The sequence below is a fragment of the Anolis carolinensis genome, chromosome 6, assembly GCF_035594765.1.
Source record: "Anolis carolinensis isolate JA03-04 chromosome 6, rAnoCar3.1.pri, whole genome shotgun sequence".
NCBI classification, from domain to species: Eukaryota; Metazoa; Chordata; class Lepidosauria; order Squamata; family Dactyloidae; genus Anolis; species Anolis carolinensis.
Genome location: NC_085846.1, coordinates 119585567 through 119656359, shown reverse-complemented (window position 1 = coordinate 119656359; position 70793 = coordinate 119585567). Strand labels below are relative to the sequence as shown.

Genomic DNA, 70793 nt, shown 5'->3' with positions numbered 1-70793 from the left:
CCAGGCCCAACCCCGACCCATGTGGGGGCCATAGCGTTAATTTGGGCGCCCAGGTGGCTGCCAGCCCGATGGCGGAAAGCAGGCCTTCTCCTTCTGTGGGGTCCAGTGACCCTGGGAAGAGGTCCCTTCCTCCCAGTATGAGTGCCCCGGAGGACCCCGAGTGCCCGGCCACCAAGACCTACACGGCGGCCGAGCGGCCCTTCGCCTGCAGCGTGTGCGGCAAGCGCTTCCAGCACCGGGGCAACCTGATCACCCACCTGCGGGTGCACACAGGGGAGAAGCCCTTCCCGTGTTCCGAGTGCGGAAAGTGCTTCAGCCAGAAGGGGGACCTGATGCGCCACTTGCGCATCCACACAGGAGAGAAGCCCTTTGAGTGCTCAGTCTGCGGGAAGAGCTTCTGCTCCAAGCAGACCTTTGTCCTGCACCAGCGCATCCACACAGGCGAGAAGCCCTACGCCTGCCAGGAGTGCGGCAAGGCCTTCAACCGCAAGGCCAACTTCCTTACTCACCAGAAGATCCACCGGGGTGAGCGGCCCTTCGTCTGCAGCGAGTGTGGCAAGGGCTTCTGCGCCAAGAAGACCTTCCTCCTCCACCAGAAAATCCACGCGGGCGACCGGCCCTTCGGTTGCCCCCAGTGTGGGAAGAGCTTCAGCCGCAACGGGGACCTCACCCGCCACCAGCGTATCCACACCGGGGAGCGGCCCTTTGCTTGCGCTGACTGCGGCAAGCGCTTCAGCCACAACGGGGAGCTGATCAAGCACCGGCGCATCCACACGGGTGAGAAGCCCTTCACCTGCCTGGAGTGCGGCAAGAGCTTCAACCGCAAGGGCACCCTTATCACCCACCAGCGCATCCACACCGGGGAGCGGCCCTTTGCTTGCGCCGACTGCGGCAAGACCTTCAACCTCAAGACCACCCTCATGAAGCACCGGCGCATCCACACGGGCGAGCGCCCTTATGCCTGCCTGGAGTGCGGCAAGAGCTTCAAGTACAAAGGCAACCTGCGCACCCACCACCTCACCCACACTGTGGAGAGGGTCTACCCCTGCACTGAGTGTGGAGTCATCTTCAACCGGCGGAAGGAGATGAAGGCCCATGTGGCGGCCCACGCAGGCGGACGGCTGCTCCCTCGCTACACCACGGACCATGGCCAGGGCCTGCCCCCCTTCCTGCAGGCGCATGGCCCCCTCCTGCTCTCCTGTGCCCCGCTTCAGGTCCCCCTTGGGAGCCTGACCAAATTCAAACAGGAGGCCGGCTGCAAAGAGATTGGACTCGGGGACGCAGGCACTTAGCAGCACTGGGTGGAGTGGGGCAGGGCGAGGGTGCTAGAAAATGGGTGCTATTTTAATTTATTGTTGGTCATCCCAGCCAGATTGGCAGCTGAGGAAGACCTTCTGGTCCTGAGGAGTGGACAAGCTGCAACTAACGTACATTATACTCAGATACAACTGCAATTAGGAACATCAGAACTGAAAATGTGCCCGTGGGTCTCTCCTATGGCTGAGACCCAGGCTCTTAGGGCACGTTTGTGGATGTTTGTGATCCTTTATTATGTCAATGGTCCAATGGTTTCCTCTTCTCAGTCTTCCTCCAGAACACAGTTTCTGTTTCGATTGTTGGGCAGCTCAGCAAATAATGCACTTCCCTGAAGATGCCAGCCACAGATGCAGGTGAAATGTCATAAGAATATGCTGCTAGAACACAGCCAGTCAGCCTGGAAACCACATAACACTCCAATGCACTTCCCCATTGATCTTGCGCAGAGTTCAGGTGGGGTGTAGCTGCTATTTGCTACAGGCCAGTGATGGGGGGGGGGGGGGAGGGGGGGGTAAGTAGGGGGGGGGGTCTTTAATAAAAATAGGAAGAATAAAAATGGTTCCCTTGTTCAAAATGCGTTTTACGTCTCATTCATATTAAAATACCGCTGAAAGCAATGCTTTGCTTTTTGAAAGTGATCGGAAATGCTAACACGTTGCAGGTTGTGTTATGGGTCCAGTTGGATTCTTCCCCACAAGGATATGCCAATAACAGTCGGGCAATGTTTACACATACTTGGGTGGGGGGTAATAAAGAAGGGAAGGCCACAGAGGCAGATGCAAGCACTGAAAGAAGGATTCAGCAATCTCTTTGGATGAAATTTGGCCAAACAAGCATTGTCTTCTCTGACTCATGAATCTCTCAAGCTTGGTTGGTTCAACGGGTTGCTGCTTCTTGCTTTTGCCATTTATATAAGGCAAGCATGGGCCAGCTTTGGCCCTCCAGGTGTTTTGGACTCCAACTCCCACCATTCCTCATAGCCTCAGGCCCTTTCCTTTCTCCCCCCAGCCGCTTAAGCGGCTGGGGGGAGAAAGGAAGGGGCCTGAGGCTGTGAGGAATGGTGGGAGTTGGAGTCCAAAACACCTGGAGGGCGGAAGTTCACCCATGACTGATATAAGGGATGCCAGAATTATGCAGTTAATCCCAATCATAGAACCCTAGAGTTGGAGCTATCACATGGGGCATCTAGTCCAACCCCCTTCTGCCTTCAAGCAGGAAAGGCACAATCAAAGCCCTCCCGACAGATGGCCATCCAAGCTCTGCTTAGAAGCCCTCAGAGAAGGAACCTCCACTACACACTGAGGCAGAGAGTTCATACTACTAGTAATAATAATAATAACTGCAAAAGGCCACCCTACTGGGATCTGCGCACATCATCCGAAAATACAGTAGAGTCTCGCTTATCCAGCGTAAACGGGCTGGCAGAACGTTGGATAAGTGAATATGTTGGATAATAAGGAGAGATTAAGGAAAAGCCTATTAAACATTAGGTTATGATTTTACAAATTAAGCACCAAAACATCATGTTATATAACAAATTTGACAGAAAAGGTAGTTCAATACGCAGTAATGCTATGTAGTAATTACTGTATTTACGAATTTAGCACCAAAATATCACGATGTATTGAAAACATTGAGTACAAAAATGTGTTGGATAATCCAGAATGTTGGATAAGCGAGTGTTGGATAAGTGAGACTCTACTGTACATCACACAGTCCTAGACACTTGGGAAGTGTTCAACTTGTGATCCAGCATATCTATTTTGTTTGCTGTGTCATACAATGTTGTAATAATAATAATAATAATAATAATAATAATAATAATAATAATAATAATAATAATAACAACCCATGGAAAGTTCCTTGACAAAATTGAAGGAAAAGCTGATAAGGAGAAGACCTGGCTGTGGCTCACGAATAGGACCCTGAAGAAAGAGACAGAAGGCCTGATCCTTGCAGTCCAGGAGCAAGACATCAGAACAAATGCAATCAAGGCCAAGATCGAAAAATCAGCTCATGACCCAAAATGCAGACTGTGCAAGGAAACCGACGAAACCATTGATCATATCCTCAGCTGCTGTAAGAAAATCGCACAGACAGACTACAAACAGAGGCACAACTATGTGGCCCAAATGATTCATCGGAACTTATGCCTCAAGTACCACCTCCCAGCAGCAAAGAACTGGTGGGATCACAAACCTGCAAAAGTATTGGAAAATGAGCACGCAAAGATACTGTGGGACTTCCGAATCCAGACTGACAAAGTTCTGGAACACAACACACCAGACATCACAGTTGTGGAAAAGAAAAAGGTTTGGATCATTGATGTTGCCATCCCAGGTGACAGTCGCATTGATGAAAAACAACAGGAATTCGGCTGCTATCAGGACCTCAAGATTGAACTTCAAAGACTCTGGCAGAAACCAGTGCAGGTGGTCCCGGTGGTGATGGGCACACTGGGTGCCGTGCCAAAAGATCTCAGCCGGCATTTGGAAACAATAGACATTGACAAAATCACGATCTGCCAACTGCAAAAGGCCACCCTGCTGGGATCTGCACGCATCATCCGAAAATACATCACACAGTTCTAGACACTTGGGAAGTGTTCAACTTGTGATTTTGTGATACAAAATCCAGCATATCTATCTTGTTTGCTGTGTCATACAATGTTGTAATAATAATAATACTAATAATACTAATAATAATAATAATTCTTACCTGCCTCTCTTCACAGTTCAAGAGTTCCACTGTTGAACATGTCATACAGTCAGGAAGATCTTCCTAATGTTCAGGAGGAATCTCCTTTTCCGTCATTTGAACCCATGGCTTCATTGAGGCCTAGTCTCCAGGGCAGCAGAATGCAAGCCGGCTCCTTCGGATATCCTTTCAATAGAATCATAGAATTGCAGTGTTGGAAGAGACCACATGGGCCACGGCCATTGAGGCCTAGTCTCCAGGGCAGCAGAATGCAAGCCGGCTCCTTCGGATATCCTTTCAATAGAATCATAGAATTGCAGTGTTGGAAGAGACCACATGGGCCACGGCCATTGAGGCCTAGTCTCCAGGGCAGCAGAATGCAAGCCGGCTCCTTCGGATATCCTTTCAATAGAATCATAGAATTGCAGTGTTGGAAGAGACCACATGGGCCACGGCCATTGAGGCCTAGTCTCCAGGGCAGCAGAATGCAAGCTGGCTCCTTCGGATATCCTTTCAATAGAATCATAGAATTGCAGTGTTGGAAGAGACCACATGGGCCACGGCCATTGAGGCCTAGTCTCCAGGGCAGCAGAATGCAAGCCGACTCCTTCGGATATCCTTTCAATAGAATCATAGAATTGCAGTGTTGGAAGAGACCACATGGGCCACGGCCATTGAGGCCTAGTCTCCAGGGCAGCAGAATGCAAGCCGGCTCCTTCGGATATTCTTTCAATAGAATCATAGAATAGCAGTGTTGGAAGAGCCACATGGGCCACGGCCATTGAGAACTAGTCTCCAGGGCAGCAGAATGCAAGCCGGCTCCTTCGGATATCCTTTCAATAGAATCATAGAATTGCAGTGTTGGAAGAGCCACATGGGCCACGGCCATTGAGGCCTAGTCTCCAGGGCAGCAGAATGCAAGCCGACTCCTTCGGATATCCTTTCAATAGAATCATAGAATTGCAGTGTTGGAAGAGACCACATGGGCCACGGCCATTGAGGCCTAGTCTCCAGGGCAGCAGAATGCAAGCCGGCTCCTTGGGATATCCTTTCAATAGAATCATAGAATTGCAGTGTTGGAAGAGACCACATGGGCCACGGCCATTGAGGCCTAGTCTCCAGGGCAGCAGAATGCAAGCCGGCTCCTTCGGATATCCTTTCAATAGAATCATAGAATAGCAGTGTTGGAAGAGCCACATGGCCCATCTATTCCAACCCCCTGCCATGCAGGCCATTGAGGCCTAGTCTCCAGGGCAGCGGAAAGGAAGCCTGTGCTCTCTTCCTCATGGCATCCTTTCAAATATTTAAACATGGCTCTTCTCCTGTCTCCTCTCAGCCTTCTCTTCTGAGGCTCAACATCCCTAGTTCTTTCATACGCTCCTCATGGTCTTTATTTATTTACAGTATTTATATCCCGCCCTTCTTTCTCACCCCGAAGGGGACTCAGGGCGGATTACAATGAACACATATATGGCAAACATTCAATGCCAACAGACAAACAACATTCAGTTTTAGACAGACACAGAGGCATTTTTTAACATCTTTCCAGCTTCACGGTTCCGGCCACAGGGGGAGCTGTTGCTTCACCGTCCATTGGTGGCTGTTCTTCCTCATTCTTTTCCTTGTGAGCAGTTTTATGGTGTTGTAGATTAGTTAAATTAGCCTCCCGCATAAAGCGTACCTAAATTTTCCCTACTTGACAGATGCAACTGTCTTTCGGGGCTGCTAGGTCAAGCCGGGGCTATTTTTTTTTTTATGGTCGGAGGCTTAACCCGACCCGGGCTTCGAACTCATGACCTCTTGGTCAGTAGTGATTTATAGCAGCTGGTTACTAGCCAGCTGCGCCACAGCCCGGCCCCCTTTGATCCTTTGAGTCCTCGGCATGGGCTTCCTTTGTTTTAAACCAGGCTCCAGTTACAGAAAGGTATGAAGAAGGTCTCCTGCTTTATTTCTCCCCCCGTTTCCCTCACATTTCCTTGAAGGTTTGAGGCCTTCCCTCTGTGACCCACAATGGCCGCCTCTTGGCCTCAGGAAGACGACAGCCCAGAGGGACTCAAGGGGCTAACAATGGCCTTGGGGTCCAGGGGGAGGCAGGGAGGCGAGCCCGGCTCCGTGGCCTTGTTCCTGCCCCAGACCCCAACCCTTCCGTGGAGCCCCGCCTGGTCTGCTCTGAGGCCAGGCCCTTGTTGGCGAAGGAGAGGCCTACTCCTGGGATCCCCTTCCCCTGCTCCTCAGCGGGAGGGCGGCCATCTTGGGCCAGGAAAATGGCAGGAAAAGTGCTGCATTTGTGAAGGTAAGGGATTTCAAATCAAGTACAGTAGAGTCTCGCTTATCCAACGTAAACGGGCCGGCAGAATGCTGGATAATAATATGTTGGATAATGACAGATTAAGGAAAAACCTATAAAACATCAAATTAGGTTATGATTTTACAAATGAAGCACCAAAACATCATGTTATACAATAAATTTGACAGAAAAAGTAGTTCAATACGCAGTAATGCTATGTAGTAATTACTGTATTTACGAATTTAGCACCAAAATATCACGATATATTGAAAACATTGACTACAAAAATGCGTTGGATAATCCAGAACATTGGATAAGCGAGCGTTGGATGAGACTCTACTGTAGTTCATTGTCCAAGCCCAAGATCATGACAAAATCTGAGGCTGGGAGAGCCAAACTTTGGCTCTGCTCTCCTCACCACATCGTTGTTGTGACTCAGCCTTTATGTGACTCTGATGAGGATTCTGGGATGCAGTTTCAGAATGATGGGATTCAGGTTCAGGATGAGTTTCAAGATGACTCTGATGGGGATTATGGGTTTCAGGTGCAGGGTGTTCCTGCTGTGGGAGATGAGGAGCAGGGAGGCTTTCCCACGAGAAGAAATGATGTTGTTAATGATGATGGTTTTCAGGTGCAAGAAGCAGAAAGGGAGAGCGGTTCCCAGCCTCAGTTTGATAACACTAACGAGCCCTGTGGCCTTGAAAGCCATGAGGCCGCTTCTCTAGATCGGGCTAGTCGTCTGGAATTTCGGGGGTTGCGCAGAAGTCTCAGAATAGCAAATAAGTGGGAAGTCAAAGGGCAAAGAAATGCCTTCATATTATGCTATTAAAACAGTCTGCTGAGAGGGAAATCTTCCTCAATGCAATTTCCTCGCTTGAATCAAGAACCAAGTCTGCTTTCCTGTATTATCTTGTAGCCTGGATGTATCCTCGTTTCTGGGACTTTGGCTTCGTTTTAAGGACCTTGTTTCATGCCTAATGTTTCCATGGATTTGTTCTTACAGCCTTGTTTTTGCAACTATCTTTTGGAACTGAACTTTTGCCTTTTATGAACTATCTTTTCCCTATTTCCTAATAAACTACAAAAGACTACTTTTGGTGTACAGCCTGGTGTCTTTAGCAAGATGAAGCTAACCTGAGATGCGACAATCGTCACCGTATCGTGTTTACATCTACAAATGTCCCTCTTGTTTTCTGGAAATATTCCTGCCAATCTCTTGGAAAGGAGACTAGTGGACAAACACTAGTGTTCTGGAAGAAGTAAAGACCCCCAGCATCGAAGCCATGATCCTCCGCTATCCACTTCGCTGGAGCGAATGCCACGTTGCCCAAAGGCCCCATCACCACCTCGCAAAGCAGTTACATTGTTCTCAGCTCAAGAATGGAAAACGGAATGTCGGTGGACAGCAAAGGAGATTAAAGATGGGTTTAAAGCTAGCCTTAAAAAATGTGGAATTAACAGAGAGAACTGGGAAGCGTTGTCACTGGAGGTCAGCTGTGACCAACTATGGTGCTATGGATTTTGAAAAGGCATGGATAGAGGGAGAAAGGAAGAAATGTGTTGAGAGGAAAGGACATCAAGCAAACCCTTGTCAGGGCTGCCTTCCACCTGAAATCCTGTGTCCTCGATGTGGAGGACCATGTGGGTCCAGAATAGGCTTCTACAGTCACTTCTAGACCCACCACCAAGATTCTACTTCTGGAACACAATCATACTCGGCCATGAGGGATCACCCATGATGATGACAGGGAGAAAAGGACATTTGTGTCAGACCATGGTAATGGGCACCAATAATTTAGGTGGGTGGGTGTGGTTGTTACCATCACCACCATCACCATTATATTTTAGTTTGTTGCTCAATTTTTTGGCTTTTCTGTTTTCCAAGGCTTTATTGTGTCTGCTTTTAATATTGACTTGGATTACCATTTGATTGGACATAACTGGAGGTTTAAATTCGAAGACCTAACTTCAAAATTCAACAGAAATAACAATAGAATTGAGAGATGATGAGCACATTCCCAAAGGTAGGGTGTATGTTGTTGGCCCAGGAAGGAACGGCTACAAACAGATCTTTGCTGTGTTGGCTGGGGGATGCTGGGAATGGCAGTCCAAAAAGAAGATTCTGTACCTGGGTAGAGACGCCTGACACGGGAAGACCAACGGAGCAATAGAGACCCATTAAGCACAATGAGGCTCCAGTTGTTGCCTGTGGTCACCTTCTGGGAGGTGGAAAGGGACACCAATTCTCCACTTGTGCTCTTTCACCCATCTTCTGGAAGTTGGATGAAGGAGCACAAGTGGAGAACTGGAGCACTTTGGAAGATGAAAGGGAGGAGAGAGCGGGTGCTTGTAGACCTCCAAACACCCTACTGAAGCTCTACAATGGTCCAGGAGAAACCTTTGAAGCCAACTTTGCCTTGTGGGATTAGGGGCTGATGGAGCATGTAGTCCAACTCCATCTGGTGGGCAGGAGGACCATGCTGTAGATTGGACCAGAGGGTCAGCACTGCCAACTTCCCACTGGGCCACCATTTGATAAAAATGTTTCTTGTTCAATCTTTGGAGGGTGCAGAAAGGCCAGAAGCTGGGTTTAGGTGGTTTGGCATTAATTTCAGGCAGAAAATTGTCTTAAATTGGTATTTTTGGAACACCGAGGTCTCTTGAGGCCATTTATGGAACTGTCAAAGAGCTTTATAGTTTGCAAAAGTTGGGTTTGGGACATCCTGTGTTTGAGTGGATTTATACAGGTGTTTAGTCCCGACAAGTTAAAATGTCAAACATGCTCACGGTGGTGGGAAGTTTTCCAATCAGTGCCAACATTTTATTCAGAAGAGAGATATCTCTAACTACTGAAAACAAGAAAGATTACTAAAATTTTGATTCAAGGGGACTCTGTGGCTAAGAACACAGATTGACAATAACATACTTTTAGATGAAGAGGGACCATATTTGAAAACAGGCTATAGGCCCAAAACACATGCTTCCAAATATGTGCATGCGTGTGCATGTGCGTGGGGAGGGGTGGGCATGCTAGGAAATTGTTTCAAGAACCAAGGAACGGTTTCTGGGACCACAAGTCCTTAGGGGCCTGAGCAGCTCTGCAGCTGGAACTTGACGTCCAGGCGGGCTTGCCGGGCCAGGGTCATGATCTGGGAGAGCTTGACGGCCATTTGGGCCGCCTGGTCCAGGTCGTCGCAGGGCAGGATCTTCAGGCCGCTCTTTGCGATCAAGGCCTTGGCGCTCTCCATTTGTGTTCCTTGCAAGCGCACCACGATGGGGACTTTGAGGTCCAGCTCCGAGGCAGCCATGATGATTCCTTGGGCAATGATGTCGCATCGCATGATGCCCCCAAAGATGTTCACGAGGACCGACTGGACCCTGGTGTCCGACGTGATGAGCTTGAAGGCCTCTTTGACTTGCTCTGGGGAGGCCCCTCCTCCCACGTCGAGGAAGTTGGCCGGGGTGCCTCCGTGGAGCTTGATGATGTCCATGGTGGCCATGGCCAGGCCGGCCCCATTGACCAGGCAGCCAATGTCCCCATCCAAGGGAACGTAGTTCAGCTGCGCGTTGGCCGCCTCCCGGTCCCGCTCGTCCTCCTGGCTCCAGTCCTGCAGGTCGAAGACGCTCTTCTGCCGGAAGGCCGAGTTGCTGTCCAGGTTGATCTTGGCGTCTATGCAGATCACTTTCCCCGTTGAGTCCTCCACCATGGGGTTAATTTCCACCATCAGGGCGTCGTATTTGATGAAGAACTGGTAGAGCTTCACCATGTTATGGGCAGCATCTTCTGCCACATCGGCAGGGAATCCCATTTTCTGGGCCAGGCGCAGGGCCTGCTCTGTCTGGATGCCCTCCACGATGTCCACGGGCTCCTTGACAATGGCCTCGGGGTTCTCTGCAGCCACGTCTTCGATATTGACGCCCCCCTGGGCACTGCCAATCAGCACGGGGCCCTGGAAGGCCCGCTCCAGGGCAATGGCGAAGTAGTACTCTTTCTTGGGGTACCGGCGCTCGCAGATGAGGACCTCGTTGCAGATTCGGCCTCTTTCCCCCGTCTGTTTGGTGAACAGCTTCTTCCCAATCATCTGGGAGGCCATTTCCTTAGCCTCTTCTGGGGAATAAACAATCTTCACTCCACCCTTGAGGCCTCCTTCAAAGGTCCCTTTCCCCCGACCTCCAGCTAACACCTGTGCCTTGACCACCAGCTCATTGCTACCGATATTCTGGGCCGCTTTGAAGGCCTCCCCTGGCGTTCTGGCCACCACTCCATTTGGGACAGAGACACCAGCTTCTTTCAGGAGCCTCATGCTCAGGTATTCGTGCAGGGACAGGTTCCTTTGTGGTTGTGTGGGGAAACCGTGGCTGAAGGATCCCAAGCGCCCGCCAAATGCTTTGGCTGCAGCATTAAAGGCTGCCAGGATCCCACTCCGGCCCATGAAGCCCACTTGCAGCTCATGGAAGGAGGTGGGCCTTGCTTCTCTTCTCTTGTGTACTAGCTATTCTCCAACTGCCTTTTTACAGATCCACTCCCCAGAATTCTCTCTCCAACTGTTGCTGGCCTGTCTCCTCATTGGCCAGGAAAGGGATTCCATGATGGTGTGGAATGGAGGCAACGAATGGGCCAACACCAGAGCCATCATGATCCAGTGTCCTGAGTGCTGGACAAGGACTCAGGGAGGCCGGGACTTGAATCTTTGTTCAGCCACGGACCTCGGCCAAGTCACCCTCTCTTGACCTCAGAGGAAGCAATGGTGACAACATCCTCTGAAGAAATCATGACAAGAAAACCCCAGCAAGATGGCTAGAAATGACTTGGAGGCAGCCAACAGCAATGGGTCAAAAGACTCCTCGAAGGTGGTCAAACATAGCGGCCAGTTGGGCTAGGAACATTATTGATGAGACAAAGAACAACAACAAGCAACCTGGTCACCATGGGAATGAAATAGTCAATGACAATTTTATATTAATATAAATATCCCTCAGTGGGCCCCCAGTGGTGCAGTGTGTTAAAGCGCTGAGCTGCTGAACTTGTGGACTGAAAAGTCGCAGGTTTGAATCCGGGGAGCGAAGTGGGCACCCGCTGTTAGCCCCAGCTTCTGCCAACCTAGAAGTTTGAAAACATGCAAATGTGAGTAGATCTGGCAGAAGGTAATGACACTCCATGCAGTCATGCCTGTGGCCACGTGACCTTGGAGGTGTCTACGGACAACGCTGGCTCTTCAGCTTAGAAATGGAGATGAGCACCAACTCCCAGAGTCGGACATGACTGGACTTAATGTCAGGGGAAAACCTTGACCTTTACCTACTCTCAGCATTAAGAAGCCTCCTTCAAATTGGAGTCCAATTCAGGTAAGGGCCTGTAATGCTTTTGGAGCAGTGGGCCATGTGGTGTCATGGTTTATCAAACAAAGAATGGTTAAACCTCTTTCACTTTTTAAAAATAGATTTTTTTAGAATTGTACTAGGGAACTCAATATGGAATTTTGGTTCAGAAATAAAACATGACTTCAAGTTGTGGCCGATACTGTCTTGTTAGGCTGCATCTACACTGTAGAATGAATGCAGTTCATTCTACATGGCCATGGCTCAATGCTATGGGACCCTGGGAACTATAGTTTCACAAGCTCTTTCACCTCTACCAAAGGATGCCGATATCTCACCAAACTTAGCTCCCATGATCCCACAGCATTGAGCCACATGCATTAAAGTGGTGTTGAACTATTAATTCTACAGATTACTCCCTTTGAACCAACAGTATCCAATAAGTGTATTTGAGTTGGGAGAATCCACCTGGAATTGATCCTGTGTCTGGTCACAGAGGGGAAGAACGAGGCTGTGAGTGATTGCAAGTATCAAGGGGATGATGTCATCCTTGGTGGAGGTGATGGCATCATGAAGCCTTTGCCCTCCCTCGGCCAATGGGAAGCCGGGCTTGGACCGTTGGAGATGGAACTCTGCGGAATTGTTTTGTAAAAGGACAGTTGGGAGTTCTGCTGGAGAAGGGAGCCGAAGACCGTGTCCCACCATGATGTGCCATCAGGTCTTGAGGGCGGCAAGGCTCATGGTCAAGGGGAGTGGCCAGAGGATCCTGAGCGCCACGGCCAAAGCTTTGGGGTCCAGCCGGGGATTCGTCACCACCTGCAGGCGTCCAGTGCTGCAGCAGCAGCTGCGGGATCTGTCTCTCCATGAATATTTGAGCATGAAGCTCTTGAAGGAAGAGGGCATCCCTGTCCCTTATGGTTTGTTGGCCAGAACTCCGGAGGAGGCTTACACAGTGGCCAGAAAGATCGGCACCGATGACCTGGTGGTCAAGGCCCAGGTGTTGACCGGTGGCCGGCAGAACGGGGTCTTCGAAGGGGGCCTGAGAGGAGGGGTGCAGGTGGTCTGCTCCCCAGAAGAAGCCAGGGAGGTGGCCTCCAGGATGATCGGGAAGCGGCTGTTCACCCAGCAGACAGGCAAAATGGGCCGCATATGCAACCAGGTCCTCATCTGCGAGCGCAAGTACCTCAGGCGGGAGTACTACTTTGCCATCACCATGGAGCGGGCCTTCCAGGGCCCCGTCCTCATCGGCAGCTCCCAAGGAGGGGTGCGCATTGAGGACGTGGCTGCCGAGAACCCCGGGGCCATCATCAAGCAGCCGGTGGACATCATGGAAGGCATCACCGAGGAGCAGGCTGTGCAGCTTGCCCAGAAGATGGGCTTTCCGCACCACTTGCTGTACGAGGTGGCCGACAACATGATTAAGATCTACAACTTCTTCATCAAATACGATGTCATCTTGCTCGAGATCAACCCGCTGGTCGAAGACTCAACAGGGCATGTGATGTGCATGGACGCCAAGATTATTTTCGACAGCAACTCGGCCTTTCGCCAGCAGAAGATCTTTGAGCTGCAGGACTGGACCCAGTTGGATGAGCGAGACCGGGAGGCGGCCAACGCGGAGCTGAACTACATTGCCTTGGATGGCAACATCGGCTGCCTGGTCAATGGGGCTGGCCTGGCCATGGCCACCATGGACATCATCAAGCTCCACGGAGGCACCCCAGCCAACTACCTCAACGTTGGAGGCAGTGCCACGGTGGAGCAAGTCACGGAGGCCTTCAAGCTCATCACCTCCAACGAGAAAGTCCAGGCCATTCTGGTCAACATCTTTGGAGGGCTGATGAGGTGTGATGTCATTGCACATGGCATAATCATGTCGGCCAAAGATCTGGACCTCAAAATCCCCATTGTGGTGCGGCTGCAAGGAACACGGGTCAAGGACGCAAAGAACTTGATTGCTGAGAGCGGCCTGAAGATTCTTCCCTGCGATGACCTGGACCAAGCGGCCAAAATGGCCGTGAAGCTCTCTGAGATCATGGTCCTGGCCAAAGAGGCCCAGGTGGACGTCAAATTTCATTTGCCATGATGCTGCCATTTCCTGCAGCCACCTCCCTTCCAATTTTGGTGCGGAAACACAAATTTCTGGCTAAGGGAGCCGACTTCCGATTTTCATACCAAAGGGCTGCATTCTTAATATAATAATAAACCTGTCTGGCCTGCCTGCTTTCCTTACTTCCTCCCTCTCTTTATGCAGAAGTAAAATCCTTCTCAATAAACTAATTGGAGATCAAAAAGAGTTTGTGGACAGGTACTTTGTGGACAGGTTTGTGCTTTTTCTGCATGGCAGGGGGTTGGACTGGATGAGCCATGTGGTCCCTTCCAGCTCTGTTATTCTGTGATTCTGTGAAATAACACATTCATGTTAAGTAGTCTTGTGTTTCTCTCCAAAACACCTGGAGGGAGGGCCAAAGTTTCCCATGCCTACCTTAGTGTTTTGTTGGTCAGAATTATCATGACTCTTTTGCCTTCCTCTGAGGCTGAGAAAGTGTGACTTGGCCAAGGTGACCCAGTGGGCTTCCCTGGCTGAGTGGGGATTTGAACTCTGTTCTCTCATGACTCCAATATTCAAATGCAACAGCGTGAAGACTGCCTGCATGCGATCCTGTAATCAGTGGACTACCAAATAAGTGTAATGTCTGCATCCCTCCTGGACCACCAAGAAGCAGGAGGTTACTTTTCTCAAACCTTCCACCTGCAGTTTGCCATACAAAGGAAGGCTGAAACTAAGACAAGTCAAACACGCATTCTGGACTTTAAGAGAGCTGACTTCCAAAAAATGAAGGAAATACTGAGCGGCATTCTATGGACACCAATATTAAAAGACAAGGGAGTTAAGGATGGATGGGAGTTTTTTAAAAGTGAAATACTCAAGGTGCAAATGCAAACAGTGCCAACAAAGAAAAAAATAAGACAAGTGCGAAGAAGCCAGAATGGATGTCCAAAGAATTTCTAACCGGGTTAAGACTCAAAAGAGACATGCACAAGAAGTGGAAAAGGGGAGAAATCACCAAAGAAGAATTCAAACGTATAGCCAACTCCTGTAGGGAAAAGGTTCGCAAGGCTAAAGCGCAAAATGAGCTCAGGCTTGCCAGGGACATTAAAAACAACAAAAAAGGCTTTTTTGCTTATGTTGGTGGAAAAAGGAAAAACGAGGTGATAGGGCCTCTGCGAGGAGAAGATGGGGTGATGGTGACAAGGGACAGGGAAAAGGCAGAACTACTCAATGCCTTCTTTGCCTCAGTCTTCTCACAAAAAGAAAGCCGTCTTCAACCTCAGCAACATGGAATGGACGAAGGATTGGGGGAAATCCAACCCCAAATAGGGAAACAAGTTGTCCAGGAACACCTGGCCGCTCTAAATGAATTCAAGTCCCCAGGGCCAGATCAGCTACATGCAAGAGTATTGAAGGAACTAGCGGAAGTTATTTCAGAACCACTAGCAATTATCTTCGAGAGTTCTTGGAGAACGGGAGAAGTCCCAGCAGATTGGAGGAGGGCGAATGTGGTCCCTATCTTCAAGAAGGGAAAAAAGAACGACCCAAACAATTACCGTCCGGTCAGCCTCACATCGATACCAGGCAAGATTCTGGAAAAGATCATTAAGGAAGTGGTCTGCGAACACTTAGAAACAAATACGGTCATTGCTAATAGTCAACACGGATTTACCAAAAACAAGTCATGCCAGACTAATCTGATCTATTTTTTTGATAGAGTTACGAGTTGGGTCGATACAGGGAATGCTGTGGATGTAGCGTGTCTGGATTTCAGTAAGGCCTTCGACAAAGTCCCCCACGACCTTCTGGCAAACAAACTAGTAAAATGTGGGCTAGACAAAACTACGGTGAGGTGGATCTGTCATTGGCTAAGCGAACGAACCCAAAGGGTGCTCACCAATGCGTCGTCTTCATCATGGAAAGAAGTGACAAGTGGAGTGCCATATGCAGGGCTCCGTCCTGGGCCCGGTTCTGTTCAACATCTTTATTAACGACTTAGACGAAGGGTTAGAAGGCACGATCATCAAGTTTGCAGACGACACCAAACTGGGAGGAAGAGCCAACACTCCAGAAGACAGGAGCAGAATTCCAAACGATCTTGACAGACTAGAGAGATGATTGGCCGAAACTAACAAAAGGTAATTCAACAGGGACAAATGCAAGATACTTCACTTCGACAGAAAAAATGAAATGCAAAGATACAGAATGGGGGACGAGGCCTGGCTTGACAGCAGTGTGTGCGAAAAAGACCTTGGAGTCCTCGTGGACAACAAGTTAAACATGAGCCAACAATGTGATGCGGCTGCTAAGAAAGCCAACGGGATTCTGTCCTGCATCAATAGGGGAATAGCGTCTAGATCCAGGGAAGTCCTGCTCCCCCCTATTCTATTCTGCCTTGGTCAGACCACACCTGGAATCACACTGGGTCCAATTTTGGGCACCACAGTTGAAGGGAGATGTTGACAAGCTGGAAAGCGTCCAGAGGAGGACGACTAAAATGATTAAGGGTCTGGAGAACAAGCCCTATGAGGAGCGGCTTAAAGAACTGGGCCTGTTTAGCCTGCAGAAGAGAAGGCTGAGAGGAGACATGATAGCCATGTACAAATACGTGAGGGGAAGTCAAAGGGAGGAGGGAACAAGCTTGTTTTCTGCTGCCCTGCAGACTAGGACACAATGGAGCAATGGCTTCAAACTACAGGAAAGGAAGGAGATTCCGCCTGAACATCAGGAAGAACTTCCTCACAGTGAGAAGGGCTGATCGACAGTGGAACTCTCTTCCCCGGACTGTGGTGGAGGCTCCTTCTCTGGAGGCTTTTAAGCAGAGGCTGGATGGCCATCTGTCAGGGGTGCTTTGAATGCAATTTCCTTCTTCTTGGCAGAATGGGGTTGGACTGGATGGCCCATGAGGTCTCTTCCAACGCTAGGATTCTATGATTCTATGGATCTTCTTATTCAACATTTGGAAAGTGACCATTGACACATTCTTTCATCCTACTTGGGAGACATGAGGATGGGAAGGCATGGAAGGGAAAAGCAGGATATAAATAAAATGATGGATGGGTTGAAGATTGAGAGAGAGATGAGGGCTCTTGTCCCATGGGTCTTATGATCCAATCCAGGTGAGAGAGGCCATATTTGACCTCCACGAGACACCTTCCCAATTTTTAAGAGTTTGTTTGAATTTATTTATTTACTTTTGGTCTCAAATGCCTTCCCCCTCCCCCAAATATCCTTCATTGGGATCTTGGGAGCCAATTCTGTGAAGGTTTTTGTCTTTCCAAGCCATTTTAGGACCAGGGAGGCCTCCTTTCAGGAGTCAGATTCCAACTTGTTCCCTCCACCCCAAGTCAGTAGAATACTGTGAAAATGGAATCTTGCACAAGACACCCGGAAATGGTAAAACTAAGCACAGTCAACATTTATTTAGAGATAAAACCACACACATGTTTGGAAAAATAACTTTGGGAACATATCAAAGTCTTCAACCTACTTCAACAAACTTCAAACTACCCTACTATTGAAAAAATAAGAGGAAGAGAGATTGGGGCCCTCCAGATATTGTTGAACGACACCTCCCATCAACCTGAACCACTGCTCACATTGGTTGGGGCTGATGGGAGTTGCGGTCCAACATTATCTGCAGGGCCACAGGCTTCCCACCCCTGCTATGGAAAACAAATAAGTAAATGAGCCGCCTCAATCCCTCCAGGTCATGCACCTTCCAAGTCTCCCTGAGGTCAATGCAAGAGGAGCGCAAGCAACTCTTCCATTGGCACCCATGAGGCCGGGAAGGGCCTGACTGGCTGGGTCGTGGCTGGCACCTTGGACCGCAGGCCCTATTCGTTCTTGATATAGATGACTTTGTGTTTCTCCAGGACCTTGATGTCCTCTTCCAGCTGCTTCATCTGCAACTCCAGTTTCTCTTTGCGAAGTTTCTTCGAAATCGAATCAATCACCACGGAGAGGGCCTGGAACTGCTTATGGACCTCTTCCCAGTTCGTCTTGAGGCCCTGCGGGGATTCAATCAGAAGCAGAGCTTAATGGGTTTCTCTGTAGCACATAGGAGCATTATGCACAAGAACGGCTTCTCTCCCCTCCCTGGTCCCTCCAGCAAGAGAGGAAAGAACCAAAACAGGGATAAGGATTCACAGCATCCTGGTCAGGTTCAAGTTCTCCTACGGAAGAGGTTGAGCATTTTGGCCTGATGCACAACATCTGCATCCAGGTCACGATCCCCAGAAGCAGAGTTGCGTCTGAAGTGCCTCTGTCCATGTGCGGTGGGCACATTTCAGGCCTTGGTTCAACCCACAGGTTACGGAGCACAACTGAGGATGCCTCCACTGAGGGGGCACAGACAAAGGCCCATTCCACACTGCCCTATATCCCAGAAACTGATCCCTGATTATCTGTTTATCCCACATTATCTGGCAGTGTAGACTCATATAATCCAGTTTAAAGCAAATAATCTGGGATCAGATCCTGGGATATAGGGCAGTGTAGATCCTGCCAAAGTCTTGCATCACCACAGCGTAGTGGAGACATCCATCAATGGAGCGACATTCTCCTTGCAACACACTGGCCCTGTGATGGATACCAATGGGGTGCAATGTGCATGGAAGACACCCCATTAGGGACGCAAGGCATATAGTTCCATGTTCTGCACTGGGCTTCTCTTGGGTCCCACAACAGAGCTTCCAGAAGGGGTCGAGCAAAGGTCCACCATAGACCACCTGATGTGCCTGTGTCCTGCAGGTAAAGCCCTGTTTCTACTCTTTCCAGCCGAATGCTTGACCAAAACCAGGGTTCTAACCCCTGTTCAGCCAAAGGAACTTAGTTGAGTGAACCTATGGCAAGTGTGTACTCTTCTTTCAGTGCCCTCAGAAGAAGGCAATGGGGGCAAATAGCATCTGGAGAGGGTTGACATGTTTGCAGAGCCAGCATGATGTAGCAGTTCCAGTTTTGGACAAAGATGGGGAGCTTCTGGTTGAATGGATGCCACCGCAATCCAAGCCAAGGCCTCACGTTTTGAGCTTCGCTTGATAATACTCTGAATTTTTGACACCAGACTGAGATCTTTCAATGCTCCCCACGATGCAGCACCTTGGATCGTTCTACGGAAGTTCAAGTGGAAGCCCACCACAGATTCAGGGCCATCACCACATGGGGATGGAAGCCACTGGAACATCTCCAGAACATCCAGAGTCCACTCTGTGGAGAAACTGCTACTGCAGTGACATAGGATATGTGGCCCTTTACCATTGGGGGACCTCCTTTAACCTTCCTGATGCCCCTGTGCGGGGTGAAGGCACGTACCTCCAGGACGCTCTGCCGCTCCTCCTTGGAGAGCTTGGTCAAGCCGTGTTTCCTCAGGGTCTCCTTCACGTAGGCCTCGCTCTCCTCCTGGGCCACCTGCGCCTCCTTCTTCCACTTCTTAATGTACCACGGAATGGCACCAAAATCCTACAGAAAGGCACAAGGCAGCCATAGCTGGGTTTTTATTTACATCATTTCTATTCCACCTTTCTCACCCGAAGGGACTCAAGGCAGTTTACAGACTCGAGGCGGTTGGTTTCTCCCAGTACTGTTGGACCAAGTGTTGGCTACAGAGTCAACTCTGAAGGAAGCCCCACTTGAATTAAATAAGTCTTCTCCAGCTGGGATTAACAGCGGGATTGTAAATCCCATTTTCCTTCTCCAAAATGCTTGGGGGGGGGGGGGCAAAGGTGTTTTGGGTTCCGAAATATATTTATAAATATATAATATTTATTTATGATCCATATGCACCTTATACATGGGAAAAACTCCTGCCCTCCAGGTGTTTTGGACTGTTAGACTGCTAGGAATTGTGGGAGTTGCAGTCCAAAACACCTGGAGGGCTGAAGGTTTTCCCATGCCTGGTGTAGCTTGACAGTAATTGATATACAATCTTTTACATAATTTTGTTCACAAAACCACCCAAAAGCAAAGATGGCACTCTTTCAGCCACCCAGGTGGACAAAGTTGGGTTTTTGGAGTATTTCGAATTTTGGAATTCCATATAAAGCATGCTCAACCGGAAAATTCAAAAATATGTGTTACATCTTTTTTTCACCTTCAGATTATAACACCATACAATCCTTAAAGAAAACATATAATAAATTTGACTGTTTAATACTATCACTTTTAGGAATGCAATTGATGGAGAGCACCTAGGTCCGTGGTTCTTAACCTGGGGTCCCCAGATGTTTTTGGCCTACAATTCCCAGAATTCCCAGTCAGTTAACCAGCTATTAGGATTTCTGGGAGTTGCAGAAGGCCAAAAACATTTGGGGACCCCAGGTTGAGAACCACGGACCGAGGAGGACTTGACAAGATATAACGTACCAAATTGCTCCAACTGTAAGGTTGCAAAACCCACCCTAATTTCAGTGCCATCAAAACCACCCACAAAAATACATAAGCGACACCCCCATTTCTAGGGTGTTTATATGGGGGGCAAAGCATGTCCTAGAACTGAAGTAATACAGTATTGCATGTTATTCCAGTTCTTAGTGGTGGGAAAAAGCAGTGCGGTTCTGGTTTTGATTTCATGGCTTGTGATTTAAAACATTCATACCTTACTCTGTATCATGGGGCCTCGAGGAACATTTAGATGCTTTCAAGAAATTAAACATTTAAAAGAATACAAGCCATTTAAACATGGTAAAGCATGTTAAACCACTTTAGGGATGAAACGGGTCCAGCCCCAAAGGCTTGGCGGACACGCTGGGTTTTGTGGTTTAGCGATTATATGCGTCAGGGGCTGCCGTTGATCCGTTGATCCGGGCCCTCTCTTTATTTATTTATTTGTTTATTTACAGTACAGTAGAGTCTCACTTATCCAAGCCTCGCTTATCCAAGCTTCTGGATTATCCAAGCCATTTTTATAGTCAATGTTTTCAATATATTGTGATATTTTGGTGCTAAATTCGTAAATACAGTAATTACTACATAGCGTTAATGTGTAATGAACTACTTTTTCTGTCAAATTTGTTGTATAACATGATGTTTTGGTGCTTAATTTGTAAAATCATAACCTATTTTGATGTTTAATAGGCTTTTCCTTAATCCCTCCTTATTATCCAAGATATTCGCTTATCCAAGCTTCTGCTGGCCCGTTTAGCTTGGATAAGTGAGACTCTACTGTATTTATATCCCGCCCTTCTTTCTCACCCTGAAGGGGACTCAGGGCGGATCACATTACACAAATAAGGCAAACATTCAATGCCTTGACATAGAACAAAGACAGAGACAAACGCAGGCTCCGAGCTGGCCTCAAACTCATGACCTCTTGGTCAGAGTGATTTGTTGCAGCTGGCTGCAGCTGGCTGCTCACCAGCCTGCGCCACAGCCCGGGCCTGCCTTTTCCCCTTCTTTCAGCCTCTCTTTCCCTTCTGCCTCTCACCTTCTTGTTGCGATACTTTATGACGAGGCCAGAGTTTTCGATGAGGAACTTGTCCCCCTTGCGCACGTCAACGCAGGCGCGGAGGGGCTTCTTGGCCACGGCCATGATGGCCTCGGCGACGTTGGCGGAGATGAAGTTCTTGCTGCTCTGGATGCCCATCACGGGGGGCTCCGTGCACTTCGGCACCTGGGCCTCCACAGGTCTCTTGCTCCCGGACGCCCTCTGGCCTGCCTCCGTTGGAAAGACACACAACGGCAGCCGTTAGAACACAAAGATCCAGACCCACTTCCTAGCCCCAAACAGAGGAGACCCACAACTGTCCAACCCTGTAGTTTACCCACCCACTGATACTCTATTTAATGTTTCTAAAGTACTTGGGATCCTTTATAGCCAGCCAAAATCTTGGTATCATGGGAAGAATGTTTGATAGAAAGGCTCCAGCACTGAGTCTATTCATTTACAGTATTTATATTCCGCCCTTCTTTCTCACCCCGAAGGGGACTCAGGGCGGATTACAATGAACACATATATGGCAAACATTCAATGCCAACAGATAAACAACATATATAGACAGACACAGAGGCATTTAACATTTTTTTCCAGCTTCATGATTCCGGCCACAGGGGGAGCTGTTGCTTCACTGTCCACTAGTGGCTGTACTTCCTCATTCCTTTCCTCGTGTTTTGCTGGCAGTTTTTATGACGTTGTAAATTAGTTAAATTAGCCTCCCACATAAAGCGTACCTAAATTTCCCTACTTGACAGATGCAACTGTCTTTCGGGGCTGCATATTTATTTATTTACAGCATTTATATTCCGCCCTTCTCACCCCGAAGGGGACTCAGGGTGGATCACATTACACATATAGGCAAACATTCAATGCCTTTTAACATAGAACAAAGACAAGACAAACATAGGCTCCGAGCGGGCCTCGAACTCATGATCTCCTGGTCAGAGTGATTCATTGCAGCTGGTTGCAGCTGGCTTGCTCTCCAGCCTGCGCCACAGCATAGGTCAACAGCAAGCCGGGCTATTTAATGATCGGGGGCTTAACTCAACCCGGGCTTCGAACTCATGACCTCTTGGTCAGTAGTGATTTATTGCAGCTGGTTACTAGCCAGCTGCGCCACAGCCCAGCCTATATGCAAAATACAGTTCTGATGGACATGTGATAACACACCTGTGGAATGTCCTAAGTGGTGAATGATGAAATACCTACGGGGCCGGCAGAAATGGATGAGTTATGATCACATGAGGATTATGACTTTAGTAGTCCATTCATCTATGTCTGGTATTTCTCTTTGTCTCCATTTTTTGGCTATGATAGTTCTAGCGGCTGTGGTTACATAAAAGAAAAATTTCTCCTGGTTTTTGTCTAATTTGATGTCAGTGATACTCAAGAGGAAGTATTCTGGTTTCATTTTAATATTGACCTGGAGGATTTCTTCCATACTTTTCCTAACTTCCTAACTCAAATACTTGAGATTATGCAAATGGACATTCTGACAGAAAGAAAAAAAATTAGGACATAAAATAACAGACTGGACAAGAGTTAAGGACTTTCTAGAGAAACAACGAACACCATTAATTATAGAATCAATATGAGAAGTCAGTAAGATAATACTTATAAACATAAAAGATAGAAGGCGGGAACTATATAAGATGGATATGAAACATTCCTGAAAGGAATGAATTGGAAGGCAAATACAGTAGAGTCTCACTTATCCAACACTCGCTTATCCAACGTTCTGGATTATCCAACACATTTTTGTAGTCAATGTTTTCAATATATCGTGATATTTTGGTGCTAAATTTGTAAATATAGTAATTGCTACATAGTATTACTGTGTATTGAACTACTTTTTCTGTCAAATTTGTTGTATAACATGATGTTTTGGTGCTTAATTTGTAAAATCATAATCTAATTTGATGTTTAATAGGCTTCTCCTTAATCTCTCCTTATTATCCAACATATTCGCTTATCCAACGTTCTGCCGGCCCGTTTATGTTGGATAAGTGAGACTCTACTGTACTTTTAAATATATATATACAGTAGAGTCTCACTTATCTAACACTCACTTATCCAAGGTTCTGGATTATCCAACACATTTTTGTAGTCAATGTTTTCAATACATCGTGATATTTTGGAGCTAAATTCGTAAATACAATAATTACTACATAGTATTACTGTGTATTGAACTACTTTTTCTGTCAAATTTGTTGTATAACATGATGCTTTGATGCTTAATTTGTAAAATCATAACCTAATTTGATGTTTAATAGGCTTTTCCTTAATCCCTCCTTATTATCCAACATATTCGCTTATCCAACATTCTGCCGGCCCGTTTACGTTGGATAAGCGAGACTCTACTGTATATATTCTTTTTTTACTTTTTTTGCCTCTCCTAAAAAAATTTCTTCTTCTTTCACTTTCTCCTTTTTTCCTCATTATGTCTTTCCTATACCCACCATTGTTCTCACTCTTTCTATGTACAGAAACACTTAATAAAAACATTTTTTTAAAAAGGATTATGACAAGGGGTTGCATCATTCATTTGTCCTTTACTGATGACAAGACAGCAGGTGGTTATAAAAGAAGAGAGGAAATGCTCAAGCTCTCTCTTGCCTGCATTTCTGGCATATGTTTCCCTTGCTGTGTGAACCTTGTTGTGATTTGTTTGATTGTGGATCAGGGGATCCTGATCTGTGTACAGCTGCAAATAGTGCAAAGTGTCAAGATTAAAGCCGTCTGATATTTTGGATGAAAACTGAATCCATGAGTTTTCTAAACAGTGTGCAAAGAAGGCCAGACGTTGCAGATATACTCTGCTGATACGACTGATTAACTGAACTAGTTGCTTTGAGCGAACTCTGCTATGGTTTTGCTTGTCTCTGTGGCACTTATTTTGTCCGGTCTGAAGCATTTCAGGGAAGACATGACTGGAAAACTGTAAGTCACGCATCTATCCCAAGACAAAGAAGACCCCCAAGGAGGCCATCTAGTACTCAAAAAATGTGATTTATAACCATTTTATTGGGTTGTTGTGTGTTTTCCTTATGGCCATGTTCCAGAAGTATTCTCTCCTGACATTTCGCCCACATCTGGAACATACTGCCCGGAAAACACACAACAACCCTGTGATCCCAGCCATGAAAGCCTTCGACAACCATTCTATTTTTCTGAATGTCCACTTTGGTTTTCCCAGTTCCTCCCAGTGTTCACCATTACTTCGTTCTGGGTGGCTCTGTCGCCCTAGGAGTCCCCTTTAACTGCTACATCCCATGCTACGAAATTCCTGGGATTTGCACTTTGGGAAGATGCTATCGTTCCCTGGCAATGGATTCCAAATACCGCACGGAGACTGTAAATCCCAGCATCCCATAGCTTGTAACTCTAGAAGTTTGAAGTGTTGGGAATCATCCTGGACTACTCAAGTCTAGATGTAGTTAGATAGATGATAGAGTTAGATTGAGGGAATCCTTTCCCTGTTTCCAAAGCATGCCTAGACAGGCTTTACTGTGTTTCACTCTATCCTGTTTACGTCACATCCCTTACTTTGAAGTTAGTAGAAATGTGAATCTTCAGGGACACTAACTTCTCATTGGTCAGAATGTTTTATGGCCCCAATAAACTGGACCATGAGGTTGGAACCATTTTGGTTCCTTCTTCTCCCTTTGTTCTTCTAGCTAACAACATGTCTCGCCATCCCTCCTGGCAAGATGTAACTATTTAGATGTTTGTTATTTTTCCTTTCTTATTTTTCCTTAGAAACCAGTCTAGAGTAGACTAGACAGCTCCCAAGCCTTTCTATCTACAATGGAGTTCTTTTTACCTGAATAAATGTTTTTGAACTTTTATTGAGACTCTGCAGTCCATTGCAATCCTAAATGGTCAAAGGCTTCTCTTTGCTCACCCCGTGTAAGTAACTGCTGCATTTGAAAGCTTTGCTTTTGCTACTCTGCTGATTTTGGTGGAATCTCCCCCAGAGAGGGTTAAATTGAGTCTAACTGCTCAGAGATTACCACAACATGAAGTAGCACCATGCCTTTGTGGTGGGACAGTGTGCAAGACCCCCTGGCGACAGTGCGGTTGTCCAGCAGATAGGAAGACAGTTCCTCCTGATTCTGTTGGACTGCGACCCCAATCGGAAGGATGATGGGAGAGGCAGTCCAGCCACACCTGAAGGCCTGCAGGTGGTCACATAGATCCTGCCTGACGTGATACGGGGCCACAAGGCCAAGGACTCACGCTTTGGGAGCATGGGTGTCTTGGAGTGTTTCCGGAGGAAGTCCTTTGGGGTGGGGACCTGGAGCTTGGGGATCCCCATCGTTCTGCAGGGGTCCGTCTTCCGCTCCTCTATTTCGCGTTTGATGGACGGTTTGAATATGGAGACATACCTGTAATTCAATCAGAAAGGGAACCATTGTGGACAGAAAGACCACAGAACACCATCTGCAGTTTTGCTTAGGAGTTTTGCCACATGCAACTAGTCTGCCCATAGGGTTGCTGTGACTTTTCCGGGCTGTATGGCCATGTTCCAGAAGCATTCTCTCCTGACGTTTCACCCACATCTATGGCAGGCATCCTCAGAGGTTGTGAGATATGTTGGAAACTAGGCCAGTAGGGTTTATATATCTGTAGAAGGTCCAGGGTGGGAGAAAGAAAGAACTCTTGTTTGTTGGAGGTGAGTGTGAATGTTGCAATTGGCCCTCTTGGCTAGCATTGAATTGCCTTGCAGCTTCAAATTTATTTATTTACAGTATTTATATTCTGCCCTTATTTCTCACCCTGAAGGGGACTCAGGGGGAATCACATTATACACACATAGAGCAAACATTCAATGCCCATATACACATAGAACCGAGACAGAGACAGACGCAGAGGCAATTTAACCTTCTCCTGAGGGGATGTTCGGTTCTGGCCACAGGGGGGAGCAGCTGCTTCATCATCCACTCTGACGGCACTTCCTCATTCCAACGTTGTAAATTAGTTAAACTTGCCTCCCCATTTTTATAAGTGGTACCTTATTTCCTACTTGATAGATGCAACTATCTTTCGGGTTGCTAGGTCAGCAACGAGCAGGGGATATTTTTTTTTAATTGATGGGTGCTCACCCCGCCACAGGCCGGCCTCGAACTCATGACCTCATGGTCAGAGTGATTTATTGCAGCAGGCTGCTCACCAGCCTGCGCCACAGCCTGGCTGCTTCCTGCCTGGGGGAATCCTTTGTTGGGAGGCTTTAGCTGGCCCTGATTGTTTTCTATCTGGAATTCCCCTGTTTTCTGAGTGTTGTTCTTTATTTATTGTCCTGATTTTAGAGTTTTTTTAATCCCGGTAGCCAGATTTTGTTCATTTTCACGGTTTCCTCCTTTCTGTTGAAATTGTCCACCTGTGTCTTGTGGATCTTCCTCCCACCTTGGACATCATTCCGCAGATGTATAAACCCCACTTGTCTGGTTTTCAACAGACCTCACAACCTCTGAGGATGCCTGCCGGAGATGTGAGTGAAACGTCAGGAGAGAATGCTTCTGGAACATGGCCAGTCAGCCCAGAAAACTCACAGCAACCCAGTTTTAAAAGCCTAAAAGGCATCAAAAATGGCAGTGTTCTGCCCCCTTGTGGCAAAATGACAGCAGTTTAATTCTACACTGTCAAATTAATGCAGATTGCCACCCCTTCCTCTGCCATGTCACAATGCTAGGCACCACCAGCACTCTTTTGCAGAGAAGGCATACTACAACTCCCAGGATTCCACAGCATTGGACCAGGGCAGTTAAAGTCGTGCCAAACTGTATTAATTCGATAGTGTCGATGAATCCTATGTCTCCTGGTGGACAATCATTCTAGTGAAGGGACCATAAGCCAGAAGATAGTAAAGTGTTGCCTCTGTGGCTTTGCCTCTGCATATGCCCCTCCCTCCCTCCCTGCCTTCCTGTGAGCTGGTGCCTTTCTCCAGAAAGTTCCAAGACCAAAAGTTAGGTTGAAATCAACAAGTGAGGTCACAGGTATCTCTTATGCCAAGTGGGTGTGGAAGGTGAGGAAGACCCTCAGCCATTGGTCAATTTTAGATAAGCCAAAGGTATATATTCTTTGTTTGCTGCGACATGCTTTTACGGCAGCCATTTCTATGATACAGCCCTTTCGGGTATGTACGGCTGTTTGCCTTATCATTAGCTGTGGTAACAATAAAAGGCTTGTTTTATTGCTCTCTTGGAATTCTCTCCTTTACTTCCCCTCCAGGCCAGTCCCCAACACTAGTACAGGCATGCACAAATTTTGTTTTCAGGCCTGTAGCAGGGGGGGGGGGGTTAGGGGTTCAAACCCTCCCCCCCGAAATTTTTCAAGTTATAAAAAAAACCTGGTTTACTCATGAATTTTAACTGGTTAACCAAATCCCCATGCTAAGTCTATGAGATGCAAAACATTAAGAGTCCCTCCAGGCACTATCTCAAGCAGATATTGACAGGTTTGTAGCGGGGAGGGGTATGTGCTAGGGGTTCAATCCCCCCCCCCCCCGAAATTTTCAAAACCCCTCCCGAATTTTTTTTCTGGCTACGGCCCTGGGTGTTTTGGACTCCAACTCCCACAATTCCTAACAGCTGGTAGAGGGAAACCCCAGGATGTGCATTGGGACAGGTGAGTAGCACACCTTCATTGAAACAGGTGAGCACACCTGAGTGTTTTTCTGTTGCAGAGATTCGGATCATGGTGCTTGATGGGAATGGATGTTCCAGAGGGAGGAAAGACCTCCATTCCCCCCCGCCACCCCCTTTGCGCTCCCCCGGCCCCACCCAAAATACCTGCGTGGCTTGGCTTTGACGGCAGGCCTTTTCTCTTCCGGGACAGGCAGCAGGTTGTAAATGTTCTCTTCCATGTATAGTGAAGCCATCTCCAGAGTCCAGCAGAGACCTGAGTTCAAGGTGCACAAGGTGAGGCGCACATCAAAGGGGGATCGAACCCTGGGGAAGTTACTTTTCAAGTGGCTTGGATTCTCAATTGAAGTGGAGGCATAAATAATAATAATAATAATAATAATAATAATGATAATAATACAAATAATAAATTGGAAACAGGCGGAATTGGAAAATTTGGACAGAAAAACAAGAAACCTCATGACCATTCATCATTCACTGCACCCTCGCAGTGATGTTGACCGGCTATATCTGCCTAGAAGATCAGGGGGCAGAGGACTCTTACAAGTAAAACAAGCAGTCAAAGAAGAAGAACATGCCCTGGCAGAAGATGTAAAGCAAAGTGAAGAACCTGCTTTGATTGAAGTCAAAAATCAGAAACTCCTCAAAGCACAGCAGACAAAAAACCAGTAGAAGAAAACCGCACTAAAACTAGAGCTGACAGCTGGCAAAACAAAACACTGCGTGGAAAGTTCCTTGACAAAATTGAAGGGAAATCCGATAAGAAGACCTGGCTCTGGCTCACGAATGGGACCCTGAAGAAGGAGACAGAAGGCCTGATCCTTGCAGCAAGACATCAGGACAAATGCAATTCAGGCCAAGATCGAAAAATCAGCTGATGACCCAAAATGCAGACTGTGCAAGGAAGCTGACAAGACCATTGATCATATCCTCAGCTGCTGTAAGAAAATCGCACAGACAGACTACAAACAGAGGCACAACCATGTGGCCCAAATGATTCATTGGAACTTATGCCTCAAGGACCACCTCCCAGCAGCAAAGAACTGGTGGGATCACAAACCTGCAAAAGTATTGGAAAATGAACACGCAAAGATACTGTGGGACTTCCGAATCCAGACTGACAAAGTTCTGGAACACAACACACCAGACATCACAATTGTGGAAAAGAAAAAGGTTTGGATCATTGATGTCGCCATCCCAGGTGACAGTCGCACTGACGAAAAACAACAGGAAAAACTCAGCCGCTCTCAGGACCTCAAGATTGAACTTCAAAGCCTCTGGCAGAAACCAGTGCAGGTGGTCCCGGTGGTGATGGGCACACTGGGTGCCGTGCCAAAAGATCTCAGCCGGCATTTGGAAACAATAGACATTGACGAAATTACGATCTGCCAACTGCAAAAGGCCACCCTACTGGGATCTGCGCGCATCATCCAAAAATACATCACACAGTCCTAGACACTTGGGAAGTGCTCGACTTGTGATTTTGTGATACGAAATCCAGCATATCTGTCTTGTTTGCTATGTCATACAATAATAATAATAATAATAATAATAATAATAATAATAATAATAATAATAGTAATAATAATAATAATAATAATAATACATCACACAGTCCTAGACACTTGGGAAGTGTTCAGCTTGTGATTTTGTGAAACGAAATCCAGCATATCTGTCTTGTTTGCTATGTCATACAATAATAATAATAATAATAATAATAATAATAATAATAATAATAATAATAATAACAATAATAATACATCACACAGTCCTAGACACTTGGAAAGTGTTCAGCTTGTGATTTTGTGATACGAAATCCAGCATATCTGTCTTGTTTGCTATGTCATACAATAATAATAATAATAATAATAATCATAATAACAATAATAATATATCACACAGTCCTAGACACTTGGGAAGTGTTCAGCTTGTGATTTTGTGAAACGAAATCCAGCATATCTGTCTTGTTTGCTATGTCATACAATAATAATAATAATAATAATAATAATAATAACAATAATAATACATCACACAGTCCTAGACACTTGGAAAGTGTTCAGCTTGTGATTTTGTGATACGAAATCCAGCATATCTGTCTTGTTTGCTATGTCATACAATAATAATAATAATAATAATAATAATAATCATAATAACAATAATAATATATCACACAGTCCTAGACACTTGGGAAGTGTTCAGCTTGTGATTTTGTGAAACGAAATCCAGCATATCTGTCTTGTTTGCTATGTCATACAATAATAATAATAATAATAATAATAATAATAATAATAATAATAATAATAATAATAATAATACATCACACAGTCCTAGACACTTGGGAAGTGTTCAGCTTGTGATTTTGTGAAACGAAATCCAGCATATCTATCTTGTTTGCTGTGTCCTACAATAATCCTTTATTTATATCCCACTCCATCTCCTCAAGAGGACTCAGGGCAACATGTGTGCAAAAATCAGTCAAGAGCCAAAACATCCTACAGCAGCATGAACATAACAAACATAATAAAAACAACATCATAAGACAACAGTAAAAAAAAAAAGTTCAATTAAAATGGACACAGTTATCAGTAACTGAACCCTGTCATGGGTTTTTCTTGGCAAGGTTTGTTTTTTTGGGGGGCGGGGGGAGGTATTGCTTTTGCCTTCTCTTGGGGCTGAGAGAGTGTGACCTGCGGCCATGAGCAGGTCTCAGGCCAGTGTTCAGACCAATAGGCCCTTGCCCATAACCCAAAACAGTGGAATGTTTGTTGTGGAAAAGGAGAGCATTTCCATCAAACAAGGGGTCTCTATTAATCCAGGGGTTTGATTTTTAGGCCCCTTCTGCACTGACATATAATCCAGATGATCTAAGCAGATAATCCACATTATTTGCTTTGAACTGGATTACATGAGTCCACACTGCTATATAATCCAGTTCAGATCAGATAATCTGGATTTAGTATGGCAATGGCTTCTCGGCTGGATCTACACGGCCCTACATCCCAGGATCTGATCCCAGATTATCTGGCAGTGCAGACTCGTATAATCCAAAGCAGATAAATTGGGATCAGATCCTGGGATGTAGGGCAGCGTAGATCCAGCCTGAGGCCCCATCTACGTTGGGTTATATGGCAGTATAGAGCCAGCCTTGTTGGGTCTAATTCTTCCATCAGCGCTGGGGGATTCTGGGACTTGTAGTCCACCCAAGTGCCACCTCCCTAGCAACTGCCCAATTTTGGGCGTTGTGGCCCTTTCCCTAGGATCTGAGCCTGCCTCGCAAATAGATAATGTGTTCATTGGGCTCCATTTTTGGGCAGGGAAAGGTGCCCTGATTAGCCCTAGAATTGGGGAGGGGGTGGCACATATGCGACCCCCATGTTTCCTTCTGCCACCCCCCAAATTCCTCCTCCAACAACCAACCAACCAACCAACCAAGCAAGTGCTGCGGAGGAGAAGCCCAAGTGAGCCGGTCCCAGAGGCAAAATGGCAGTTGGGATTCCAAAGGGGAGGGGAGGGGAGGGGAGGGGAGGGGGAGAGACCCCTCCCCCTGGGTTCTGGCCCCTGATGGACAGGTGACCCAACCACTCCCGTCCCCATTCATGGGCAGCCCGGCTGGAGAGATGGCCTGCCTTCAAGCCTTTCTCCTTTCAACCCAATACATAATATCTATACCTAGAACCGTGAGGAGGGGCGGGTAACAAATTGTTGTTGTTGTTGTTGTTGTTGTTGTTATTGACACAAAGACACAGTATGACACAGCCAACAAGATATACATACTGGATTTTGTATCACAGGATCACAAGTCGAACACTTCCCCTACCCCTACCCTCCTTATTTTCCGGAAGAGCCTGAAAACGTGGCTCTTCCAACAGGCTTTGGGCGACTGGTTTCCTTAGTTTGGGATCGCCCTGTTCTCTATTTTATTTTATAGTATTTTTGCTCCTTAGCCGTACATGGTCTCTAGGTTCGCCTCCTCCAGCACTTTAACGGGATAATAGTCCCGGGTACCTACCTCTCTTCCAACTTGCATCGGACACTATTTGCACTTTTCTGGCCCACTCCTCTTTTAGGAGCCAACCCAGGTTTTTACCAAAGTATGTTTATTGTTTATTGGTATATGTGATTTTATCTGTTTCTGATTTGTTTTCTCCTGTTGAGTTTTATATTGTTGGTTGCCTGGCCCTGGCCCCATATAAGCCGCCCCAAGTCCCCTTGAGGAGATGGGGCGGGATATAAAAATAAAATTATAATTATTATTATTATTCCCAAGTGTTTAGGACTGTGTGATGTATTTTCGGATGATGCGCACAGATCCCAGTCAGGTGGCTTTTTGCAATTGACAGATCGTGATTTTGTCAATGTTTATTGTTTCCAAATGCCGGCTGAGATCTTTTGGCACAGCACCCAGTGTGCCCATCACCACCGGGACCACCTGCACTGGTTTCTGCCAGAGTCTTTGAAGTTCAATCTTGAGGTCCTGAGAGCGGCTGAGTTTTTCCTGTTGTTTTTCGTCAATGCGACTGTCACCTGGGATGGCGACATCAATGATCCAAACCTTTTTCCTTTCCACAACTGTGATGTCTGGTGTGTTGTGTTCCAGAACTTTGTCAGTCTGGATTCGGAAGTCCCACAGTATCTTTGCGTGCTCATTCTCCAATACTTTTGCAGGTTTGTGATCCCACCAGTTCTTTTCTGCTGGGAGGTGGGACTTGAGGCATAAGTTCCAATGAATCATTTGGGCCACATGGTTGTGCCTCTGTTTGTAGTCTGTCTGTGCGATTTTCTTACAGCAGCTGAGGATATGATCAATGGTCTTGTCAGCTTCCTTGCACAGTCTGCATTTTGGGTCATCAGCTGATTTTTTGATCTTGGCCTTAATTGCATTTGTCCTGATGGTTTGCTCCATCAGAACAAATTATTATTATTATTATTATTATTATTATTATTATCATCATCATCATCATCATCATCATCATCATCATCATCATCATCAATAGCCCAGCATTACATTGGAACATTGTAGCACAGCAAAATACCCAGGAGTCATTCTGGACTATGCCCGACCTACAAGAAGCACTGCTTGACCATCAAGCAAAACGTGGGTGCTAGAAATAGCATCGTACAAAAGCTGAGTGGCAGAACCAGACACAGGGAAGACCTCTGCCCTTGCGCTTGGCTACTCTGCTGCTGTGACCACATGTCCATTAGAACTGTATTTTTTTCACATACTGGAGGTATAGACAATGCATTTTTTTCTAATACAACATTATCTACCTAGGCCTGGCAGTTGATGGTCCCCGACTCCCCACAAACGGTCAAAGATGAAAAAGGACATTGAAAACCTAAGCTGGGAATGTGTAATATGTCAAGGTTATTTCTACCACAGTACAGAAAACAAAAGAATGATATGAATGCAAACCGTGACACAAGAGATATTGAAATTCAGAATATAGCAAGATCCAACTTTATTTTTATAAATGGACAAACAGAAAACATGAAATTATGACTATTGTTTTGTAAGGGGAGAAAGTTGGGGAAGTTAGTTTTAGTGGCTGCATATGTGATATAAGTCATGTATTGGAAAGTTACTGGCTTTATTTATAGTATAATGATACTTATATTGTATATATTGAGATATATAGAGATATATATGTGAAATGGCAGACAAAGGCTTGAGGCAAAGAGATGAAGAGAGTTCAGAGGCTGGAAAAGGGTGGTTTATTCTCAATTGGCCAAAAGAGAATAAGCCCTGCTGGTAGATGCCCAGGAAACAGGGTATCGAACAAAAGATCGCTGGGGTTTCCATACCCTTTTACAATCATATGCATGCATCATATAGGCATTATCCATCATTAACTTGTGTCAAAAATCCCACTTTTGCGCTGTTTTAAAAGCACGTGTTTAACTAACTTCAAGACCTCTGACCTTTCAATAGGATTTATCTAAGGAATTTCCATTAGTGCTCCCCTCTCATCTCTCCTGGAGGCAGGCTGTCTAAAGCCCCATTGATGACCCACAAGGCCTTCATTTATCTTAAATGTCCTGATATGGGCTATCTGGTCTTTTGACACTTGCCAGATGTCTCTGTATGTTTTGAGGCCTCTTAGGTGAACTTTAGTATCTGCTATAGGGAGACGATGTATTCTTCAAGGGTTATATGCATACATACTCCTGCGATTTTATATATATATATATATATATATATATATATATATATATATATATTTCTTATTCCTATTTCTAATATGATTACATTCAATATATGTTTCCCAGTACAAGTATTATATTTTTCCAGTATACGAGGGTTGAATGAAAAGTAATGCTTCCACCTTCGTAACTCCTCAACAGATGGCAGTCCTGGTCTGCGGCAGGTACTGGCTTGTTCAGTAGACTCTCCTCTACACTTCCATTTGGCGGGAAGCCTTAGCATTGAACGGTTGTGTTGTTAAAGTGCGAAGTATAGAACCCTGTGCAGAGGGGGAAGCCTTAGCATTGAACGGTTGTGTTGTTAAAGTGCGAAGTATGGAACCCTGTGCAGAAGGGGAAGCCTTAGCATTGCACGGTTGTGTTGTTAAAGTGCGAAGTATGGAACCCTGTGCAGAAGGGGAAGCCTTAGCATTGAACGGTTGTGTTGTTAAAGTGCGAAGTATGGAACCCTGTGCAGAAGGGGAAGCCTTAGCATTGAACGGTTGTGTTGTTAAAGTGCGAAGTATGGAACCCTGTGCAGAAGGGGAAGCCTTAGCATTGAACGGTTGTGTTGTTAAAGTGCGAAGTATGGAACCCTGTGCAGAAGGGGAAGCCTTAGCATTGAACGGTTGTGTTGTTAAAGTGCGAAGTATGGAACCCTGTGCAGAAGGGGAAGCCTTAGCATTGAACGGTTGTGTTGTTAAAGTGCGAAGTATGGAACCCTGTGCAGAAGGGGAAGCCTTAGCATTGAACAGTTGTGTTGTTAAAGTGCGAAGGATGGAACCCTGTGCAGACGGTCGGTCAATGTGACTTAAGCAACGTGCAGTCACTGAATTCTTGACAGCAGAAGGTGTCACCCCAAAGGAGATCCATCAGAGAATGCAAACTCTTTATGGTGATTGTGTTGATGTGAGTCCTATGTGTCATTGGGTGAGTAAGTTTAAAGATGTTGAGGTGGGAACATCTAACTTGCGTGACAAAGAGTTGGACATCCTGTGACAGCAACCACCGAGTTTCACAAGCAAAAGGTCGACAGATTGATTCAGGGTGACTGTTGTATCACTCAGAGAGAAATCTCAAGCATCATCGGCATTTCACAAGAACATGTGGGTCACATTATTGCTTTACTTGGCTTTCGGAAGATCCGTGCACGATGGATACCCAGGATGCTGACGCCTGAAATGAAAGCGCACAGACTTGAAATTTGCCAAGAACTCCTCTCGTGTTACGAGAATGAAGGTGACGCCTTTCTCCTTTGGGGTGACACCTTCTTCTGTCAAGAATTCAGTGACTGCACGTTGCTTAAGTCGCATTGACCGACCATCTGCACAGGGTTTCATACTTTGCACTTTAACAACACAACCGTTCAAGGCTAAGGCTTCCCGCCAAATGGAAGTGTAGAGGAGAGTCTACTGAACAAGCCAGGACCTGCCGCAGACCAGGACTGCCATCTGTTGAGGAGTTATGAAGGGGGAGGCATTACTTTTCATTCAACTCTCGTATACCTTCATCATATGTATACCAAAAAGCCCCATAAAACTCACTAAACTCTCATTCATAAGACAGAGAAAAGAAAGGCCTATGACTGCATCGTCGGAACATGATTCCGCACCTGCCGTTCTGTCTTCTTGCTGCACGGCTGGTTCTGGACTGCATTGCACTGATATTCATCCAGCCGTCCATCCAGCTGCCCAGCTGGGCTTCGTCCCGACCTGGGATCCTTTCCACGTAAGCAGGACCACTCCTTTAAGGAGCTGATGAAAAGACTAACTGCGGTTATATGCAAAAGCGGGTGCTAGCATGGGGGTGGGGGGGGTGGGGGTGGGGTTGTGCTTCCGTCTACTTAAACCAGCTGGCGATGGCGGCAAGGCTGTTCCTCCTCTCTGGCTTGGGCTGGGGCTGGGGCTGGGGCTGGGTCTTGGGCTGGGTCTTGGGCTGGGTCTTGGGCTGGGTCTTGAGCTGGGGCTTGGGCTTTGTCTTGGGTGGGGGTTGCTTTTTGAGCTCCATCTTGCCGTAGAGATCCCCCTCGCCGGGCAGGAGGGGCTCCTTATGGGTCAACTTCTGCATCAGCTCAGCCACATCCCTCGCTCTCTTCAGGGACTCGATCCGCTCCTGATGGCCCGGCCTCAGCTCCTGCTGTTCAGACATGAGGAGCAGGTCAACGTACTCTGGGGCGGACAGCGGGTTGGACCTGAGGGCGATTTCCTGCAGGCGCTGGAGGCTGTTGGATGACTTTTGGATGAGGACTTCCAGGCCCGTTCTCATCTTTTCGTACTTCTGTATGAGGTGGTGTAGCTCTTTCTCTGTGGCTCGCTCTTCCTGGCAGGCCTCCTCGTATTTGCGCTTCAGCTCCTCGTTGGTCTTTTTCTCCTTGACCACTTTGTACTGGAACTGGTACTTCTGGATGGCGTGGGCGTCCCGCCGGCACTGCCCGGGGCAAACCTTGCACTTCCCTGTGATGGGGTTGATGGCGGGGCAGTGCCGCTTCTCATCCTCACTGTTGCTCGTGCAAGGATAGTGGCAGGTGAAATGGCACTTCTTGCAGTTGATGGCATAATGCCAACTACTAGCGATGTCTTCTTTCACCGGCACGGTTTCTTCCACTTCGTACTCGTATTGTTTGTTGGCTGCCATTTTGTCCTTCTGCTGGTTCAGAGCTTCCTGTGTTGTCCTCATTTCCTCTCGGATAAGGAGAGCAGCTTGGATCTGGGGCTGCAAACTCTCCACAGCAGCTTCCAGGTCTTTTCTTTCTCGCAAGACTTCCTTCATCAAAGTCAAACTTGTAGGTTGTAATGTGTACGACGAGTCAAAGAAAACCTTCATGCTCATGCAGCCCATTTTCCAGAACATCTCGTCAAAGTTACAGCTGCCACCACTGTTTACCGTATTGTCGGCAAAGAGTGCAGAGTTATTGAACTTGAAGTGGACGGGAGTGCCGGTGGCATCTTTGGCACATGGCACATGGGCTGCTTCAATGGCCTCCAGGGCAGGAGGGGTCTGTCCATCTGCAAAGGTGACCAGGACTTGGACGTGGTCCTCCATGTCCTTCCCCAGACTGGAGAGCACAGAGTCAAACATGTATCTCTGGGCAGGTGTTAAGCAAGACAAAGAGGCCTGCAACACAAGGCAGATGGCATCCAGGTGGTCGGTGTCCGGCAAGGTAGACAAAAAGTGCCTGATCTTTTTTGTTAGCAAGAGGTTGTTCTCTATTACTCCTGTATCACCAAATCCTGGGATGTCAATGATTGTGAGAGAATAAGGGATCCGAAATCCCTCCTGATAATTCAACGCATAGAACTTCATGTTGGAGGTTTGGCTTTCAGCTTGGCTTTTGTGGGTCTCTTCATGACTGAGTTTGAATCGAAATTCATCTTCCCATTTGACACCCAGGATGTAGTTGACCATCCCGTTGATGAGAGTGGCCTTCCCTGACCCTGTAGCTCCAACCATCATAATGACTTTGTTGGGGACCGTCAGGTTTTCTTCTCCTAGGCGGTACATCCGACGGGATGTTGAGATATTGGAGGTAACCTCCAAGGGAAGAACATAGATGGATGGTTGCCCCTTTACTGCCAGTGAGCTCTTCTGGAAATACTTAAAAGCTATTCTGTCCTTCTCCTCTTCTTCCAGGGTTGTGGCAACCTCCACTTCTTCGCTGGGAACACTCTGAGCCCCATCGGCACACACTGCAGACACCCGGAGTCGGTAGAGTGACTGAGGTGTCAGGCCATCAATCTGGCAGAATTCTGTTTTTCTCCCTGTTCTTCTTTCATCCCATTTTTGTTCGCCTTCATCATCCTCACCTTCAATCCTGTACTCCACTTGGTACTCCTTGATAACAGCTCCTGCTCCAATAACATTGGGACTTCCCCAGGTAATAGAAATTGAGGAAGGCCTAATCGTTACTTCTCTGGGCTTCCCAGGAGGGCTGGTGGGAAGGGTCTTCACGGGTCTATTGATATCACTGGCCTTGCTAAGGCCTGGCTTGCTCCGAGCATAGTAACGGACCTCGTATTCGGTGTTTGGACGCAGATCTTTTAATATTGTAGTATAGTGATTATCCTGTGTTTGCATGGCCTTCCACTTTTCTTCTCCTGAGGGCCTGTATTCTACGTGATAGCTGGAGATTGAATTCTTCCCATAGGTAGCTGGCTGAAACACCAGCTTCATGCTGTCATGTTTGATTTCATCAACAAGGAGAGGAAATGGTTTTTTGGGCAGCTGAAAGTTGCAGCTGATTAGCTCTCCATCTTTGTAGAGGTAGACGGAAGCACCGGGGTTGTCCTCGTCCGGGGCAGAGGCCACCACGAACCGGGTTTTCTCATTTGGTTTATTGACTTGGGCAAAGTCTGAAGTGGACCTGGCAGCATTCCACGCATTCTGGAGTATGTCTTCATGATCAAACCAGACCTCATTTTTTTCTGGTGTAGGCCCGGTTTTTGTGGGATCATCTGCCACCTGCAGAAATCTTTTCTGAAGGCATTGTTGGAAATGGGATAAGAATGGTTCTTCATTGTGTAAGGAAGTGAATGTAAAGGAGACGACATACTCAATTTTGGGGTTAAGCACTACTTCTTCTAGTTTAATCTGGGAGGAGATGATTTCTATTCCTTTGAGGATGTTAAGAAATGATTTTACCACTTGAATTTCTTCATCTTTTGTGTCTAGAAATTCGTGGAGACTTTGGATATTGAAGAGCGATTGGTTCATTAAGGTCAAGATTTTTGCCAAGGCTCCTTCTTCTTTTTTTCCTCCCCGAATAGAAGGCAGGATTCGTGCCATTTTCTTCTGGAAAGTCTGCCTGTGCTGCTTGCAGAGGTCCTGGAAATGCTGGATCTTCTTCTTGATCTCCGGGAAGGTGTCAGCAATAGGATTCTTCTCTAGGTCACTACATCTCATGTCAATTTCATTGAGATCTTCCATAACTTTCTGGGCATCGAGAATCAGCCCTAGGCTGATCTCTTGCACCATCTCAGCTGCCCTAGAATCCATCTTGCTCAACGGGAACAGACAGACCTTTATGGGCACAGCTTTCTCTCCATCGTCTCCCATCATCCTTGGAAGAGTGGCAAACACTTCCATGGCATCCTCGAAACCCACTGGATTGCTCTCCAGAGAAAAATCCCCATAGAATGTGCACCTAAACTTTTCAGCCTGGGATTTCTCCTTGTCATCCATATTTTCCTCTGCTTCTTCTTCAACAGATATAATCTTGTTAATGATAGCCTTGAGTCTTTCTTCTGTCTCTTGGACAGCATTGAGAGTGGAAACTTCTCTATCAAAGACAAAGAAGGCCTGGGCTCCGTAGATGATGGCAACGACAACGTGTGTGGCCATGCCATGGTCAAAGACCTCTGGGTGAGAGATGGTTTCGATTCCCAGGTGATGCATATCCAGCTCCTCAGACCTCATAGTGGTTTTGTAGTGCAGGGTGACTCTGGCCTGCTGCCTGGACATCTTGGTATCCAGGAGGCACCTGGCCGACCCTTTCATGTCAATCAGGCCGCCAAGGATGCTGGCCTTAAGCGATGGTGAGATATCGAGAGCAGAGGCCTTGTCATCTAGGGAGTCAGATGCAATGATCTTGGATTCAGTGTTGGAAAGCGCTTGGACATTGACTTCTTCCTCGACTGTATCTTCATCCCAAAGGGCGGAACCTGTGTGGAAGAAGAAGGAGACATGACAACATTGAGAACATTCAGGGAAATGTTGGGAGTGGTCACCTGGAAGGGAAGAGGAGGAGAACCAAGAGGGAGTTGAGTGAGCGATATTGACAAGCTGGAAGGTTTCCAGAGAAGGGTGATCAAAATGATCAAAGGTCTGGAGACCATGAATAATCCCTCTGAGGAGCATCTTAAAGAGCTGGGCCTGCTTAGCCTGCAGAAGAGAAGGGTGAGAGGAGAAGTGATAGCCATCTACAAACATGTGAAAGGATGTCATAAGGAAGAGGGGGGAAGCTTGTTTTCTGCTGCCCTGGAGACTAGATGGGACCATGAGCCAAACAGCTAGAAAACGCTGAGCCTGGACCTGTGTGCCCCGTATCCAGAAGCAGCCCGCTCTGGAAGAAGCTGCCACTCTCTTTGTAAGGATGTCTCTCGGAGCGTTTATTAGGTACCTGTTCTAAGTGTTCATCTGAGGCAGGTTCCCAGACGGTGTGATAAATACAATATGTGGATTGAATGAAATTGTATGAAAGGTGTATGGTTGGGGGTCTATACAGCCTGAAGATGCCATCCTAAGAAATGGGTTCACTACAAAAAAGGTGGTGAACCGATGAACTGTAATTAAAAGTTGCTGAACTTCTGACATTGATGACCAGAGACAAATGATTAACTCTTGGTGGAAAACAACATGTTTACATTATCGGAGACAATAACTCTTTTGCGTTCGGGAAGTGATCTTTGCTCCTTACATCAGAAGAAAAGCCAACATCTGTCTGGAACTGATGGGGTTAGCAAGTTTTAGCTGGGAAAACACTTGTCAGTCATTTACAACTTTTTGGAACAAAATCAGCAGAAATATTGCTATATAAGAGACATCTTACTATTCCTAAATTGTGGCAGTCAGGAGGAGTCTAGTCCACCCGCCATTTTCTACAGGGGATGGAATAATAATAATAATAATAATAATAATAATAATAATAATAAACCAGTGCAGGTGGTGATGGGCATACTGGGTGCCCTGCCAAGAGATCTCAGCCAGCATTTGGAAACAATAGACATTGACAAAATTATGATCTGCCAACTGCAAAAGGCCACCCGACTGGGATCTGCACGCATCATCATACAATACATCACACAGTCCTAGACACTTGGGAAGTGTTCGACTTGTGATTTTGTGATACGGAATCCAGCATATCTATCTTGTCTGCTGTGTCATAATAAAATAATAATTCTGTTAGGGTTTACAATGTATTGAGTCATGCACTGCTAATGGGTTTCTATTGGGAATCATTTGGGGAATGTGTTTGGGCCTACTCCAGTTGATTGTCAATGATGCAATCCTGAGTTTGGGTTGGGTCAATTGGTTGGTAACCAATCAATGATTACTATGTGTAATTGTATTGTATATAAGGAACCATGTTCAGTGTATTTTCCCTCCCCCTTTCCTTTTGATGTTGTGAAGTCTATATGCAATTAAACCTGTCTACAAGGACAAGATACTGCGAACTGTGGTAAGTCTGTAATATCCTCTAGACTGGGGGAAAGACAGTAGTAAAAACTGACAATGGCCGGGCATGTGCTCAAGTGTCTACTATGGAAGCAGACTGGAAGACTGAAAGTACTGAACAGGTGTAAGCTACTGGAAGGCGCTGAGACTCTGCAAGTATAAAGTTAAGTCTTATCAAATTATTTATTCTTATATCCCGCCCCATCTCCCCAAGGGGACTTGGGGCGGCTTACAAAGGGACCATATGCCCAAAAGGAAGGTGGTCTAGTCGCAGAATGGCAGATTTGTGTTGTCGAAGGCTTTCATGACTGGAATCACAGGGTTGTTGTGTGTTTTCCGGGCTGTATGGCCATGTTAGAGGTTGTGAGGTATATGAACATGGCCATACAGAGATGTGGGCGAAATGTCAGGAGAGAATACTTCTGGAACATGGCCATACAGCATGGAAAACGCACAACAACCCAATGGCAGATTTGCTGGGAATGCAGTCTGGTCTACTTCGGCTCTCTTTTCCAGGAGAAGGAAGAAGAGACGGTAATGCTGGCATGGTGACGAATGAATGTGTTTATATGTGTGAATGCTGAGTGAAATGTAAGATCCCCTTGGTTTGTATACCCAAGGTAGCTTTAGAGTCTGGGTGCCCACCTGGGATGAGGGTGTCCTTGCGGCAGTCGTAGAGCATCCCCAGCCGGAAGGGGCGGCCCAAGGCGGCCATTTCGAGGGTGTCCTCCAAGTGCGCCATGGCTCCAGTCCCTGCAGTCCCTGCAGTTGCTCTCCCTGCGAAAAGAAAATAAGGAAGAGGCATGAAAGGGGAAGGGACACATTTGCAGGTAGAGGGGATTTGTGATGGGTTTGATAGGTTTGATATTGCCCCTATCCGCAATAACATGCAATGCTAGTGTGATGACCCATGGGCCTTGTAGTCCTGCTCAGGACATTGTAATTCCTGATGAAGATGAAAACTTGGGTTTTTTACCTTCCCAGTCTGAACTGGATTCCTCTCAGCCAGATCTTTCCCAGGCAGATCTGGGAACCTTGCACCTGCAAGAAAGTTGTCTCCCAGAAGTATGTCAAACAAGCCCAGAGCCTACTTCTCCCGTATTCTTGCGCCGGGAGTTTTGTAAACAACAGAGAAGTTTGGATTCAGCTTCGCGCAGGAGTGCAAGGATTGCAGCTAAGAATGTGGCCAATTAAGACTGCTTCTCGTGAGAATCTTTGGGGAGTCTCACATCTGGTCTCAGAGTTAGCTTTCGGTTCTGATTCCCAGAGAACTGCTTCGGCGGGAAAGCTAGACTCTATTTAGGTGTTTTACCCGCGTAGTAACTTCGCGGAGTCAATTCGTCAGCCTACGGAGCGGGTCGTGTCTGGACAGCGCGCTCCGATTCAAGCCTCGCTCTCGCTCAAGCCTTGCCTTGCTATCCAGCCTTCGCCTTGCTTCCCAGCCTTTGTTTACCTACGGACTTTGCCTTGTTTCCCAGGACCAATCCTTGCCTTGTACCACGGATTTTACCAAGTTATTCCACGGACCTTGTTCTTGTTCCTAGTTACCTTGTTCCACGTTCAAGCCTTGTTTCAAGTATCAAGTTATTTCCTAGCCTCGCTCAAGTTTCATGGACTAAAGGACCTTGTCATCTCCCCTCACTTTGCTTGGCAAAGTGAGTGTTTCGGTTATTGGATTACAACTTTGGACCTTAATATTTCTTATTGGACATTGCTTTCTTGGACTAATTCTGACCTTTCCTGAAAGGTCTAATTCTGGACTATTTTCTACACTTGTTTTTATTAACTTTATATATTCCTTCAATAAAGATATTAGATAGATTCTGGCCTCTGTGTATGGTTATTGGTGCTCTGCAGCCTGGGTCTTGACAGTTTGACTCCGCCACCCTAAGCACCAATTAACCTCGGCCAGAATGTCTACCGGAGTCGTACCTGGGCCGAGCGGCCAGCCGATTACCTACACCATCGACAAGGAGGAGGTGGACCGAATCCGTGATAAGCTCAATGCACAGGATGGAGAAATAAGGGGTTTGAAGGAACGCGGAATTCGTCTTCCGGCCATGGCGTTGCCAACCAAGTTTACTGGAGAAGCTTCTAAGGTTCATGTCTTCCGTCGCCAATGTCAAGCTTATCTAGAGGCCCGTGCTGCCGAGTTTCCCCAAGAAGACATCAAAGTGGCATGGGTTTACAGTCTTCTAGACGGGCCAGCGGCCAGCTGGGCGACGGCACTGTACGACCAAGCCTCTCCACACCTAAGATCAGCGCAACGCTTCTTGGACCACCTCAAGGAGACTTGGGGAATCGAGGACAATTTGGAGGCAGCCGGTCACAAACTCCGTCGCCTTTTCCAAGGAGACAGACCTATGTCTCAGTATATAGCCGAGTTCCGAGTGCTGGCCCACAACACCGGCTGGAACGATGTAGCCCTCAGGGGACAATTCCGGGAGGGTCTCAACATTGAAATGCTGGAAGAAATCTCCAAGGTGGATCCTCCCCAGACCCTCGAGGCACTCATTGATCAATGTTTACGGGCTGAAGTCATGATTGCCAACAGGAAACAGTGGGTTCGAGGCCAGGGCGGTAGAGCCGGGGCAAAACCCCCCGCTCCCGCCAGCGTTCAGCCACGTCCGGTCTGGAGACCCCCACCGCCAACCCCATACCCCAGAGGGAGCGAGGAGGTGCCGATGCAGTTGGGCAATGTGCGTCCCAGACTAGATGCCGCCGAGAAGGCCCGTCGTCAACGCTTAAACCTCTGCTGGTACTGCGGGAACGGGGGCCACTTCGCCAGAGAGTGCCCAGCCAAAGGGAAGCCTGCCGCCCGTCTTGCGGCGGCGTCCTCCACGGAGACGAAGACGTCTGAGCCGACTGGCACACAGCCGGCGGGGGAAGCCAACGACCGGGTGTAGAGAGGCTCGCCAACCCGGTCAAAAAATCCATCCAAGAGCCGCCAACCGGGGTCCTGTTCCTTCTCGTGGTCACATTATGGTCAGCAAAAAGGGGACCCGTCATGATCCACGCCATGATAGACTCTGGAGCTACCAACAATTTCATCGATAGAGAGTATGCCGACTCTCTGGGATTACAATATCATGATTTCAAGAATGCCCGTGTGGTGCAAGCCATAGACGGCCGCCCCCTCAAGACGGGCCCCGTAAGTCAGTGGTCGGAACCCACCAGGATGTGGATAAGGGAACATATGGAAGAGATTTCCTTCTTTGTTACCGAGGTTCCTCATTTCCCTGTGATTTTGGGAATTCCATGGCTGACTCTCCACGACCCTAACATCTCCTGGTCCAACAGAGAACTGCAGTTTGCTTCACCGTACTGCCAAAACCATTGCCTCGTAGCCAAGGTATGCCACGCCACGGACACCGAGCCCATCATCACCTTGCCAAAGAAGTACTCCGAGTATTGGGATGTATTCAATGAGAAAGAAGCCGAAAAATTACCCCCACATAGACCTTATGACTGTGCCATTGACTTGGTGGAGGGGGCCCCGATCCCGCGAGGGCATCTCTACTCCCTGACTGAACCAGAGCAAGAAGCTCTCAGGGAATTCCTAGAGACAAACCTTCGCAAGGGATTCATCAGACCCTCTCAATCCCCAGCCGCCTCCCCAGTGATGTTTGTGAAGAAGAAGTCAGGGGAACTACGCTTGGTGGTGGACTACAGAGCATTGAACAATATCACCAAGCGGAACAGCTATCCCCTGCCCTTAATCTCGGATCTATTGGATCGGCTTCGAGGAGCCAAGGTTTACACCAAGCTGGATCTTCGGGGGGCTTACAACTTAGTTCGCATCAGGGAAGGGGACGAGTGGAAGACCGCCTTCCAGACCAAATTCGGATTATTCGAGTCCCGAGTTATGAATTTCGGTTTATGCGGAGCCCCCGCAACGTTCCAGCATTTTGTCAACGACATTTTTCAGGACTATCTAGACAGGTTCTTGATAATCTACCTGGACGATTTTTTGGTGTTTTCTAGATCACAATCAGAACATGAGAACCACGTCAAAATGGTGTTACAACGATTGCGGGATCATGGACTTTATGCCAAGCTGGAAAAATGCGCCTTTGATCTACAAGAGGTAGATTTCCTTGGTTACCGCATCTCGCCTCTAGGGCTTTCCATGGATCCAGCCAAGGTTTCAGCAGTATTGGAATGGCGGGCGCCAACTAACAAGAAAGAGGTGCAGCGTTTCTTGGGGTTCGCGAACTATTACCGCAAGTTCATTCCAGATTTTGCCCGCTGGTCCGACCCCATCACTAGCTGCATCCGTGGAAAGCAGCCTTTCCGCTGGACTGATCAAGCAGAGAAAGGGTTCCAGCAACTAAAGAAACTATTCACCTCCCAGCCAATTCTACAGCACCCAAATCCTGGAACCCCTTTTGTGGTGCAGGCGGACGCCTCTGATGTGGCAATTGGGGCTGTACTCTTACAACCGGTGGGAGATCACCTCCATCCCTGTGCCTTTTATTCTCGTCAACTAACCACACCAGAGAGGAATTACACCATTTGGGAAAAAGAACTACTGGCCATAAAGGCAGCCTTTGAAACTTGGAGACATTGGCTAGAAGGGGCCAAATTTCCCATTGAAGTCCACACTGATCATCGTAATCTAGAACATCTAAGAACTGCCCGCAAACTAAATCAGAGGCAGCAACGTTGGGCTTTATTCTTTGAACGTTTCAACTTCCAGATCCATTATGTGACCCCAGCCCAAACCAAGCAAGCAGACGCCCTGTCACGTAAACCGGAATACGCTGCAGGACGCAAGGAGACCTTTGAATCCCAACTGCTACAACCCGAGAACTTTGCCACGCTCACGGTGGGGAACACCAAATCCATTCCCATTGGTTCAACTTCCCCTACTCCAGGACCCATCTGTGCTCAAGAAATCAGGGCTAGTCAGCAAGCAGATGCCTGGGCGCAGGACCAACTTCGCCAAGGTCTGCACTTTCCCTTTTCGCTTAAAGATGGGCTGCTCTGCTATAGAAATCATGTTTATATCCCACCCGGACCGGGCAGGGAAAAAGCGCTTCGTCTGTGTCATGACTGCAAACCAGCAGGACACTTCGGACTATTTAAAACTATGCATTTGATCCTAAGGGATTTTTGGTGGCCCAAGATCCGCAAGGATGTGGAAAAATATGTCAACACCTGCCCAGTATGCCAGCGCTCCAAGATACGAAGGGAGAAGCCCTCAGGGCTTTTACACCCCCTTCCTACCCCATCTCGCCCATGGGAAATAATTTCCGCGGATTTCATCACTGACCTACCACCTTCCTGTGGATTCACCACGATTTTGGTGGTGGTGGACCTTTTCACCAAGTTAGCCCATTTCATTCCCTGTGAAGGCCTCCCCATGGCCAAAGAAACTGCGGATCTATTTCTTCAACATGTTTTCAGACTACATGGATTGCCCAAGAGTTTAGTCACAGACCGTGGATCTCAATTCACCTCTCGTTTTTGGAAGGCACTACAAAAACTATTGGGCATAGACTCTCGCTTATCTTCAGCTCATCATCCCCAAACAGATGGGCAAACGGAGCGCACCAATGCCACTTTGGAGCAGTATCTTCGCTGTTATGTAAACTACCAACAGGACAATTGGGCTTCTCTGTTACCACTGTCTGAGTTTGCCTACAACAATGGAGTTCAAGCTTCTACAAAAGAAACGCCGTTCTTTGCAAACTACGGCTTCCATCCACGTTTCTTTCCCCCTGTCATTGAAACTTCAGAAGTTCCCGCAGCAGAGGATTGGCTGCAGGAACTCACAGCGGTGCAACAACTTTTGCTCCAGCAACTGGACCAAGCCAAGGAGGACTATAAACGCCACGCTGACAAACATCGCCAGCCGGGCCCCGAAATCAAGGTAGGAGATCGGGTTTTTCTGTCCACTCGCTTCCTGCCCTCCCACCGCCCCTGCCGGAAGTTAGATGCCCGTTTCATTGGCCCCTATCCAGTGGTGGCGCAACTTAACCCCGTGACTTTCAAACTCCAACTTCCGCGTTCAATGCGCATTCACCCAGTGTTTCACCGTTCCCTGCTCCTTCCGGCGGATGGTGTGCGACCTGATACAGACCAACCGGCCCCCCCTCCTGTTTTGATGAATGGGGAGGAGGAGTTCGAGGTTGAGGACATTTTGGATTCTCGCTTTCACCGCCGCCGCCTACAATATCTCATTGACTGGGTGGGTTTTGGCCCTGAGGAACGCTCTTGGGAAGACGCCTCCACAGTCCATGCTCCTGATCTAACCCGTCGCTTTCATCAGACCTATCCCACCAAACCACGACCTCGCGCCTCGGGGAGAGGGCCCCAGTTTGGGAGGGGCCTTGAGGAGGGGGATAGTGTGATGACCCATGGGCCTTGTAGTCCTGCTCAGGACATTGTAATTCCTGATGAAGATGAAAACTTGGGTTTTTTACCTTCCCAGTCTGAACTGGATTCCTCTCAGCCAGATCTTTCCCAGGCAGATCTGGGAACCTTGCACCTGCAAGAAAGTTGTCTCCCAGAAGTATGTCAAACAAGCCCAGAGCCTACTTCTCCCGTATTCTTGCGCCGGGAGTTTTGTAAACAACAGAGAAGTTTGGATTCAGCTTCGCGCAGGAGTGCAAGGATTGCAGCTAAGAATGTGGCCAATTAAGACTGCTTCTCGTGAGAATCTTTGGGGAGTCTCACATCTGGTCTCAGAGTTAGCTTTCGGTTCTGATTCCCAGAGAACTGCTTCGGCGGGAAAGCTAGACTCTATTTAGGTGTTTTACCCGCGTAGTAACTTCGCGGAGTCAATTCGTCAGCCTACGGAGCGGGTCGTGTCTGGACAGCGCGCTCCGATTCAAGCCTCGCTCTCGCTCAAGCCTTGCCTTGCTATCCAGCCTTCGCCTTGCTTCCCAGCCTTTGTTTACCTACGGACTTTGCCTTGTTTCCCAGGACCAATCCTTGCCTTGTACCACGGATTTTACCAAGTTATTCCACGGACCTTGTTCTTGTTCCTAGTTACCTTGTTCCACGTTCAAGCCTTGTTTCAAGTATCAAGTTATTTCCTAGCCTCGCTCAAGTTTCATGGACTAAAGGACCTTGTCATCTCCCCTCACTTTGCTTGGCAAAGTGAGTGTTTCGGTTATTGGATTACAACTTTGGACCTTAATATTTCTTATTGGACATTGCTTTCTTGGACTAATTCTGACCTTTCCTGAAAGGTCTAATTCTGGACTATTTTCTACACTTGTTTTTATTAACTTTATATATTCCTTCAATAAAGATATTAGATAGATTCTGGCCTCTGTGTATGGTTATTGGTGCTCTGCAGCCTGGGTCTTGACAGCTAGTTTTATATCTGGAGCAGAATGAAAAAGGCGGGGCCGGGAAGACATCTTTCCACCATGTCTCCTGTATCAATTTAATGATATAATGATATATAATAATATTATACTATACTAATATTATAATACATTGTATATACATGTAATATTAATAATAATATTATGATGTAATACAATGTAATAATAATTATAATTCACTATTATAATTGTATATTTATATTACATGCAATATTACTAATAATATTGCGATATAGTTGTATAATATAATATATTGTATGTATATATACTTGTAAACCGCCCTGAGTCCCCTTCGGGGTGAGAAAGAAGGGCGGGATATAAATGTCGCAAATAAATAAATAAATAAATAGATAGGTTGGCTCTATCACAGGGCAATAAATAATATACCGTATATACTCTAGTATAAGCTGACCCAAATATAAGCCCAGGCACCTGATTTTACCACCTGGGAAAACATTGACTCCAGTATAAGCCGAGAGTGGTAAATTTCAGAAATAACAATAGATACCAATAAAATTACATTAATTGAGGCATCAGTAGGTTAAATGTTTTTGAATATTTACATAAAGCTCAAATTTAAGATAAGACTGTCCAACTCTGATCAAATCATTATTCTCATCTTCTTCAATGTAAATGTGCTTATGTATCCTTTTAATAATAATAGAGTAAAATAATACATGTAATAATAATAATAATAATAATAATAATAATAATAATAATAATAAATAATATATGTAGTAATAACTAGAGTAAAATAATAAATGCAATAATAATAATATCAGAGTGAAATAATAAATGTATTAATAATAATAATAAAAATAGAGTAAAATAAATGTAATAGTAGCAACAAGAATAGAGAAAATGTAATAATACCAATAATACAGTAGAGTCTCACTTATCCAAGCTAAACGGGCCAGCAGAAGCTTGGATAAGCGAATATCTTGGATAATAAGGAGGGATTAAGGAAAAGCCTATTAAACATCAAATTCGGTTATGATTTTACAAATTGAGCACCAAAACATCATGTTATACAACAAATTTGACAGAAAAAGTAGTTCAATACGCAGTAATGCTATGTTGTAATTACTGTATTTACGAATTTAGCACCAAAATATCATGATATATTGAAAACATTGACTACAAAAATGGCTTGGATAATCCAGAGGCTTGGATAAGTGAGGCTTGGATAAGTGAGATTCTACTGTAATAGAGAAAAATAATAAATGTACCATATATTCTCGAGTATAAGCTGACCCAAATATAAGCCAACCAGGACCCTAACCCGAGTATAAGCCGAGGGGGGCTTTTTCAGTATAAAAAAAAAGGGCCGAAAAACTAGGCTTATACTCGAGTATATACAGTATGTTTCAAAATGTAAACCAAAGGTTTTCATGGGATTTGTTGCATCCCAGGAAAGGGCCAACTTGGGCCCTCCTTCCAGGTGTTTTGGACTTCAACTCCCACAATTCCTAACAGCCGGAATACGTGTAACATTCCTTTACCATCGTCTTTGGGTGTCATTTGTAGGCTAATTCCATGTTAACTCTAGTCTTTTGAATGATTTAATCCCACTGCATTTGCTGTCATGACCTCCGTCCATCTCAGATCTGGAGGAAAAGTGAGATACAGTAGAGTCTCGCTGATCCAACATAAGTGGATCCTTTACGATCAATATTGCTATCACCATTGCTGGAGCTCTTGTTAATTATTACTAACTAGCTTGGGGACCTGGTGGTGCCATGGTTATTAGAAGAAGGCATTGTTTGTTTTGGGATGTTGGGTCATATCACTGAAGTTTGGTCCAGATCCGTTGCTGGCTGGTTTCAGTGCTGTCTGGATAAGGGTGAACGACAGGTCTCAGATTCCCAGGGCAATCACCCCCAAATCCTGCCAGTATTCGCAGTTGGCCATGTTGAGTCTATGTGCCAAGTTTGGTTCAGATCTGACGTCAGTTGGGTTCAGTGCTTTCTGGATGAAGGTGAACTATAACTCCCAAAGTCAAGGTCCATTCCCACAAACCCCTGAAGTATGCTCAGTTGGTCATGGGGCTTCTCTATGCCATGTTTGGTCCCAGTTCATTGTTGGTGGGGGTCACAGTTTCTCTGGATGCAGGTGAACTATAACTCCCAAAATCAAGATCCATCCCAGTAACCCTGCAGTATGTTCAGATGGTCTTGGGGCTTTTCTGTGCCAAGTTTGGTCCCAGTTCATTGTTAGTGGGGGTCACAGTATCAGTGAAGGTACTGCATGCCCCATCATCCATGACAAGTGTGGTCCAGATACATTGCTGGTTGGGTTAACAAGGCTCTCTGGATGTAGGTCAAGTATCCTGTGAATCATGGTGAATTCCCCTCCAAACCTCTTGTTCCGTTACTGATCAATTCCTCTGTTTGCTGTGAGCCATATGGTAGGAAAGGGTAGGAAAAGGTTAAGGGAGAGGCAGTGGGCGGGGTCATGCAAATTAAGGCAACCCTGGGATGTCCATTCTGGAGGAAAAACAGAACATCTAGGATGAAATTGTCCCCACATGAAAGCCTTCACTTGGGTGGGGGGCAGGATGGTGTTTGTGAAGGACTTTAGCAGGGTTTGGGCTGCGTTTTCATGGCGCTCACTATAACCTGCCTGTCAGTGGAGGGAGGGCCATGGGTGTCTCCTGCTCAGTGGGAACTAGAGCTCTTTGTGGAGGAGGGAGGCTGATACATCCGCCACATACACACATATTTTTCACTTTTATTATGTGTATAGATATATAGATATCGATAGATAGTTACTATTAAAACCAACTGCTTTAGTAATATAGTAAAGTCTTGCTTATCCAACCTTCGCCTATCCAATGTTCTGTATTATCCAACGCAGTCTGCCTCCCTCCCGGATCCACAATTGTTTCTCTAGGCAGCAACGCATAACGGGCCACCACACCCAACAACAACACAAATGCAGCCACGCTCCCAAACAAGTGGCAGACTTGTTGTAAAACAAGTTGTTTGGTGCTTAATTTGTAAAATCGTAACGTAATTTGACATTTAATAGGCTTTTCCTTAATCCCTCCTTATTATTTAACATTTTTGCTTATCCAACATTCTGCCGGCCCACTTATGTTGGATCAGCGAGACTCTACTGTATCTCACTTTTCCTCCAGATCTGAGATGGACGGAGGTCATGACAGCAAATGCAGTGGGATTAAATCATTCAAAAGACTAGAGTTAACATGGAATTAGCCTACAAATGACACCCAAAGACAATTTAAAACACAGAGAGTGCTTCCAGACAATACTTATAATTTGGGAGAGAACGGGTTAAAAACAGGGTTAGACAGATGATGTTTGAGCAAGTGCAAGCTCAATCGCAGCAACGGAGGGAAAATCCGTTTCAAAAAGGTCCTCCTTTATTCCGGTTCAGGGGAAATAAAGTGGATTTTCCCATGACTGTGTGGCCTTGCAGTCGTGTAAAGTCCAGGATTTCCCTCTTTACCCAGCAAACAGAGGAATTGAGACTGCTTCCCACCCCGTGCCAGCTTTAAAAATCTTAAAACAGCTGATCAGGGCTCCCACAGAGACACAGCTGATTTCCAGCTAGTTTCAAGAGAGGAAAAAGGGAGAGCCATTAGAAGTCTCTGAAAGTATTTGTTTTAAACGTTACAAAATTAAATAAATGGTGAATAAGCAACTGGGGAAAGAGAAACATCTGGCTGATTAAAAAAAATCCCGCCATTATGCGCACATAGAAACCTCTCCATATTTGTATTAGGATATTCTCATGTTTGCATATATGCATCACCATATTGGGGTTCAGCCCCAAGATGCTGGGGATTCCTTGGAGGACGAGGGGGTTGGTGGGTTTGTGTGTGATCAGGGTGATTTCAGATCAGAGAGACAGAGAAGTGCCCGCAAGCGCAGAGGAGTCAGGGGATGTTTGGATTCCAATGTCCGTTCCTTAGCAACCGGAGAAAAGTCAGTTTCTCTTGGGAATCAGCCTTCAAGGCCTTCTGCAGGTGCAGATAGGGAGTTTACTTGAGATATCAGGTGACCTATCTCAACTGACCTATCTCAACTGACCTATCTCAAACCTCCCTTTCTTGGGCAAGGTCCTGGAGCGGGCGGTTGCCTCGCAGCTCCAGGGTTTCCTGGATGACACTGATTTTCTAGACCCATCACAGTCTGGCTTTAGACCTGGGCACAGTACTGAGACGACTTTGGTGGCCTTGGTGGATGACCTCCGCAGGGAACTGGACAGGGGGGGTGTGACCCTGCTGGTTCTCTTGGACATCTCAGCGGCTTTCGATACCATCGACCATGGTATCCTTCTGGGACGGCTTTCCGGGATGGGCCTTGGGGGTACTGCTCTGCAGTGGCTCCAGTCCTTCCTGGATGGCCGTTCCCAGTTGGTGAAGCTGGGGGGACACCTGCTCGGACCCCTGGCCATTGACCTGTGGGGTCCCGCAAGGTTCCATTCTGTCCCCCATGCTTTTTAACATCTACATGAAACCGCTGGGTTAGGTGATCCGGAGTTTTGGAGTGCGGTGCCATCTCTACGCAGATGACACCCAACTCTACTGCTCTTTTCCACCAAACTCCAAGGAAGCCCCCCAGATACTGAACCAGTGCTTGGCAGCTGTGATGAGCTGGATGAGGGCGAATAAGCTGAAGCTTAATCCCGACAAGACAGAGGTCCTCCAGGTCAGTCGTATGTCCGATCGGGGTATTGGGTGGCAACCTGTGCTTGACGGGGTCGCACTCCCCATGAAGGCGCAGGTCCATTGCAGCTTGGGGGTCCTCCTGGATTCGGGGCTGACGCTTGAGGCTCAGGTGTCGGCGGTGGCCGGGAGGGCCTTTGCACAACTAAAACTTGTGCGCCAGCTGCGACCATACCTCGTGAAGTCTGACTTGGCCATGGTGGTCCACGCCTTAGTTACCTCTAGATTGGATTATTGCAACACACTCTACGTGGGGCTGCCTTTGAAGACGTCCCGGAAACTTCAATTAGTTCAACGCTTGGCAGCCTTGGTTCAAACGGGAGCCCAATACAGAGAGCGGTCAACCCTCCTGTTTAAGGAGCTCCACTGGCTACCGCTCATTTTCTGGACCCAATTCAAAGTGCTGGTGATCACCTATAAAGCTCAAAACGGTTTGGGACCCATCTACCTTCGGGATCGTCTCTCCCCCTACGAACCTGTACGGTCTCTTTGGTCATCGGGGGAGGCCCTCCTCTCGCTTCCGCCAGCATCGCAAGCGCGGTTGGTGGGGACGAGGGACAGGGCCTTCTCTGTAGTGGCCCCCATCCCGGTTATGGAATTCGCTGCCTGGGAAATGATGGTATTTCGGAAGAGTCTGAAAACTTGGCTTTTCACCCAGGCCTTTGGTTAAGATCACCTTTTTCCATCACAATTATTATGCTCCTCGACCTTTTGCACTAGTTGCTCTTCCCCTGATTCCTGATTGCTTGATATTATTCAGGACTCCTCCTTACCTAATGTGACCTTAAATGATTCTAATGCACTTTATCTATTTACGAATTGGTTACTCAAAATGTGCACCTTGCTTATCCACTATTGCAACCTCATTTTTTTTAATTTCATGTTTTAATTGTGTTGTGTTTTTTCACCTATTGTGTATATTTTTTATTGGTTTTTGTTTTTGTCCTTTGATGTTTTATATTTTATCATTGCTTGTATTTTGATTTTGCTGTAAGCCGCCCCGAGTCCCCTTCGGGGGAGATGGAGGCAGGATATAAATAAACTTCTTCTTCTTCTTCTTCTTCTTCTTATTATTATTATTATTATTATTATTATTATTATTATAATATCAGATTAGGCCTCCACACGGAGGGAGTAAAGGATAGATTATTTGGTTGCTCAGAAAGACTCTGTGGGAAGTCCTTGAGACCCAGGTCTCAAAGGCATGACCTCATGGCTTAGTGGTTGGGCCTGGGCTTAAATCAAGTTTTGTTTACTGGTGTCTCTCTCCAGAGCAGAAAACATTGTCCTAGAATCAAGTTCATGTTCCAGCTCTTCTGTTCGTGATTTGAGTCTCTTGTGTTTGCCTTGTTCCTGGATGAATTTTTGCCTTGGAAAAGTTCTTGTTTTCATGCCTATGTTCTTGACTTCCTGGACTTTCATGTACCTTGCTGTATATTGATCTTTTGTATATATGGACTATTGCTCTTTCATAGCACCTTTTCTGCTGCTTTTTGGGAAATGCCCAATATTTATTTCAATATTTACACATTATATTAGTACTTAGGTGGCCTTTCTCCCTTTTGCAAGCCTTCTTCCCGCGCTTCTTCCTCTCCGGCGCCTGCCAGTTTCCCTTTTGTTCATGCGCCTCCCTCTCGTTGGCATCCAGAGTGGCCCCGGCCGGACACCGAAGAGAGGGAGGGCGCATGCGCAGCTCTCAGAAAAAATCTGCAAGGCAGTGAGGGAGCGAAAAGTGAACCGCAAAGTAGGGAGGGAACACTGTAGTTAGTAACTACTGAACTCTGTGTGGTGCTGGGTGGAAAGGTGTTCCAAACTTAAAGTGCAATACAGCACATAATCGAGCGACTAAAAAAAACCCAAACTTTAAGCAGATGCTCCCCATTCGCCCTCCATTTTATCCTGAGACACAGAAAGGCTGTGAAGACAGCCGGGGAAGAAAGCCCAGGGTCAGTAGGTCTGTGTAGGGATCTGCTCTGAGGTCCCATGTTTGTTTATCCTACATAATAATCCTGCATTTTGGCCCTGTCTGGAAGGCTCAGAGACAAGAGTGAGAAGCAGGTGAGAAGCAATACAATACAGGAAGGTGCTTTTTCATAGCTATGGCTAATTGCTCTATGGGGCTGAATTGGTTCTGTTGCTTTGGTTGGTTGAACCTCAAGGAATTGAACCTGAGTCTCGGTGTCCTACTCGCCCAATGCAACTTCTACACAACCATTAAAGGTCCAGGAGCCTGCTGAGAAAGCTATGATGGCATGAAGAATGAGAAAGGAAAGCCATGTCCTCCTTGGACCAAACAAGTGGAGGTGGAGGGAGCCCATAGACAACAGTGGCAAATCAGAGGCTTACCTGGCTTGAGATGTTGAGATGCAACAAGCAGGTGAGCTGGCTGAAGACGTATCGTTGGGACCACTGAAAGCTCCTCTTGAAGAAGGAGCCGGAGTCTCGTTGCCCCCAGTTCTAGAGCCAAATGCCCAGCTGCTTCCTGGCCAAAGTGCAAAGGCTGCTTGTGCTGCTTCTCCTTTAGATTCGTGGAACCCAAACCCTTAATGGGAACTCACATGAGCAGTAATCAAATCAGCCCCTAATTGGCAGCAGAAGGTCCGTTTGCACCACGAGGGCTGCTCCATGCCACCTTTGCCCCCTTGCATTGGAAACACAAGGTCCTGTTCTTGTTAATGAAGATGGATGGACGGTACTTTCCAAAGGAGAAATGGTGCTGCTGAAGTTGGAGCAGGAGAGAAGCCTATGGGGACCATCACAACAAGGAGCACCTTTAAAAAATAATAATTTTTAAAATTGTAAATACAAATAGAATGATACCAATCCCAATAACAATCCCACAAGGTTGAATAGAACAAACAGATAAAGATATTCCACTTACATTTGGCATACCCTACTTTCTTCACCTTACCATTTCCGCACTTATCCCCCACTTGTGTCCATCGGTTTTTCTCCCCTCTTTCCGGGAATAGATGTGTCACCAATTTGAGTGTTATTTTAATTAATCAATCGTGAAGAGAGTATGATTCAGTTATTTATATTTCCTTTCTTCTTTTATACTAGCTATCAAAATTTCCCATTTCAAGTCCCAATTCTCCTTGGATCTGCCTGTCGTGTATTGAATTATCCTTTGGAAAATGTAATCCAAAAGTATGAAGTCTGCGAAGTATTCAAATCATTTTTAAATTCCCATTTTCTATGCAGTTTCCAGTCCAGAGCCACAGTTGTTTGGGCAGCTTCTATCATATATTTTATGATATCAACCCATCCTTTAATGCTGCTCTTACTATCTATTTTCTGGTTTAACAATTGCCTTTTATTCAGCTCTACTTTTTGCCCTATCAATTCTTCAATCGCCTTTTTATTTTATTATAAAATACGACTGGGTGAAACCAGTCGTATAGTAGAACCTCTACATAAGAATGTCCCCAACATAAGTATGTTTTAACTTACAAATCCTCACTCAGCCTATGATACTACTACTACTACTACTACTACTACTACTCATCACCATCATTTATTTATATCCCACCACCATCTCTCAGAGGGACTTTGCATGTTACTCAAGGTGTAACATGCAAAATACAAGTGCAAAACAAAACACAGACAATAAACAGTCAACATAACTTCATAAATTCACATCGACACTGAAATACAACACCGCCTGAGCTCTGCGAGTGCAGCATTTTTCCGTATGAAGCAGAGAGCGTTTCATGACCGGGACATCCGTAGAGATACCAAGGTGCTCGGCAGGCCTTCGCACCTGTGCATTGCAGTCTTGCCACACTCGTGGCTGGGAGTGGAGTGCATTGAGCTCGTTGGCTCCCTCCTGGGACTCTCTGGATCCAGGTAAACAACAACTCATAAAATCATAGAATAATAGAATAGTAGAGTTGGAAGAGACCTCATGGGCCATCCAGTCCAACCCCCTGCCAAGTAGCAGGAAATCGCATTCAAAGCACCCCAGACAGATGGCCATCCAGCCTCTGCTTAAAAGCCTCCAAAGAAGGAGCCTCCCCCACAGTCTGGGGGAGAGAGTTCCACTGCCGAACAGCCCTTCTCACAGGGAGGAAGTTCTTCCTGATGTTCAGGTGGAATCTCCTTTCCTGTAGTTTGAAGCCGTTGTTCCATGTCCTAGTCTGCAGGGCAGCAGAAAACAAGCTTCCTCCCTCCTCCCTTTGACTTCCCTTCACGTATTTGTACATGGCTCTCATCATGTCTCCTCTCAGCCTTATCTTCTGCAGGCTAAACATGCCCAGCTCTTTAAGCCGCTCCTCATAGGGCTTGTTCTCCAGACCCTTAATCATTTTAGTCGCCCTCCTCTGGACGCTTTCCAGCTTGTCAACATCTCCCTTCAACTGCGGTGCCCAGAATTGGACCCAGTGTGATTCCAGGTGTGGTCTGACCAAGGCAGAATAGAATAAGGGGGAGCAGGACTTCCCTGGATCTAGACGCTATTCCCCTATTGATGCAGGACAGAATCCCGTTGGCTTTCTTAGCAGCCGCATCACATTGTTGGCTCATGTTCACCTTCCTCTCCACGAGGACTCCAAGGTCTTTTTCGCACACACTGCTGTCAAGCCAGGCATCGTCCCCCATTCTGTATCTTTGATTTCTATTTTTTCTGCCGAAGTGAAGTATCTTGCGTTTGTCCCTGTTGAACTTCATTTTGTTAGATTCGGCCCATCTCTCTAATCTGTCAAGATCGTTTTGAATTCTGCTCTTGTCTTCTGGAGTGTTGGCTCTCCCTCCCAGTTTGGTTTCTTCACGGTTTGTTCTACACGGTTTCTTCCATTGGTCAACTTGGTATTTGCCTCCCTCTAATCATGGATATGGGGGGAAATGAGAAACTAAGGCCCCTTCTACACTGCCCTACATCCCAGGATCTGATCCCAAATTATCTTCTTAGCCCACATTATCTGGCAGTGGAGACTCATATAATCCAGTTCAAAGCAGATAATCTGGATTTTAACTGGCAGTGTAGATGGGGCCTAAATGGCTCAGATGTAAGATAGGAACCCCTGGGTTAAAAATGAAATAGAGCTCTTTGAACCGGCTGCGGATAGTGAAATTCGGGCCACGGATAGCGAAACCTGGGGTGCAAATACCGAATCCCGTTAAGCAGTGGTTCCCAACCTTCCTAATGCCGCGACCCCTTAATACATTTTCTCATGTGGTGGTGACCCCCACCCATAAAATTGTGAAGTATCTTGCATTTGTCCCTGTTGAACTTCATTTTGTTAGTTTCGGCCCATCTCTCTAGTTTGTCAAGATCATTTTGAATTCTGCTCCTGTCTTCTGGGGTGTTAGCTATCCCTCCCAGTTTGGTGTCATCTGCAAACTTGATTGTGCCTTCCGGGCCCAGGACGGAGCCCTGTGGCACTCCACTCGTGACTTCTTTCCAAGATGAAGAAGACGCATTGGTGAGCACCCTTTGGGTTCGTTTGCTTAGCCAATTACAGATCCACCTAACTGTAGTTTTATCTAGCCAACTCCTATTTGAAAAGGCAATCATTGCCCAATCCCTGCCTCTATGCACAGTTGGGCACATTGGCTCTATGTGCCAAGTTTAGTCCAGATCCAGCATTGGCTTGGTTTAATTCCCTCTGGATAAGGGCGCACTGCAACTCCCAGATCCAAGGTCACTCACCCCCAATCTACGCTTGTCCTGTATGCTCAGTTGGCCATGTTTGGTCCAGATATGATGTTGGCTGCCTTCAGTGCTTTCTGGATCCAGGTCAAGGCCGGGTACATAATGTAGTTTAATATTACATCATCAATTAAGAAAGATACTGAGGTACTTAAAGTGTTGGAACTGTGTGACAAAACCCACTATCGGTCAATAAATTTCCTTTTGACTCTACCAGTGACGACATGTAGTGTGGAAAGATCGTTTTCAACCATGAAGAGAGTGAAACATGTATCTAGAAGTTTAATGACAGACCAGAGACTGTGAGCTTTAGATAAGTTTGGAGCAGGCGTAATTCTACATTAGGAAGATCTACAAACAACATTCAGCCAGAGGGTTCAACTTAGCATTGCCATCTTGAAAGATACCTATTGTGTATGTTTAAATGTGTACCCAGGAAACAGGAAATCAACAAAGAAGATGGAGGGGAGGGAAATAATTGTACCGAATGTATTACATTTTACGATGAACAAAGCATGTAATGCTCACAATACAATTGTGAAAAAAAATAACTAAAAATTGGATATGAAAGAAGTTACAGGGCCTTCATAAGTTAACAGGTAACTTGGGGTCACCCACCCCCCAAACGGCTGAACCTTGTTCTAGACCACTTCTTCACTGCCATATAAAATCTACTTTGAGCTGGATTATATGGCAGGGTGGACTCAGATCGTCCAGCTCAAAGTAGACATTGTGGATTATCTGTTTTGATAATCTGAATTATATGGCAGTGTAGAAGGGGCCTGGGAGATAGGGTTTAGTGTCTCAGCAGTCTCTTTTAAAGGTTGAAATAAAGTCCAGAGTGGACACATTGACACTGGAAGCAAAACAGTGTTTTCTCTCCGTGGACACAAATTCGGACTATCAGCTACAACGCCACTGGAGGAAGATACCCAATAATAATCATAATAATGAACAACAATAACAAGATGACTTTATTTATTCCTCGTGTCAGAAGCGAGCCGAGGGTACAAGATGTAATGGATTTGCAAACATAGAGATTTTTTAAAAGAAATACTGCATGTCTTTTGCCCAGTAGCTGGCCACTTGGAGTGCCTCTGGTGCTGCTGTAAGAAGGTCCTCCATGGTGCATGTAGCAGGGCTCAGAATGCATTGGAGTAGGTGGTCTGTGGTTTGCTCCTCTCCACATTTGCATGTCGTGGACTCCACTTTGTGGACCCTTTTCTTAAGGTTGGCAATGAGAGAAGCCTCCACGCAAGATCGTGAACATCCAGGCGTCCCCTGGGCAACGTCTTTGTAGACCACAGATTCTCTCACAACCAGAAGTGATGTGCAACTTGCAACATGCAAGCAAACAAACAAGATGACAATGATCAGGGAGTGAGTTGCAAACCTTGCAAAAGTTGGGAGAAGCGCAATGCCTTGCTTGTTTATTCTGAGAAGAACAACAAAATACCGTGACCAATTCTGGCGTCCTTTTCAGGGCCTTGTGAGCCCTTCTAATTAACAGCATTCGCTACTGTCAGATTCACGGTACAATTAAATTTGTTCCTCTCCCCACCCCCTCCAGATCAGACTCATCTCATTTACCAGGAATGTCCTTTATATAAGGACATTCCACAGTTGGACAAGAAAAGTGCATCTCCTAATCTAGATTGTGGGTGGGTCAGGGATTCAAACCCAGTTTTCCAGAGTCATAGTCCATGGGTAAATTAGAATCATAGAATCATAGAATCATAGAGTTGGAAGAGACCTTGCAGGCCATCTAGTCCAACCCCCTGCAAGAAGCAGGAAAAACCCATTCAAAGCACCCCCGACAGATGGCCATCCAGCCTCTGCTTCAAAGCCTCCAAAGAAGGAGCCTCCACCACAGTCCGTGGGAGAGAGTTCCACTGCTGAACAGCCCTTCTCACAGTGAGGAAGTTCTTCCCGATGTTCAGACGGAATCTCCTTCCTTTCCTGTAGTTTGAAGCCCTTGTTCCCTTGCGTCCTAGTCTGCAGGGCAGCAGAAAACAAGTTCGCTCCCTCCTCCCCATGACTTCCCTTCACGTATTTGTACATGGCCCTCATCATGTCTCCTCTCAGCCTTCTCTTCTGCAGGCTAAACAGGCCCAGCTCTTTAAGCCGCTCCTCATAGGGATTCTTGTTCTCCAGACCCTTGATCATTTTAGTCGCCCTCCTCTGGACGCTTTCCAGCTTGTCAACATCTCCCTTCAACTGTGGTGCCCAAAATTGGACACAGTGTGATTCCAGGTGTGGCCTGACCAAGGCAGAATAGAATAAGGGGGAGCAGGCCTTCCCTGGATCTAGATACTCCTATTTATGCAAGCCAAAATCCCATTGGCTTTTTTTTGCCGCCGCATCACATTGCTGGCTCATGTTTAACTTGTTGTCCACGAAGACTCCAAGGTCTTTTTCTCACACACTGCTGTCAAGCCAGGCATCGTCCCCCATTCTGTATCTTTGCATTCCATTTTTTCTGCCGAAGTGAAGTATCTTGCATTTGTCCCTGTTGAACTTCATTTTGTTAGTTTCGGCCAATCATCTCTCTAATCTGTCAAGATCGTTTTGAATTCTGCTCCTGTCTTCTGGAGTGTTAACTATCCCTCCCAGTTTGGTTTCTTCTACATGGTTTCTTCCATTGGTCAACTTAGTATTTGTTTCCCTTTAATCATGGATATGGGGGGAAATGAGAAACTAAGGCCCCTTCCACACTGCCCTACATCCCAGGATCTGATCCCAGATTATCTTCTTAGCCCACATTATCTTGCAGTGGAGACTCATATAATCCAGTTCAAAGCAGATAATCTGGATTTTAACTGGCAGTGTAGATGGGGCCTAAACTGGCTCAGATGTAAGATAGGAATCCCTGGGTTAAAAATGAAATAGAGCTATTTGAACCAGCTGCGGATAGTGAGATTGGGGCCATGGATAGCGAAACCCGGGGCGCAGATACCGAATCCCGTTAAGCAGTGGTTCCCAACCTTCCTAATGCCGCGACCCCTTAATACACTTCCTCATGTGGTGGTGACCCTCAACCATAAAATTATTTTCATTGCTACTTCACAACTGTCATATTGCTACTGTTATGAATCGTAATGTCAAAATCTGATTTGCAGGATGGATTTTCATTCACATACCTGATACGCACAGATTTGAATACTGGTGGGGTTGGGGGTGGGGATTGATTTTGTCATTTGGGAGTTGTAGTTGCTGGGATGTATAGTTCACCTACAATCAAAGAGCACCCTGAACTCCAAACAATGGAACTGAACCAAACTTGGCGCACAAAACTCCCATGACCGACAGAAAATGCTGGAAGGGTTTGGTAGGCATTGACCTTAAGTTTGGGAGTTGTAGTTCACGTACCTTAGATATGTAGTTCACAACCTTAGATACGCAGGTGATACCACTCTGATGGCCAAAAGCGAGGCGGAACTGAGGAACCTTCTCACCAAGGTGGAAGAAAGAAGAAAGGGCAAAAGTTGGGTTGCAGTTAAACATCAAGAAAACCAAGATCATGGCAACCAGACTGATTGACAACTGGCAAATAGAGGAGAAAACGTGGAGGCAGTGACAGACTTTATATTTCTAGGTGCGAAGATGACTACAGACGTGGACTGCAGCCAGGAAATCAGAAGGATTGGAAGGAGAGCAATGGCCAACCTCAATGATAAAATAGTGACGAGTAGAGACATCACACTGGCAACGAAGTTTCTGCTTAGTTGAAGCAATGGTATTCCCCGTAGTTGCTTATGGGTGCGAGAGAGAGCTGGACCATAAGGAAGGCCGAGAGAAGGAAGACAGAGGCTTTTGAACTCTGGTGCTGGAGGAAAACCCTGAGAGTGCCTTGGACCACAAGAAGATCCAACCAGTCCATCCTCCAGGAAATAATGCCTGGCTGCTCACTGGAGGGAAGGAGATGAGAGGTAAAGCTGAAGTATTTTGGCCACATCATGAGAAGACAGGAAAGAACGGAGAAGAGAATGAGGTGAGGGAAATGGAAGGAAAAAGGAAGAGGGGCCGACCAAGGGCAAGGTGGGTGGATGGTCTCCTTGAAGGAACTGGCTTGACCTTGAAGGAGTTGTGGGTGGCCACAGCCGACAGGGAGCTCTGGCCTGGGATGGTCCAGGAGGGCACCAAGAAGTGAGGAAATGACATGTTCACCTTCATCCAGAGAGCCCTGTGGACTCAAGCAATGATGGATCTGGACCAAACTTGGCACGAATGCTCAATATGCCCAAATGTGAACTAACACTGGTGCATTTTGGGGAAAATAGATCTTGACATTTGGGAGTTGCCCCTTGAACCCCATCAATGATAGAATTGGGCCAGATTTCCCACACTGAACCCCCAGGATAAACAGAAAATACTGGTCTTTGGAGACCCTTCTGACATTCCCCTCGCGACACCCTCAGGGGTCCCGACCCCCAGGTTGAGAAACACTGTGCTAAGCAGATACCAGCACCAGCAGCAGGCCACTTGTGGATCCGTGCATCTGGCGAGATGAAGAAGCTAGCCCAATGTTTTCCAATTAAGAAACCTCACAATTTGAAGAAGAAGCCACCGAAGTAGTTTATTCAAGTCAGCTGGTTTGGATGCCAGCTCAAAGTAAGCAGCCTCGAGCCCCTTCCTTTTCCTTTTCTGTTTAAGCGGCTGAGGAAGGAGGGAGGAAGAGCAGAAAATAGGTCAAGGATGAAGGAAAGAGCCATGGGTTCAAGTTAGAGCAGGCATAGGCCAACTTCGGCCCTCCCTCCAGGTGTTTTGCCTGGATGTGAGGTAATCTTCCACTTGGTCTGCCCAGGGATTTCTCAGGGGCAGAAGAGGCACAATCACCCTGTCTCTTGCAAGGGGCAGGGCAATACCATACACTTCTGAAGGGACCATGGGCCAGAAAACAGTAGACTTTTGCATATATAGCTTTGCCTCTGCTTATACCATATTAGCTTCCTATAGATAACAAGCTCTTTGTATGAGCCAAAGTAACAAAGGACCTGTGCCCCTCCCTTTCTCTTGAGATGGTACCTTTCTCCAGAAAGTTCCAAGGACAGAAGCTAGCTTGAGATCAACAAGTGAGATCATAGAGACCACTTGTGCCAAAGAGGTGTGGAGGTGAAGAAGACCCTCAGTAATAGGTCAAGTTTAGATAAGCTGAGATATATATTCTTTGTTTACGACTCCATGGTTTGCAGCAGCAATTTGCAAGTACAGTAGAGTCTCACTTATCCAACACTCGCTTATCCAACGTTCTGGACTATCCAACACATAGAGCCTCTGGTGGCCTAGGGGATAAAAGCCTTGTGACATGAAGGTTGCATTGCTGACCTGAAGGCTGCCAGGTTCGAATCCCACCTGGGGAGAGCGCGGATGAGCTCCCTCTATCAGCTCCAGCTCCATGCAGGGACATGAGAGAAGCCTCTCACAAGGATGGTAAAACATCAAAAAACATCCAGGCATCCCCTGGGCAACATCCTTGCAGATGGCCAATTCTCTCACTCCAGAAGAAACTCCAGTTGCTCCTGACATGAATAAAAAATCCAACACATTTTTGTAGTCAATGTTTTCAATATATCGGGATATTTTGGTGCTAAATTGGTAAATACAATAATTACTACATAGTATTACTGCGTATTGAACTACTTTTTCTGTCAAATTTGTTGTATAACATGATGTTTTGGTGCTTAATTTGTAAAATCATATCCTAATTTGATGTTTAATAGGCTTTTCCTTAATGCCTCCTTATTATCCAACATATTCGCTTATCCAACGTTCTGCCGGCCCGTATATGTAGGATAAGTGAGATTCTACTGTACAAACCTTTTGAGGTGTACGGCTGTCCCGCCTTCTCATAGCCATGTGAAAATAAACTTTGCTTTTGTACTCACGAAACTTGAATTTTCTGTCTCATTGCCTCCTGTGCCAGAAGTCCTTTTTGAAATAAATTGTCTTACACTTCAAGGTTCGCTTATTGCGGATTTGCTGTTTCGTGAACTTTTTCTTATGGCCTGATGTGTCCTTCTCAGCCGCCGCAGGCAGCACCACTAGGCCCGGCCTGTAACACATCGCCTCAGCAAACAAGAAGGAAGACAGGACAGTACGTTAAAAGAGGGAGGGAGGGAGGGAGGGAGGGACGCTATATTCATTAAAATAGAGTGTCCCCACTTCGCAGATTTTCACTTACTGTGGGAGGTCCTGGAGCGTAACCCCCACGATAAGTGAGGGAACACTGTACATTTTACTGTCACAAGAGGTGGACGGAGTCATGGGTCCTGAACGTGGGATGAACAGTTCCAGTCATGAATTCCTCCATTTTGTTTAATCTGCCAGTAACCTCCCTCTTTCTCTCATGGGAATCCCCCATTCTTTCCAAGGACCTCCCTCTTTCCCTCACAAAATCCTCCATTTTAATTCTTCTTCCCATGGGCCTCCTTCTTTCTCTCCAAGCCTTCGTGGAATCCTCCATTTTGTTCCAATTGTCCAGAAAGCTCCCTCTTTCCCTCACACAATCCTCCATTTTATTCATTATTCCCATGGGCCTCCCTCTTTCCCTCACACAATCCTCCATTTTAATTCTTCTTCCCATGGGCCTCCTTCTTTCTCTCCAAGCCTTCGTGGAATCCTCCATTTTGTTCCAATTGTCCAGAAAGCTCCCTCTTTCCCTCACACAACCCTCCATTTTATTCATTATTCCCATGGGCCTCCCTCTTTCCCTCACACAATCCTCCATTTTAATTCTTCTTCCCATGGGCCTCCTTCTTTCTCTCCAGGCCTTCGTGGAATCCTCCATTTTGTTCCAATTGTCCAGAAAGCTCCCTCTTTCCCTCACACAATCCTCCATTTTATTCATTATTCCCATGGGCCTCCCTCTTTCGTTCACACAATCCTCCATTTTAATTCTTCTTCCCATGGGCCTCCTTCTTTCTCTCCAAGCCTTCGTGGAATCCTCCATTTTGTTCCAATTGTCCAGAAAGCTCCCTCTTTCCCTCACACAACCCTCCATTTTATTCATTATTCCCATGGGCCTCCCTCTTTCGTTCACACAATCCTCCATTTTAATTCTTCTTCCCATGGGCCTCCTTCTTTCTCTCCAAGCCTTCGTGGAATCCTCCATTTTGTTCCAATTGTCCAGAAAGCTCCCTCTTTCCCTCACACAATCCTCCATTTTATTCATTATTCCCATGGGCCTCCCTCTTTCGTTCACACAATCCTCCATTTTAATTCTTCTTCCCATGGGCCTCCTTCTTTCTCTCCAAGCCTTCGTGGAATCCTCCATTTTGTTCCAATTGTCCAGAAAGCTCCCTCTTTCCCTCACACAATCCTCCATTTTATTCATTCTTCCCATGGGCCTCCCTCTTTCTCTCCAAGCCTTCGTGGAATCCTCCATTTTGTTCCATTTGTCTAGGTAGCTCCCTCTTTCCCTCACACAATCCTCCATTTTAATTATTCTTCCAATGGGCTCCCTCTTTTGTTCACACAATCCTCCATTTTCATTCTTCTTTCCATGGGCCTCCCTCTTTCCCTCACACAATCCTCCATTTTCTGCTGCCCTGGAGACTAGGACATGAAACAAGGGCATTTCAAAGAGTAAAAAGTAAGTCCTGTTCTTTACTGTTTATCTGTGTGACATATCTTTTCTCTGGCAAGACAGTGTGTGGACGGGTCAAACACGAGCTACGCATGATTTTCATTCTGCCACAGATCACACTGGTTTTGCCCAGAGGAGACTGGGAATGTTGGCCATGTTTGAGTCAAGGGCTTCCAACAGGCTCTGGCTCTTCTAGAACAAAAACCTGCTTTCCTTTCTGTGTTGGGATCTTGTTTCTCTTTTTAAAGATTGGTTTCTTTTTTAAAAAATGGTTAAAAATGTCAGTGTACACTGCCACTGTGTGGCAGCTAAGAAGTTTTTAGAAAAACTTGTTTTTCTAACACCCCAACCCTATCTGCCTTTAGAAAACAGATAAAAACATGGCTTTTCCAGTGTGCTTTTGAATAATTAACCCCATGATAGACCCCTCCTATAGCAATACAGTAGAGTCTCACTTATCCAACATTTGCTTATCCAACATTCTGGATTAGCCAACGCATTTTTGTAGTCAGTTTTCAATACATCGTGATATTTTGGTGCTAAATTCGTAAATACAGTAATAACTATGTAGCATTACTGCGTATTGAACTACTTTTTCTGCCAAATTTGTTGTATAACATGATGTTTTGGTGCTTAATTTGTAAAATCATAACCTAATTTGACGTTTAATAGGCTTCTCCTTAATCTCTCCTTGTTATCCAACATATTCGCTTATCCAACGTTCTGCCGGCCCGTTTATGTTGGATAAGTGAGACTCTACTGTACCCCTTTTTTGCACTTTATTTTGCCCCAGTACTGGAAACAACTTCCTACCATACCCCAAACTGTTTTAGATAACTCCTTGGCACTTTGTCCAGGCACTTTATTAAAAGGTCTTGCAGCTATATACCTTTGCATTTTTTCACTAGACCCCCCCCCCCCATTCTATCCATTAGTGGTGATGTTTGTTTTCTCATTTTGCCGTTTTATTTTGTTATTATCGTGTTATATTGTACTAGCTTTGCCCGGCCACGCATTGCTGTGACTTATGGGAATCCTTTGTTGGCCAGGTGGAATAGCAGTGAATAGCCTTGCAATCTCAAAGCCTTGCCGTTTTCTGGAGTAGCTGGAGCTGTTTGTTGTATGAACGTAGAGGCATGGGTGAGGGGTTGTGCTGCCAAGTTTAGTGTTTCTGGGATGTGTAGTTTTGTTGTTTTGTCCTAGGCCGAAACGCCATTACCTTTTTATATATATAGATTACTGTGTTTTTAATCTGCTTTATCTTACTTGATTTGTTTTGTTGCTAGGGTTTCTTTGATTGGGTTCTTCTCTTATGTAATGCCAATGCTTTTGCCCCTCCAACAAGCTTAGTTCCATTATTAGTCTCAGTTATGGCAGATTGGTTGAATCTGTGGCACTGTGAGTTCCACGGGTTCATAGGCTGCACTCCAGCTGGGACTACCCATTGGACTCAGGCCAGTACGTTCCCAGGGCATGCGCAGAGTTCAGGGTGTTCCTATGGGAGGTGAAGCGGCCCCGGAGGTGGGGTGGGGGTACAGGGAACATTTCAGCACCACAGAGCCTATTCCCTGCCTCAAAGTCTGCTCCGTGGTTTCAAAATGCGGATAGCTTGCGGAGCATTTTCCTCCTGCCAGAGGAAGCTCAGCAGACACACACAGACATGGCTTCTGCCCCCGCGCAAAGTGGGAAAGTGGGAAAAACAAGGGGCCTCCTCCTGGTTGGACCTGAGGCTTCATACCAGAAGGAGGACAGGGCCTCTGAGGAGTAAGTCTTTACAACAAGCAGGGCTTCCGCAAAACATTCGGGAAGGAAATACTAGGAGAAAAAGGAGCCAAAGTCTTGCCCTCGTTTTACTCTTCCAGACCTGGGGCCGTTATCCTGAAAAGGGGCCTAATCAGCTCCATGGCAGCTAAATAATGAACTTGGGCAAGTTGTGCTCTCTCAGCTTCAGTGGAAGGTAATGGTGGCAACCCCCCTCTGCACAAGCCTTGCCAAGAAAATCCTGTGACTGGGTCCCTAGAATTTGGAAATAAGGCAAACAACCCGGAACTGTTTAACATCTTTATTAATGACTTAGATGAAGGGTTAGAAGGCATGATCATCAAGTTTGCAGATGGGAACAAATGGGGAGGGAGAGCCAAGACTCCAGAAGACAGAAGCAGAATTCAACACAATCTTCACAGATTAGAAGGATGATTGGCCAACACTAACACAATGAAGTTCAACAGGGATAAATGCAAGAGATTCCACTCAGGCAGAAAAAAGGAAATTCACAGATACAGAATGGGGAACGATGTGTGTTGGCTCCACAACAGGATGTGTGGAAAAGATCTTGGAGTCCTCGTGGGGAGGAAGATGGACATGAGCCAGCAATGTGATGCGGCCGCTAAAAAAGCCAATGGGATTTTGACCTGTATCAATAGGGGTATAGCATCTAGATCCAGGGATGGAATCACACTGTGTCCAATTCTGGGAGATTGAAGGGAGATTTTGACTCTAAGCTGGAATGTGTCCAGAGAAGGGCGACTCAAAGGATCAAGGGCCTGGAGAACAAGCCCTATGAGGAGCGGCTGAAAAAGCTGGGCATGTTGAGCCTGCAGAAGAGAAGGCAGAGAGAGAGGAGACATGATCATATTTAATGATCTCCCCTTAATATGCAAGGGGAGGTCATGAGGAAGGAGCAGCCTTCCTTTCTGCTGCCCTGGAGACTAGGACGCAATGGAGCAGTGGCTTCAAACTACAGGAAAGAAAGGAGATTCCACCTGAACATGAGGAAGAGCTTCCTGACTGTGTGTGTGTGTGTGTGAGAGAGAGAGCTGTTCAGCAGTGGAACTCCCTGCTGCAGAGTGTGGTGGAAGCTCCTTTTTTGGAGGCTTTGAAGCAGAGGCTGGATGGCTATCTGTCGGGGGAAGGGCGGGGGGGGGGCTTTGAAAGCGATTTCCCTCTTCCAGCTCTAGGACTCTGTGATTGGCTCAAGAGAGGCAAGCCCACAAGGACCATGCTGCCTTCATAGGTTTGGAAGCAGATGGTCAGTCATTTCCTTCCAGTTTTCTTTGTCCGTTTTTCCTGGCAGATGCTCTCCTTAGGGCAGCAGAGGGGTGTCATTGTCAAGCTTTCCATCAGCTCAGGTCCTCCGCACATTCTTTGATTTCCTGCTGTTTTGCCTGGATGAAGAGGCGGATGTACTTACTCCTTGGTGGTCAGGAGACTGGGCTTCAGGGAGATTTCCTGCAGGCACCGGTGGCTTTGGGGCACTTTCTCAATAAGTCCTTTTCAGATTTCTTTTTGCTTTTCCTTCTCGGAGGTCATTTTACCCAAATTGCTTCCAAACTTTTCTTTCAAGTAATTATAGGTCCTCTTCTTTTTTATGACTTTTTCTTTTTACAATGTGTCTTTCTCTTGGACATGATTTTCCACTGAACAATATCCAGGACAAACATCTGCTCAAGAGGAAACCTATAGATGTACAAAAGTGATCCCAATACTTTGCTGTATTCAAAAAAGGATAGTGGCAAGTGGACTTATATTCCTTGAAACTGATTGCACGATCCTCATTGTCTTGCTTGATGAATTCTGCTTCAATTTCATGCTCAAAGTTTTTGTTCTCCTCTAGGTCCTCCTTGTGCTGACCCAAAGCTTTTTATGTCTTCTCAAGTCCTCCTACTTTCACCAAGACAATTTTGATTAGTTCTTCTGTGATCGAGGTGACCACCCTCCCCCCCAGGACTTTGTAAAAGATAGTTCAAAAACCAAGACTTTATGTTCTATATTCCATATATTTATAGTAGAAGGTGATTGAGACTTTTTACTGGAGTTTACTGTGGATTATCCCTGCACTCTGAGGCAAGAGATAACAACTTCATGAATTGTAAAATCATGCTGCTAAAACTCCACTTTTATGAATTTCCATATTGGGTTCCCCAGATGTTGTGAACTTCGTTCTTATCAAATGTTTTCAAATTGTTTATATCATTCATGATTCCCCTTTATGCAATGTAACCCACCTCTATGGATTCTCCCTTACTTCCTTGAAATCTATCTATCTGCCTATATGTATTTGTACTCTTTGGGATCCCCGGAAAATATGTATTTTTCCCAGCAGGGTTTATATTCCAACTTTATTTTATTTTTCATTTTATTTCATATAATTTGTCAAATCATGAGATCAAATGGGAAATATTTTGACCCCAACATGAACCCCAGATCCTATGACCCAGGCTTCCCTTCCCAAAAACAAAAGGATAATCTGCCACAGTTTAACCCAATCTAATTCAGATGGCATGGACAATATAAGGCTTGAGTCACTGAATTCGGAGTGTTGTCCTAAGGTGATTCGCCCCCAAGGCAAACGTCATATCTCATCCTAAGGAAATTCCAGGACACCTCAGGAAGGCGCCCTGTGGAGCCTGTCAATTTTGGCTCA

At 46.4% G+C, this 70793-nt stretch overlaps 5 protein-coding genes across 7 annotated transcripts in view; 2 read left to right on the top strand and 3 right to left on the bottom strand.

Moving 5' to 3' along the window:
* Window positions 1-1809, top strand: part of LOC100554715 (zinc finger protein OZF) — an 8918-nt gene extending 7109 nt beyond the window's left edge. For all 3 annotated transcript variants that reach the window (XM_062958222.1, XM_062958220.1, XM_062958221.1), the window contains one exon: window positions 1-1809. This exon is cut by the window's left edge and continues 69 nt beyond it. In XM_062958222.1, the coding sequence (XP_062814292.1) occupies window positions 1-1292 (1292 nt within the window). In that variant the 3' untranslated portion in view covers window positions 1293-1809.
* A 7256-nt stretch (window positions 1810-9065) lies between these two features.
* On the bottom strand, window positions 9066-10734 carry LOC100554522 (succinate--CoA ligase [ADP-forming] subunit beta, mitochondrial-like). The gene has a single exon (XM_008123445.3). It carries the CDS (start codon window positions 10732-10734, stop codon window positions 9382-9384), a length of 1353 nt encoding a protein of 450 aa, XP_008121652.1. The 3' UTR covers window positions 9066-9381.
* Window positions 10735-10869: 135 nt separating this feature from the next.
* On the top strand, window positions 10870-13914 carry LOC100554324 (succinate--CoA ligase [ADP-forming] subunit beta, mitochondrial). Its single transcript, XM_003229397.4, has one exon. The coding sequence runs from the start codon at window positions 12324-12326 to the stop codon at window positions 13704-13706; it is 1383 nt and encodes a 460-aa protein (XP_003229445.1). The 5' UTR covers window positions 10870-12323; the 3' UTR covers window positions 13707-13914.
* Window positions 13915-17065: 3151 nt separating this feature from the next.
* Window positions 17066-31231, bottom strand: LOC100554135 (enkurin). Its single transcript, XM_003229396.4, has 6 exons — window positions 31179-31231; window positions 27897-28005; window positions 25345-25493; window positions 21097-21323; window positions 18987-19133; window positions 17066-17683 (listed from the first exon to the last, which is right to left on the bottom strand). Exons 2-6 carry the CDS (start codon window positions 27983-27985, stop codon window positions 17510-17512), a joined length of 786 nt encoding a protein of 261 aa, XP_003229444.2. The 5' UTR covers window positions 27986-28005; window positions 31179-31231; the 3' UTR covers window positions 17066-17509.
* Window positions 31232-35754: 4523 nt separating this feature from the next.
* Window positions 35755-42001, bottom strand: LOC103281579 (uncharacterized). Its single transcript, XM_062957309.1, has 2 exons — window positions 41748-42001; window positions 35755-39589 (listed from the first exon to the last, which is right to left on the bottom strand). Exons 1-2 carry the CDS (start codon window positions 41989-41991, stop codon window positions 35772-35774), a joined length of 4062 nt encoding a protein of 1353 aa, XP_062813379.1. The 5' UTR covers window positions 41992-42001; the 3' UTR covers window positions 35755-35771.
* Window positions 42002-70793: the final 28792 nt, after the last annotated feature.

What these genes read in the sequence shown, in the direction of transcription:
- LOC100554522 (XM_008123445.3), bottom strand. Translation starts at nt 10,734, where the DNA reads ATGGGCCGGAGTGGGATCCTGGCAGCCTTTAATGCTGCAGCCAAAGCA.
- LOC103281579 (XM_062957309.1), bottom strand. Translation starts at nt 41,991, where the DNA reads ATGTTATTGCGGATAGGGGCAATATCAAACCTATCAAACCCATCACAA. An exon ending in CAAGGACACCCTCATCCCAG is followed by an intron (nt 39,590 to 41,747) that starts GTGGGCACCCAG and finishes TCTTCCACACAG; the next exon opens with GTTCCGCCCTTTGGGATGAA.
- LOC100554324 (XM_003229397.4), top strand. Translation starts at nt 12,324, where the DNA reads ATGATGTGCCATCAGGTCTTGAGGGCGGCAAGGCTCATGGTCAAGGGG.
- LOC100554135 (XM_003229396.4), bottom strand. Translation starts at nt 27,985, where the DNA reads ATGGCTTCACTATACATGGAAGAGAACATTTACAACCTGCTGCCTGTC. An exon ending in GTCAAAGCCAAGCCACGCAG is followed by an intron (nt 25,494 to 27,896) that starts GTATTTTGGGTG and finishes ATTGAATTACAG; the next exon opens with GTATGTCTCCATATTCAAAC. An exon ending in AGCGGCAGAGCGTCCTGGAG is followed by an intron (nt 17,684 to 18,986) that starts GTACGTGCCTTC and finishes GAATCCCCGCAG; the next exon opens with GGCCTCAAGACGAACTGGGA.